The 59,543-nt window shown below is 53.5% G+C and overlaps 3 protein-coding genes across 7 annotated transcripts; 2 read left to right on the top strand and 1 right to left on the bottom strand.

The window, feature by feature from the left end:
• Nucleotides 1-708: 708 nt before the first annotated feature.
• Kif19 (kinesin family member 19) lies at nt 709-26,186 on the top strand. 2 transcript variants are annotated; one of them, XM_074045211.1, is made up of 20 exons: nt 709-888; nt 2,538-2,618; nt 13,852-13,962; nt 14,650-14,737; nt 15,067-15,203; nt 16,060-16,185; nt 16,524-16,718; nt 18,150-18,296; nt 19,333-19,455; nt 20,557-20,722; nt 21,348-21,522; nt 21,654-21,852; nt 22,352-22,622; nt 22,703-22,824; nt 23,308-23,441; nt 23,667-23,760; nt 23,929-24,001; nt 24,609-25,006; nt 25,230-25,389; nt 25,623-26,186. In XM_074045211.1, the coding sequence occupies exons 1-20, from the start codon at nt 850-852 to the stop codon at nt 25,709-25,711; spliced, it is 2,928 nt and encodes a 975-aa protein (XP_073901312.1). In that variant the 5' UTR covers nt 709-849; the 3' UTR covers nt 25,712-26,186. The 2 variants fall into 2 exon arrangements, with proteins under 2 accessions (XP_073901312.1, XP_073901311.1); XM_074045210.1 differs by having other exon boundaries at nt 25,581-26,186.
• A 236-nt stretch (nt 26,187-26,422) lies between these two features.
• On the bottom strand, nt 26,423-39,102 carry Btbd17 (BTB domain containing 17). Of its 4 annotated transcripts, none has more exons than XM_074045213.1 (4): nt 38,969-39,102; nt 37,329-37,388; nt 29,365-29,641; nt 26,423-28,147 (listed from the first exon to the last, which is right to left on the bottom strand). In XM_074045213.1, the coding sequence occupies exons 2-4, from the start codon at nt 37,348-37,350 to the stop codon at nt 27,073-27,075; spliced, it is 1,374 nt and encodes a 457-aa protein (XP_073901314.1). In that variant the 5' UTR covers nt 37,351-37,388; nt 38,969-39,102; the 3' UTR covers nt 26,423-27,072. The 4 variants fall into 4 exon arrangements, with proteins under 4 accessions (XP_073901314.1, XP_073901316.1, XP_073901313.1 ...); XM_074045215.1 differs by lacking the exons at nt 37,329-37,388; nt 38,969-39,102 and adding an exon at nt 31,206-31,657 and having other exon boundaries at nt 26,423-27,834; nt 27,982-28,147; XM_074045212.1 differs by lacking the exons at nt 37,329-37,388; nt 38,969-39,102 and adding an exon at nt 31,206-31,657.
• On the top strand, nt 36,990-39,772 carry Gpr142 (G protein-coupled receptor 142). The gene is given in 4 exon segments (XM_020185533.2): nt 36,990-37,008; nt 37,011-37,082; nt 37,743-37,880; nt 38,901-39,772. Coding segments are annotated over 4 exon segments (1,101 nt in total).
• Nucleotides 39,773-59,543: the final 19,771 nt, after the last annotated feature.

Raw genomic sequence — 59,543 nt, 5'->3', positions numbered from 1 at the left:
CAGTGAGGGGGGGCGGCAATGACACAAAAGATATGTCACCAGAATCAGGGAGCGCTCTAACATCACGCAGAAAGCTGGGCTCTCTGGAGGGGGCGGAAAAGCAAGTTGGAGGCAATCCTGTTTTCCTGGGCCCTCCTGAGGCCAGGAATTGTTCCACTGTGCTCCCTGGGTGTGTAATCGTTGCTGTTGTCTGTTGTCACCAAGAATGGAGACTGCTGCATTTGACCTAGAATTTCTCACGCAAAATCGAATCTTCCAGCAGGCAGGGAACCAGAAGAAAAGCACCAGGGCGGGGGTCGGGCCTATCCACCTTGACCTAGATACTGGGTATATGCATAGGGCCTTGTTTGTTAGTGGCGGACTCTTCTGTAACACACCCTTCAGCTAAGCCAGGCGCTCCCCCTGTGACACCGGGCAGTCAGGGCACAGAGGCAACTCTTCTTCCACCCGTCTGCCTCTGGACAGTGGGTGCAAACTGCCCACACCAGAGGCACCGGTCACTGTAGCGATGCCCGCAGAAACACGAGGCTGCCAGCCGCGTCCTGGAGACCCAGGTAGACAGTCGTGGCCGGAGGGGCGGGGGCGGGGGCGGGGGCGGGGGCGGGAGCAGGGGCGGGGCGGACACAGAGGGCGGGGCGCAGGGGGCGGGGCGGGCGCAGGGGGCGGGGCGTCGCCGGCCGTGCCCTCAGGCCCCGCCTCCTGGTCAGTGCCCCTGCCACGGGCGCGTTGTTGGTTTCGGGTTGTCAGGCAGCCGCCGCGGCGGAGAGCGACCCGGCGACACCGCGGTGGGGCTGCTGCCTCTCGGCCATGCCTACTGTCGCGGCCTAAGCCCGTCCGCTCGCCGCAAGCATGAAGGAAAGCGGGGACTCAAAGGACCAGCAACTCATGGTGAGAGCCTCCTTCTCCCCTTTCCCCACGACACCCCCCCGCCGGAATCGGACTACCTCAAGCAGTCCCCAACACTGTCCACTAAAGGGACACCAAGTGTCCACTAAGAGGACATTCAAGGGACAGGGTCTGGGACTGTGCATAACAACTTTGCCCAAGTCCTAGAGAACAGGTGTCCAGAAGGTATTGTGGCCTCCTTCTGAGGCTGGAAATTTAGCCCAGCCTCAACCCTATTCCCCCAGGATCCTACTCCCCGGGGACCCCACCCCGAAGCCTGAGTAGCCTCTGGGGCACAACTCTTGGATCCAGGAAAGATCTGACCTATTGCCTGAGAAAGAAGGTGGGGGTCTCCTGGTGAACCAGAGGGACCCCAGCCTGGCAGTGGGTCTGAAAGAAAGGGACCTGGAGACCACCAATAGGAACAAGCCCAGGCAAGGGTGCGACAATGACTGGAAACTGGGCTCCAACACACAGTCCAAGTGAGATCTCTAAATACCTCAGAGAAGTGCTGGAAGAGACCTCAAAGATGCAGGGTGCCTGGGACAAATGTGGGGTTGGAGGGAGGTAGGGCAGGTAGAGACTGGAGATAGAAAGTCTTGTTTATCAGTGGTGCCAGACTGGAACAAAGAGCTGGGGAGAGTCAGTGACACCAAGGCTTCGTGAGGTTTAGGAGGGTGTATGGGGGTCTTCCTCTCCCCAGCCTCTACTTCTGAGACATGGGAATGGGCCTTTACAAACAACAGATGTCGGTGAGAAGACTGGAGGCTAGTGTTACCTGTTACCCCTGACACCCTATCTTCTGTAGGGTGCCTTACTTCTGCAACGGGAAGCCTCACCCTGAGCCCCCAGGCAAGCCCTGACTTTGGGAATGGGCTTTGAAAAGGTTTGCCTCATCAAAGCTCCAAGTGCTGCCGGGGAGGGCCCTCCCCTCCCCTCCCCAGATGGGGTCCCCTGAAGAGGCCCATAAAGATGATCTAACAGCCGTGCAGTGCCTCTGAAAGTGAAGTTAGGGTGCCTTAGTTCCACCCACATACCCACAGATGTGTCCCTTCGGATAGGCAGAAAAAACATTTTCCTCACCCACTCCACTCGTAGGGAGGCCCATGCACATAATGAAGATCCAGCATCTCTCACTGGCTAGTGAGTAGACAGAGGAGGGGCCCTTGGTGACTCTTTCCTGGGGTTGTTAAGATGTGGTCACAGGTCCTTAGGATGACGAGGTCCTAACTGCCCGGTCATACTGCAACCAGCCCACCATTTTCAGCTGCAGCATTCACAGTCATGGATAACCTGCTCCAGTGCCAAGTGCTCCAAGTTCAAACCCAAGGGAGCCATGGATGTTTAATTTGAGTGTGTTACTGATGCGACCTGAGTAGACAGTTCTCTCCCCGGGGGGATCTCCCCGAGGCACGGGCTCCTGGGGAGATTCATAGACTCAGACACAGCCCAGCACATTGTGAACCTACTGCCCTCTGAGCAGTGACCTGTTGGAGTTTTTCTTGGGACAAAGGAGCCTGGGATGGCTGGACACTGGAGAACCCAGGACCTTGCTTGGGGGAGGAATCCTGAGACCCTCTCATCCTTCCCTGCATGGCCTAGCCTGGCCCCTCCTTCTAACCACAGGGGTCTGGTCTCTCCCCCTACTCCAGGTGGCGCTCAGAGTCCGGCCCATCAGCGTGGCAGAGCTGGAGGAAGGAGCCACCCTCATTGCCCACAAAGTGGATGAGCAGGTATGAAGGGCCACCACAGTCAGGAGCTGCAGGGCAGAGGCCTGTTCAGATCTGTCTTGCAACTGCTGAGGGCAGAAAGGGATCTGTGGCTCATGGCACCATCCTCCTCTATTACCAACCCTGGGCTGTGCCATTGATGACATCACTGAGGAAACCAAGGGCTCTTCTCCTGAGAAGCCTTGCTAGATGGTCCAAGGAAAGCTGAGAGCTTCTGTAGCCTGGATGGGCCCTGGTCACTTATTTCCCAGGCATGGTTTGACTTTTCCATCCTAGTATGTCTGCTATCCATAGAGCACGTTCTTATATGGTCAGAGCTAAAGCTCACCTCCAGAATGATCAGATTTGGCAAAGTCTTTGTCTGCCTGCTCTCTTGGCCCTCATGTCACCATGATGGGGAAGGGCAGGGCACACGAGGTAATATTTACCAAGAACCTACAGCATGCTGGGGACTGTGCTAGGAGCCAGGGAACTATTGTGAACAGAAAAGAGCCTGTCCTCCCTCTGTTTCCTACAGTCCAGTGTGAGGAGACCCGGGCATTCATGAAAGAATTGAAACAAACAGCTGAGGGCTGCAAAAAAAAAGAAGGAAGGAAGGGAGGCAGGGAGAGAGGGAGGAAAGAAGGAAGGAAGGGAGGAAGGAAGGAAGGAAGGAAGGAAACTGCCAGGAGAGTAAATAAGGGGGTTGACCTAGTCCTGGAGGTGGGGGAGCATTCCCTTAAGAGATAGTGCTTGAGCTGGGCATGGTGGTGCACACCCGTAATCCTAGCACTAGGGAGGCTGAGGCAGGAGATTGCAGGTTTGAAGCCAACCTGTCCTCTTGGGGAAGGAGGGGAGTGGCAGAAGATATTGCTTGAGCTGAAATGAGGGTTAAAGAAAAGGTAATAATTAGGAGTGTGCTCAAGGGGAGAAATTGCCACCAGAGAGACTCGAATGTGCCTGCCCTGTGGTGAGAGGGATTGTAGTACAACTGCATAACTGAGAAAGAGCAGAGTGACTCAAGCAGGAGAGGGAGGGGGGCCAAGAGGTGTGAGAGGAGACCGGAGATGTGGGCAGGGCCAAACCACACTCTGCAGACATGGCAAGGATGTTTGTTTGTGTGGGGAATTGAAGACTCAGGTGCTGTGGTTGTCACAGTCACAGTGGTAAGGGCAGCAGGGACAGGTTTGGTGGCCAAGTGATATGAGAGGCTGTCAGTGACCCCTTCCCTCTGCTCTGTGGTTGCTGCTGCTGCTGCTGGCTTCTCCCGAGTACCAGGAGTCATTGGAGTGGTGGAGTGGGCTGGTAAGTTGGAGAGGTCAGAGTGCCGCCCTGTGCTGCAGAGAAAAGTTCATGGATACCTGCTGCACCGGGGCCAGGTCCCTCAGACTGGACTTGGGAAGCCCAAGAGTCACACCTCAAAGCAAAGCCTCCAAACCCCAGGAGGGCATGACCCCCACACCTCTTCCTCCAACCATGGCAGTACAGCTGCAGGCACAGTGGAGCCCTGGTACCTGTCCCTGATTCACTTCCCTCTCCATTTTTCCTCAAAGTCCTTGGGGCAAGCGGGGATGGCTGGGGAGACCAAGGCCAAGGCCAGCTGGAACAGAGTGAATGCCTGTAAATAGAACAGTAGCACAGTGTGGGTCTGACATTTGCCAGCTGTGTGGCCTTGGTGTGTGTGTGGGAGGGGGTGGGTGTCTGCTTGCTCCAAGGAGCCTCAGTTCTGCACTCTGAGTGGGGACAGCAGTAATAGTGCCATTTCTAGAGGGTATTTGCTGGATAAAGGATTTACATGACTCCCCAGTGCCTGGCACACTGGGACAACATCCTTGATGTGAGTCACTGTCTGTTAGAGACAGAGTCCCTAGGGCTGCTGGACTGGCCGTCCAGCCCTTAAGAACCAAGAACTCAGGAGGAGAAGGAGAAGGTTCCTTCCAGCCAAGCTCCCTGTTTGTCTGACTTGTCCTCAAGGATATCGGGTCCTTGGAGCTGGGACAATGATGTCTCTTGGAGGCTCCTGGCTCCCAGCCAGCATGGTGGCCGGTAAATGTTAACTGATAGGAGTACTCCCTGTCCAGGGAATAGCCCCCTTGTGTGCCAGCTCGGCAAACACTGGCTCCTTTCTGTCTCTGCAGGGCAGGGGAGGCCTCCCTCCAGGTCCAGCCTAGTCCAGCCCAGCTAAACCTCCACCAGACCCCAGCTGGGCAATTCCAGCAGGCCTGCCCCTTCAACAGCAGAGAGACACAGAGCCTGCTGTCTGAGCAGTGTGGGCACAGGGTTCTCTATGCTGACGCTTCAGGCTTCTGTCTCCAGCTCCTTCTGTTCCCATCTGGTTCAAAGATGGGTTTGTCTTGGGGGCCTGGCCTCACCATTCTTACTACAGTTTGAGAAGCTGAGAACCTCCTAAAGCCAGTTGTCCCCCTGACAAACCCACACAACTAGGAGGTTAAGACGCATGAATCTATCCCATCACTGGAGGCCATAGGTAGGAGGATTGCAGTCAGAGACTGGCCCTGGGCCAAAATGCCAGACCCTACCTGAAAAATAACCTAAAAAAAGCAAAAATGGCTGGGAGCTTGGGTCAAGTGGCAGTGTGTTTGCCTGAGTAATCATGAGGCCCTGAATTTAAACCCCACTACCACCATAAAAAAAAAGACACAATCCAAGGATGATCAATTTCCCTTGCCTCCCACTCTGATCAGCCAGTAATGGCAGAGTTCATCCTCAGCCCTGGACCAGAGGGAGGCTTGGGGCTCCAGTCTTGGGTCAGCTGTACTGATGAGGCCACAGCCAGCTGGCTCTCTCCTTCCTCCCAAGGCCTGAGGCCCAGTGGTGAGACAGTGGGGTGAATTTGTTACCCAGGACAACATGGCTGAGTGTTTCTTTCCAGCCCTGCCTCCTCTAAAGAGGTCCACTTGGGCTGTCCACCTGCTTTGTGAGAGGGCCCACCTCTACCAAGCCTGTGGCATTTGCTTCCTTGCTATGGCTGTCATGGCCGGTGGGGACTGGCCTGTCTGGGGGCTCCCCAAACCAGCTTCCTCTGGTCTTGGATCTGGACCGTGTCTCTTGCCTACCGCCTTCCCTTGGGGATGGGTGGGTTACTTTCCTCTGCTGGAGCCATCTGAGGGCAGGGGAGGGGGTGAAGTGGAAGGGGTACCTGTGGCACAGCCCAGAGCTCCCTCCTGAAGGCTCAGCCCCCTTGGTGGCCAGCAGGAAGTGGGCACTGCCGTGGCCTACCTGCCAGTGGGTCCTGAGTGGAGAGAGGTGGAAGAAGACTGAGTCACCACTGGCTGGGGCTGCTGTGAGGCCCCTATCAGCCTTACTTAGAGCTAGGCACCATTTTCCTGGGGCTATCAGGAGCCCCATTTTCCATGGGCTTGGCAGAGGCAGGCCCTCCCACAGGCAAAGTGTCCTGAAGGGCAAGAGGCCAGGGTGCCAGAATTCTGGGAAGTTGGATCTAGGGTTTGGATTTGTTCAGGTGTCTGGTAGGCCTGGGGTTCCCAGCCCTGGTTCTGTGTAGCAGTAATCATCATGCCTGAGTTAGAGGGTCCTTCTTGGAGGACTCTGTATGCACAGTGGGTGACACCCTCCTGCCACCTGCTAGGGGTTATCTAGCAGTTTATCTCAAGGGCTGGACATGAGATGCTTCGGGTCCCAAGGTTAAGTAAAACCCTGAGGCCTCCTCCCTCCCACATCCTGTGTCTGAGTTCTCAGTTTTTCCCTTCAGGGCCACCAAACCACGATGTGTTCCTGGAAGAGTGTACTGGGAGCTCATGCTTCTGTTTGGGGTGGGACTGAACCCTGAATCTGTACCTGGCCAGGAGGCCAAGGGGTGGAAGGGAGCTCTGGAGGGTGTTCCAGGCTGGGGATAAGAGGCTCCTGCCATCTTTCTCCATCCACTTCCTCACCAGTGCCCACACATCTGACCCTTCCAGGCTGTGTTTATCTGTAGGATTTAAGTCAACAGACAATGTACATAATCCCATAATTAGCATTTATCTTCTTGCAGCCCAACTGCCACACTCTGCTCCTGGGGGCCTGCAGAGCCAGGCAGAGGCCCTCCTGGGGGTCCAGCCTCTTGGCTGGAGGGATAAAGGAGAAAGAAAGCAAAGCAGGAGGGTCTGCAGCTTGTGATGTGGGGACAGAGCTGGGCTTCAAATAGAACAAAGACTCTATAACTGTGGTTCAGAGATCCAGAGGGCCCAGCTCCACTGGCTAGGTGCCCTCACATGAGGCTCTTATGGAAGTTAAGAAACGTATAAAGTGACAGATGCCAAGGGCCGCTGGGGGCAGCTGCATTTAACCCACTTGTTCGTGTGGGGTACAGTGGGTTGAGGATCTCCCCTGCTTACTAACCATCTGGAGGCTTCTTGGCTCTGTTGTCCCCAAGAGCTGAGCATAGTAGAAAATGACCAAGAGAGGATGCAAGGATTCTTTACCTCACCCCTTAAGCAATCCCCCAGCCCTTTCCCTTCCCAGCCCAGGCAGGCATTCAATTACTTTCATCTCTATACCATCCACTCTTGCCATTTAATGTAATTGCATCATAACAACATGTGGTTCTTTCTGTCCTGGCTTCTTTTCCTTACTGTAATGTTTTTGAGGTTCATCTGTATTATAACTTACATCAGAACTCCATTCCTTTTCATGGCTAAATATGACATGGAATATTTTGTTTATCTGCTGATGGGCATTTGGGTTGTTTCTACTTTTGGGCTATTATGCATAATGCAAGGATACAAGAATTCTTACACTTAGCAATTAAAGGAACAAAGAGAGGGTGCTTGTTAAAAATGCAGCTTGGTGGGTGATTCCAAATGTATGAATCTGGGTGGTACCCGGCAATCTAGGATTCACAAGCACCACTGCCTGGGGGACTGTGATAAAGGCATCTGCAGACCCTTGGAAAGACACCACCTGAGACCATCTTCTATGTCATGCCTCCCTTCATCCAGAGCCTTGGGGTCCTCAGAGTTTTGTGGCTCTGTCCCAAGTAACCAGCTGGGCCTGATGACTTTATAAGCTCAGCAGGCTCTATTCTGGCCTTCTGTGTCCAACCTAAAGGCTGACAGAACCCAGGGATACCTTTCCTGAATGAAAGTCTCCTTTATCAAGGATTCACAGGTTGGTACCTGTATAAGTAGAAAGATGACCAGCAATAAATTCTCCTTCTTAAACAAACAAACCCCAAAAGCAGCCTTACAAAGGTGATAGCCACCTGGAGTCAAGGTTTGGTTTGGTTTTGCCATGTTTTGTTTTCACCTGTGAGAAAAAAAGGGCTGTGAGCCTCACCCCCTGGACTGGAGGTGAAGCCAGAGGCAGCCTGAGGCCTCCTGGGTTAGCTGGGGATGCTGGTGTGGCTTCCTTTCTCTTGGCTACAGCCCTGTTGGTCCTCCCTGATCTCAAACTGGGCCAAACTCAAGACCAGGGAAGTAATGCTTTTGATTCAAGGTCACATAGCAGTGTTGCCTGAGTCCCATTTGTGGTACACTCCCCTCCCTCAGAAGGTGGAGAAGGTTCTATGTCAATGATTTTCATCCAGGGGCCATTTTGCCCTTGAGGAGACATTTACCAGTGGTCACAGCTGGGGGAAAAGTGTCCCTGCCATCTAGTAGCTAGAACATTCTGCAATACACAGGATGACACCACAATAAAGAAATAATAGTTCCAAGATTGAAAAACCCTGGTCCAAGTTCAGCCATTGGAAGGCCAGAAAGAATCCTGATAAAACTGCATAGCTGATCAAAGAACCTACCACTTATTCCTGCCCAGGGGGATGAGCACCCAGCATGCTTTGTGTGAAGTATTTCTGATCCAGAAAAGGCTAGGAGAGAGCTTGGTCCCTGATGGGGACACAGCTCAGGCCCAAGGGCTGCCCAAGGCCCTGCTTCTCTGTAGGATCTTGGGCTTCCAGGCCCAAAGCCTTCCAGTGGGTCTAGAGATCCAGCTCACACATTCATTGAACAAAAGCAGGGCTGAGACACAGGGCATGGAGAGGGAAGCCATGCACAGCAGGCCCTTTATTGAGTTAGAGGCCTGGGGCCACCATGCAGGTGTATGGGTGTATGCCAGGCAGGCACATGCAGACTTTCACAAATGAGGAAACCTCCAGCAAGCAGATCCGTGAGCTGCCCACTGTCTCTCTCCTGGCCCTGTCTCCCATTCTCTGGCAAACACTGAAAACCCCTGGCCACCAGCATAGGAATGAACTATAGGAGTGCCCATGCTGCACCTGCCTCCCCATGGCATGGAAGCCCACCTTGGTGGCACATTAATTTACAAGGCAACTGTAACAATGTGCCATACACTGGGTGGCTTGAGCAACCAAAGTTTATTATCTCACAGTCTTAGCAGCCTGAAGTCTGAAATCAGGGTGGTGGCAGAGCAATCTGGGCCAGGCCTTTTTTCTGGGATGTAACTGCTTTCTCATCTCTCCATGTCAATTTCTGCCTATGTGTGTCTGTGCCCAGATTTCTTTTCCTTCCTTCCTTCCTTCCTTCCTTCCTTCCTTCCTTCCTTCCTTCCTTCCTTCCTTCCTTCCTTCCTTCCTTCCTTCCTTCCTTCCTTCCTTCCTTTCCTTTCTTTATTTTTGGTGGGACTGGAGTTTGAAGTCAGGGCTTTGCACTTACAAAGCAGATCCTCTACCACTTCAGCTACACCTCCAGTCATTTTGTTCTGGTTGTTTTTGGAGAAGGGGATCTCGTGTATTATTTGCCCGGGCTGATCTCAAACCTTGATTCTTCCCATCGCAGGCTCTCAAGTAGCTAGGATTACAGGCATGAGCCACTGTACCCAACAGATTTCCCCTTTCTTTAAAGATGCTAGTCATACTGGCTTAAGAGCCCACCCTATCCCATTATGGACCTCACCCTAACTTAGCCAATTACATCCACAGCTACTGTATTTACCAATACACAGTCTAAGATCATAGTCTAAGGTCCTGGGGTTAGGACTTCAATATTAGAATGTGAAATGGATGGGGGAGCACACCTATTAATAACCCTTAATAAGACAGTGAGGCAGCTGTCTGCCCATGCTCTCGCTTGGAGAGGCAGAGGTGGGTGAGCTGTGGTGAGCAGCTAAGTCTGGAACCTAATTGCTTTGAATCTAATGGGCTGTGTAGTTTGCAGTGCAGTGTTTGGGTAAATTACTTATCCAATGTGAGTTTTCATCCACAATTCAGCCAGAAGAATCAGAGAGCCTACCTACAAGTTGTCAGAAGAAATGAGAAAGTGCATGCCAAGCCCTTAGTGCAGTGCCGGGTGCACCCACAGCTCCCCATCAAAGGCAGCTTTACTCAGCAAGTGTACACTGGGCTTAGGCCATGGACCAGCCAGGGATGGGGACCTCGGATGATATGCAGGAGGTTCCCAGAGTAGGGCTGGTATGTGTTCATAGGGGGACCCAGGCAGGGGGCACAGTGTGCTCACCTTGGTGGATACACATGAGCTTTGGGGTCTGCACTGCAGAGATGCCGGCAGAGGGGATGGAAGGTAAAACTCCAAGCTGCCTTTCCAACTCTGTGTTCCTCCCATGAGACTTCAGCAATCCCAGCTGAGAAACACCAACCATCTGCCTCTCACCTCTTACACTTTTCTCTAGAATATTCTCCCCCTTCACCTCTCTCCGCTACCTCCTGCTCATCCTTTAAGACACAATGCCACTGCCACCTCTTCAAGGAAGCCTTCCAATCGGTCCTATTCTTTCTTCTATGTGCCAGCACTCACCCTGTTATTAAAATGAGCTGGTAATGTCAGGTGGCAGGACACCTGGTCTCACTTTTCTGTCATCCTGGGACCTTGCTTAATGCTTGGCATGTAGAAGGTGCTCCATAAATGAGTTGGACTGGTGTTGACTGCCCCAGGCTGGTCTGCTTGGCAGCACTTAGAGACCCCCACCCTGGCTAGCTCAGCTCTGGTACACCTGGTCAAGGGGCACAAGGACTCCATTGTGCACTTGAGTGAACAAGAATGAGGGTGAAGCTTTGGACAGCAGAGCCCAGACAAAGCCTTCTTTAAGCTGGGTCATGGCGGTGGTACTGACAGTGCACTGATGCCAGAGCATTCATATACCAAAGGAACCAGATGCCTAGGTGAACTTGGCAGTGGCTGGAGGTCATGTGAAGGTCATCAGTGGGGTATGGAAGACAGTGCATGCTGCTCACTCTCCCCAGCACTGAAGGTCACTTTGGGGGCCCTGTCCATGTCTATAGGAGCACTGGACCTGAGGCAAGAGCTGGTACAGCTGGTGGGGCTCCTGTTGCCTCCCAGGTGACCCATGCCAGGGGACCCAGAGCCAGGGTTTATCTTCAGCTAGGTCTGAAACTTGAGAAGGGCTCAAGCAGCTGGCATCCTGCGTGAGAGACCAGCTCCTAGAAGAGACTTAGGAGGGCATTGGGACTGAGGCCCTGAGGATGTGGCCAGTGTCTGGGGACAGGTGGTCCCTCGGGTAACAGTGCAGGCCCAGATGCTTTGCACTTACTTAGCTCCTCAGGTCACCAGTCTTTGACCAGCTGGGAGGGGCCTTCTTTCCCTGCACAAAGCTGCTGCCCAGCCTGCCTGGAGCCCCCCCCTTCTAGATGGCTTCCCTAGAATCCCTAATAAGACTTTTGCCTCGGCAGGCACCGGTGGCTCAAGCCTGTAACCCTAGCTACTTGGGAGGCTGAGATTGGGAGGGTTGAGCTGTTCAAGGCCAGTCAGGGCAAATGGTTTGTGAGAGCCCCAACTCCAAAATAACCAGAGAGAAACTGACCAAAGGTGTGGCTCAAGCAGAAGAGAGCATGCTTTGTAAGCAGGAAACCCAGAGTTCAAACCCCAATCCCACCCCCCATGCACACATCAAAAAGGTGTTTGCTTCCTGGGATGTCAGTTCCCCTCCCTTCACCCTGGAGCAGCACAGAAGGGGCTGTGCCAGCTACCTGAGGGCTGAGCCAGTTTGGGTGCAATAAGCATATATGTGTACCTGCTCCAGGTGCCAGGGAGAGAAGGGGAGGGGTGGATCCCAGGACAGACATAGAATGTGGAGGGCACTCTGCTGGGAGTACCAAGGTCATTTCCTTCTGGGTCTCCTAAATCCTTAGGCTTGACATGGGGTCCCAGACGGACCCACTTCAGATCTCCTAGATCCTCCCTAAGTTCAGTTGTGCTTCCAGACTGGCTGCCTGCCACCATCAGCCTCCTCTGCCCCCTCCATATGCCTTGTCTGTTCACAGACTGGCTCTTTGAGACTATCACCAGCCCTGGTCTCCTGCTGATCCAGGAAGAGAGCACAGCCGCCATCTCTGCCCCCTTGGGGCAGCCCTATAAATAGCCCATCTCCCTCAATGCCTTACGCTCTGTTAGGACTCAGTTTACCTACTTGTACAGTATTTTATTGCTCAAGGCCAAATGAGCACCCAGGGATAATGTGAACAGTGCATCTGTCAGATCAAGCTCTTCTGTTTCTTATCAATATGACACTGGCTGGCAGTAATCACGAATTAAAGGACTCAGTAAGATTGGCTGTTGTTAGTATGCACGGGGAGTGAAGCCCTCCTACCTACCCACCCCCCCCAACAGCCCCATTCCTCTTTGCCCCCTCCCCTTCTATAGTAGAGGAGGGGACTGGGAGGTGCCCATGCTGGCTGAGGTCACCATCTGGTCCTCCGCCCAGCTCTGCTGGCCCTGGGGAACAGGCCTTGCTTCATTAGGAGGGGAGCACTGGGCGCTGATTTCCCCTGGCTGTCTGGCTGAGCGAAGGCCCCAGGGAGCCCAGGCACTCCTGGTACAGAGCAGCACTTAGAGGGGGCAGCAGGGCAGGGCTTGAAAGGAGCAGATGACCTTCTCCATGACAAGGTTGGAATCACCACTCTTAATTTTTAGATAGCCTTTTCCCATTTTTACCATTCTAGATTTGGTGGCAGACTCATGGGTGCAGGGACCAGGTGACCTCCTTCCCACTTCACAGATCCTTAAAGGAAGACCCATGAGCATTTATTCTGTCACATGCATTGTCTCCAGGCCAGGCTGGGAGATCACACAGCAGTCCCTCCCCTCACACAGGGGAGGAGACTCTCCCGTCATGGAGGGGTGAGTCAGGGCAGGGTTTCAGGGCTACACAACCTCCACAGAGCTTCCCTAATGAGAGGCAGGACTGGGGTGCAGTGTCTGCCTGATCCTCCTCTCTTGTCCTCTGCTGTGCCTGCTCTGCTTGTCCCACATGCCCCCGACCTCCAGCCCATCCACGAGTCTGGGAGTGTCATCGGTTGTATCCAGCAGCCTGGCACTGACTCTCCCACCCTTCCCTAAGACGGGACTCCCGGTAAGAATCCAGCCTCTCCCTCTGCATTTCTGCACAGAGCCTAAGACAAGGCTCAGCACACTGGGGGCCTGGGCAGAGTGGAGTAGGCTCAGAGATTGTTCTGGAAAGTAGGTCTCTTAGACTTGCAACCTTCTGTTCTTTAACACGTGTGCACGTGCACACTGACTGAGAGAGAGAGCAACTGCCCCTACCTGAGCCCCAGCAGGCATTGGGCAACTGTGCCCTGCTCCTAGCTCCAGCTCAGTGCTCTGCAGCCTCTCCTTCCACCCCTAGCTCAGGCTCAGAACTGCAGATCATCCCTAGTCCCCTCTCAGATGCAGGTGGGCAGTCCCCAAGCCCAGCCACTTTCTTCCTGCCTGCCACCCAGTTTCCAATGGTTCTGTGCCCTGTCCTGGGAGGGCCAGAAGCTCCCAGGTGGGTTGGGAGCCCATCTCGGAGGGGTGAGTCAGAGCAGGGCTTCAGGCTACATGACAGCACAGATGCAGTTAAGTCTGTAAGCTTTAAGCCCTGACTCCTCACTGGCTAGTGTGACATGGGGCGAATACCCCTCTGGACCCTAAGCTCTTCATCTGTCAGGTGGGAGTAGCCATTGCTTTACTGCCTAGTGCTACTGTGCGATGAAGAGGCAGTATGGGTCGAGTGGGCAAACCAGGTCCTGTTTTGAAAGCCAGCCATGTTGCTGCTTCTCCTTCCATAGTGGCTGCATGAGGATGGCACTGCAGTTAGGGAAAGAATCCCTAGGGGATCTGGGACTTGCTGTACTTTGGGGTGCTCTCTGCTCCCTTGGGATGGTGCCAGCCTCTTGGGCAGTCACTGGTCACCAAGGAGGCTTCCTTTCTGGGCATCCTAGGCCAAGCATCCAGATAGTACACTCGGAGAGTGGACAGGGGCAGAAATGCAGCCACGGCTCTGGGGACCTTGGGTGAATGTAGCCTCCCCTTGGGGGCCTTTGCAGATGGTGGTTCTCATGGACCCGATGGAGGACCCTGATGACATCCTGCGGGCAAACCGCTCCCGGGAGAAGTCCTACCTGTTCGACGTGGCTTTTGACTTCACTGCCACCCAGGTGAGGAAGGGCCTAGGCCTGGAGCCACGCAGGAGCCTCTTTCCAGCTTTGCCCCACTTGGGAGGGGCCTTCAGGGGACCCTGCCCTGCACCATCACCTTTCCTCTACCACTTGCTCAAGGATCCACTTTCTGGAGCTTTCCCTAATCATGAAAGTATACATGTCTCTGCATGACTGCACACCTATACACCTGCATGGCATATACCTACCTATGTACCTGCATGGCTGCACACCTGTACAGTTACATCGTGTATACTTACCTGTGTCCTCTGCAGGGACATGCTTGAGTTAGCATTTACATACCACCCTGCACAGGGTGGCACATGGAACGTTCAATGGTTGACCCACATGGGAGCTAGGGGAGGAGAGAGCCAAAGCCCATCTGTTGTGGGGAGGGTGAGGGGAGGGGGTGGGCAGGTGGAGAACAGTCACTGGGAAGCCGACACCCTCCTAGGGACTCTATGTCACCATCTTTAAGATGTTCCCAGGAACAGATGCTCCTCCAGGAGCCAGCTGTGGAGGGAGGTATCTCAGGTGTCCTGAGCTCTTGTGCAAGCTGGTGTCCCCCTGAGGGGTGTAAGCAGAGACATCTCCTCCTCCACTTCCTACCCCCTCTTCTATCTGACATTCCCAGGGAGACAGACAGGGTCTGCCTCCTGCCCCTGACAGGTCTCCTCTTCCCTGCAGGAGATGGTATATCAGGCCACCACCAAGAGCCTCATTGAAGGTGTCATATCAGGCTACAATGCCACTGTCTTTGCCTATGGTCCTACAGGTGAGGGGAAAACCCAGACTGTGTGTGAGGACTGGTATGTCCCTGTTGTCCTACCTTCTTGAGAACCAAGCCCCCCTTCATCCTCCACGGACCAGTTAATCTGGCCCCCGCTGGGGCAGGGGTCAAGGATAGGGCTGATTCAAACCTCACCTAAGGGCCTTCCAGCCCAAGACCCCCATCCCCAGGCAGGGTCATCATCTTCCTGCCCCCTCCACTTCCCTGGCCATCTGGGAGGGCCCAGCCTTTCAGACAGGGTCACCAGACGCCTCTGCCCAGCAAGGCATCATCCCAGGTCCCCACTTTGATCACTACCATCCTGCTCTGCTCAGGCTGTGGGAAAACCTACACCATGCTGGGCACTGACCATGAACCTGGCATCTATGTTCGCACCCTCGACGACCTCTTCCGTGCCATTGAAGAGACCAGCAATGACATGGAATATGAGGTGTCCATGTCCTACCTGGAGGTGAGGCCCCACCACCAGTCTTGGCTAAGAGGTGCATGGGATGGGGCTGGTCCACCTTCCTAGAGCTGATCACAGCAGTTTCCTTGGGTACTCGTCACAGCTGCTCTTTCACACGACAGCCCCACCTTACAAAATCTGAGGCTCAAAGAGGTTAGATGACTTAGAGCAATAACATACAGTAAGCAGGGAGCAGGGATTTGAACTCAGGACCCCATGGCTCGAAAGACAAGACTTATCTCTTATACCACAATCCACAGCAGCCTTGTCAGCAAGCACAGAGCTCCACTGCCCTCCCAGACACTCTGGTGTATCCATTCCTTAAGCAGTTCAATCTACCCTGAAGGCACAGAGGCCCGTGGGCTGACTTCCATCTGGCTTCCTCTGGGAGCTGATAATCTCCTGGGTGACAGCTTAGAAAAGGTAGCGAGGGGAGCTGCCAGCAGCTGCCTGCCAGCAGGTGTTAAATCAGCCAGCAAGCCTTGCCTTGTAGGTGTTGGAAAGGACCCAGGACAAGTAGCCTGATGGTTGCCTAGAAATGAGCAGGGCTCCCTCATCTGACCGGGTGTCCCTGCCCTTGGTCCATGCCCCATGTCTGCAGATCAAGTCCTGCTTGGTTCTGAAGCCTCCTACAGCATTGGCTGTGGGGTCCCATGCTTCCCTGTGGGTGCTGAAGCCCCCAACCTCACCATGGAAAGGCAGAGTGCTTTCCCCAGCAGGCTTCTCTCAGAGGGGACTGGGCACATAAAGCTGGAGCTTCTGGCCCTCTTCTCGTTCAGAAGAATGAGGGACTGGTACTTACCTAAGCCCCCTGCCCTTAGACTCGCTTTCCCCTTCCCTTCCCCACCCATCCTATCAGATCTACAATGAGATGATCCGAGACCTGCTGAACCCCGCCCTGGGGTACCTGGAGCTGAGGGAGGACTCCAAAGGGGTGATTCAGGTGGCCGGAATCACCGAGGTCTCCACCATCAATGCCAAGGAGGCAAGTCTTATGTGACCAGGCCTAGGTTGTAGGGATGACACAGGAGGGAGGGCAAGATGGGGCAGCTGTGTGCCCAGCTGGGTCTGGGGCTGGGATGGACACAGACAGTCCCAAGTGGAAGCAAGAAGGGAATTCACATCTGCCATCATGCCCCAACTTCTCTGCCCTGCACAGTGACCAGGCCACGTAGCCTCTCCGTGTACACAGAGTCCCGAGACTCAGCACACTGAGGCCAGCCCACCCCTGACTCTCAGAGGCAGGACCTCTTCCTCCAGGCCCGGGGCTCTTTCTGCAAGACACCTCTATGGGTCCTCAAAAACCGCCTCCTTCCCTCCCAGATCATGCAGCTGCTAATGAAGGGGAACCGGCAGAGGACCCAGGAGCCCACGGCCGCCAACCAGACATCGTCCCGCTCCCACGCTGTGCTCCAGGTGGCCGTGCGCCAGCGCAGCCGGGTCAAAAATATCCTACAGGACGTGCGGCAGGGCCGACTCTTCCTGATTGACCTGGCTGGCTCTGAGCGCGCCTCCCAGGTGAGGCTGGCTCTGGAGGAAGGGATGTAGGGCTGTCCCCAAGGGAAACAGCAGAGACAATGTCCCCCAGGTGAGGCTGGCTGTGGAGGACAGGATGGAGGGCTGTCCCCATGGGAAACAGAGCAGAGAACCAGGTGAGGCTGGCTCTCAGGGACTGGGAGAGAAGCTATCTGGGTGGGGGCTGCTCCCCAGGGGCTGGGGGGAAGATATTCCAGGGAGGTGGGAGGAGGAGTGGGGCCCTCAGGTGAGGGACTGAGGAATATTCCAGAGGAGGAGATTCTTCAGGCCCAGGCATCCTGAAGAACCAAAGGGGAGGGAAGGGCAAAGAAGACAATGAATGGGCCCAGATGAGAAGTCTCACAGCAGGGAGACAAGCCCGGAGAAGGCCCAGCCAGTCACATCAAGGACAGAGGAAGTTCCCTGTTACCTGTTTCTTGAAGCATCTTTGTCCTCAGCACTTAGCCTGCTAGCCTGGCTCTGTGGCCCTGGGTAGCACCACCCTGCAGATGCAGGCCCGGCCCACCTCAACAGGCAAGCTCAGAGTGCACTGTCACCTGAGTGAGGGCGCTGGGTAACGGCACTGTGTTAGCGCTGGAGCAAATGAAAGGGGGAAGGATTTTGACCAAAGAATGAGCAGGGTTTGTGTTTGAGCATGTGAGATCGGGTTCAAATAGGGAGGAGTTCCAGAAAAGCCCCCAGGCCACCCTGAAGGGGCCATGGTACATAGCCTGGGAGAAAAGAGTGCGCCCTCCAGTGACTGGAGCCAGCTGGTGTCACCAGGAGGGGCAGAGATGGTTCTCCTTGTCCTTGATACCATCCTGCAGGCCAAAAGGAGAGGAACCTGCTTTCCGCACCATGTGTGCACACAAGCTCTTACACGCATACGCACTCAGATATGTGCTCTGGTCCGCCCTACTCACGTACACTCACATGTTCACACGCTGTCCCACACTCCTGTGCACACACGCACACACATGTACCCATTCCCTTACACACTCGCGTCCCTCCTTGCCCTGTGATGCTTTTGGTGCCCTCTGGGACCTGTGGTCACACTGATGGCCTGGGATGCTGACTTGTGGACCACTTGCCCCCTCCCCTGTCCCTCAGGATGCTGGGTGACAAGCCCAGCCACTGCTATGATGCCTCCCTAGGGAACAAAGAGCCAGCCTCGCCCAGTCTTCCTCCCGAGCCCTCAGCCCGTCCCTCTTGTTCACAGGCCTTCCTGTACTCTTACCTTCTCAAAGGCCCACAGGTACCCTTGGGAGGAAGGTGGGATCAGACTGTCTGACATCCTGCTCTCCCTACTTGTTGAGGGCCCTGGGAAGAGGCTGGAGTCTATAACCAGGATCACCAGGTTGTTGGTGGGTGGCTGAAGTGGAGCCCCACCCCTACCCCAGAATGCCACAGTTCTGCCCTCTGCTCAACCCCCAGACACAGAACCGTGGGCAGCGTATGAAGGAAGGAGCCCACATCAACCGCTCCCTGCTGGCCCTGGGCAACTGTATCAACGCTCTGAGCGACAAGGGCAGCAACAAGTATATCAACTATCGTGATAGCAAGCTCACCCGGCTCCTCAAGGTACCAGTGCAGCCAGGCCCCAAGATCAAATAAAGACAAATACAAGGCACCCAGCTCCATTTGAATTTCAGATGGACAAAAAAGTTTGTTTTGTATGAGTCTGTCCCATACAACACTTGGGACATACTTAAACTAAAACCATTCTTTGTTTATGTGAAATCCAGAGGTAACTGAGTGTCCTGTATTTCATCTGGCAGCCCTAACCAGGGAGGGGATGGAGCTGTGCTGAAGCCTCTTGTAGGGCGGTGGGTCTGAGGGAACCAAGAGCCATCTGGATTTGGGGGCTTCAGTGGACAGTCAGTCCCAGGCTGCTGGAGGCCCTCACCCCTGTGCAGGGCTACCCTGGGCCTCAACATGCAGCCACATCACTTTGTGCCCACTCCTGGCTGGGCTCTGGGTCCAGGGCTTTGCCCCATGAGTCTAATCTTGCCTGTGGCTTGGTGAGTTAGGGTGAGCTATGCAGATGAGGAAACTGAGGCACAGAGAAGTTAAGGGATTTTCCAGAGGGTGCATGCTAGTCAGGGCTAAATAGGATTCCAGCAGAGGTCTGTGGTTTTACATAGTATTTCTGTCAGCCTGTCCATCATGACTGACCTACAAGGTGGGAGGGGGGAGAAGGGAGCAGGTGCAAAGTGACTGTCACCTTCCAAGGTGGGGAATCTGAGGATTAGAGGTGAAGCTTTTGGTCTCACAGCTGGTAATGACTGGCCTGGGGTTCCTTCCTCCCCTGCTGTTTATACCCTGTAGTGCTCAGCATGCAAGTCGTGTGTGTGAGTTTGTGAGTGTGTGGATGTGTGTGAGTGAATGTGTGGGTGTGAGAGTGTGAGTGTGAGGGAGTGTGTATGTGTGTGAGTGAATGTGTGAGAGTGTGTGTGTGAGAGTGTGTGTGTGTGTGTGTGTGTGTGTGTGTGTGTGTGTGTAGAAGGGGGCGTGCAGGGACAGAAGGTGCACAGGGTGGGTGTTGTGAACAGCCCAGCAGAAGGGGCTCTGGGGCAGGCAGTCCCTGGCTGGCCACATCCCTGTCCCCTCTCTCCAGGACTCTCTGGGGGGGAACAGCCGAACTGTGATGATTGCCCACATCAGTCCAGCAAGCACCGCCTTTGAGGAGTCCCGGAACACCCTGACCTATGCTGGCCGGGCCAAGAATATTAAGACGAGGGTGAGGCCCCCTGGACTGCCCCCCACCACAGGCACATCCCTCCAGACCAAGATTCTAGCCTCTGGGTTGATCCGTGCCACCCACTGCACCCTCTCCAAAGCCAGCCACCACTGCACTGGCCTTGTTCCTCAGTCCAATGTCACCCCAGCTCTTTCTCTGCACCTCCAGCTCCGCTTATCTACCCAGAAACCCTAGGCTTCCAAGGGCCCACTTCCTCTTCTCACTTCATCTACCTTCCCTTCCTCTTCAGAGGTGCATTCAGACCTCTGCATGTTCACAGCACCTCAGCATATTAGGACCAGGGGTGGCCCTTACTGAGGCCCCACGCTGAGCTCTCTCACGCATTCTCTCATTCCATCTCAAAATCAGGCAGGTGTTAAAACTGCCCCATGATACAGTTTAGGACAGTGAGGCTTAAGGACGCTGAGTGACTGGTCATTGATGGGACAGAGCCTGGAGCCGGCTTCCAAGTCTTGTTCTCAGCTCTCTGGTGAACACTGGGACCCTGCCATCTGTGGGTGTGGCAGGGCCATGGCTAAAGCAAGGTGCCATGCAGCAGTGAACGTCCTTTCCACACCTGCCATGCCCTGGGTGCTTGAAGTTGTAGCTGTCAGAACTCTTAAATAGTTCGTTGATAGTTCAGAATGTTGGTAATAGCTGGTCAATGATACCAGCAGCAGTTGCTGAGTCTGGGAAGGAAGGGGCAAGTAGGAGTGGGCTGTCTGTGTGGACAGAGAGAGAGCTGGATAGTTCCTCGATTGGAGCAGGACATTCATGTGGGGGCAGGGAGTAAAAACAAAATCAGAGATCGTGGTGGGCCTTCAACACCAGGTAAAGAACTAGGGTATTCCCCTCAGGCAGTAGGGAGCCACTGAAGGTTAATGAGCAGAAGTAGCACTTTAGGATTATAATCTAGACGCGTGTAGACATGTCAGGAGGGAGGCTTGGATACCAGGAGGCTATTGCTGTCATCCAGAATGACTGGAAGAGGCAGAGGGGAGAAAGAAAAGAAGCCCCTGCAGGGAGGCCTCAGTAAGTGTATGAGGCAGGCCCAGCTCCTGAGGTGACTGGACCCTTTGCTCTCATCTGTGGTCTCTGCAGGTGAAGCAGAACCTGCTCAACGTCTCCTACCACATCGCCCAGTACACAAGCATCATCGCTGACTTGCGGGGAGAGATCCAGCGACTCAAGTGCAAGATTGACCAACAGGCCGGGCGGGGCCAGGCCCATGGTCGGCTGGAGCCGGGTGACATACGCCACATCCAAGGTGTGTGCGTGGGCCCGTGGGTCTGGTCATGGGAGTCCATCTCTGACAGCCTCTCCCAGCTATCTCAAATTGCACTGGGGACAAGTAGTGCTGACCCTGGGTGGCTCTTCCTGGGCGGGGGGCCTTGGGCTTAGTCACTCAACTTCTCTGAGTCTTCCAGCCTTCCCCTGTGAGGTGGGACCGGGCTCTCTGGGTCAGAGAGTTGGAGATTAGGGGGACCACATGAGTGGGAGTCATCCAACCTTTGGCTGTGTAGGACCTCACACCGGGGGCTGCACATAGGACTGGGACGGGGCGGGGCGGGAGGGAGTGGAGGGACATGGCTGGCACCACCAGAAGGGGTGCCATTCCCTCTGGGACTTGGGTGTTTACCATGATGGGTTTCCAACAAATGCTGATGAAACAGGGATACTTTTGGCTGAAGTCCTGTTCATACTGAGGAGCTGAATCACCTTTGAGCTGCAACGCAAAGCAGCACTGTGGGAGTGGGGTGTGGGAGAAGGAGGTCTTTCTACAGGAAGTGGTTGACCAGGAAGTGGGAGCCATGGTTTGGGAAAAGAAAACAGAGAGAGGGCCCCAGGTGGGCCTGAGCCCACCCCCTCTGACCACCCTCCCACCTCTGTAGCTGAAGTGCAGCTGCACAGCGGGCAGGGCGAGCAGGCTGAGATGGGGCAGCTACGGGAGCAGCTCATCAGTGCCTTCCAAGAGCAGATGGACGTGCGCAGGCGTCTGCTGGAGCTGGAGAACCATGCTATGGAGGTCCAGATCGATACTTCCCGCCACCTGCTCACCATCGCTGGGTATGCACTTCTGCCCCATGACCCTCTGGGTGGGACCCCCAGGCTGGGACAGTGGAGCTGAGAGCCAAGGGCCACACACTGCCCTGCCCTGTGGCCTGAATCCCCTGGCTTTCGTGGGGGGGCTGCGACAGCTGGGAGCACGAGAAGTCCAGGCGGACCCTCAAATGGCGGGAGGAACAAAGGAAGGAATCCTACACCAAGGATGACAGTGAGAAGGATTCAGACACAGGTGATGACCAGCCAGACATCCTGGAGCCACCAGAGGTAGCCACAGCCCGGGAGAGTATTGCTGCCCTAGTGGGTGAACAGAAGAAGCTGCGAAAGGAGAAGGTATCCAGGGTTTGGGGAGGGGCAGGCAGGTGGGTCTGACAGGAGGCAGAGGGTCTGGGAGCTCAGACCACAAATCCTGGATGACTTTGCTAAATTCTTTCACCTCTGTGTTCTTTCCTCATCTATAAAATGGGAGCAGGAGCCAATATAATAATTAGGGGGTCTCGGATTATAGATCTTTACCTATTGTGCTGGGGCTTACCCCAGCACGAGTAGGGGTGCCTCACGGCATCATGAGCCCTGAGGACATCACAGGGCTAGGGTTGAGCAGATATCCACTGGAGCTGGCTCCAGAGGTGGGTGGTGTTCAAGGCAACAAGAAAGTGAACACAGAGGGGCCGCTTCGGAGCAGCCCCTGGTTGCAAGGCCCAAGATACAGCTTTGAAGATTGGCCTTGCCTTGGAGCGCCAGCTGGATGCCCAGAGGCCAGGGGCTGGAGAGGTGAGGCCAGGCTGGGCAGGTGGGCGCTGCCTGGCGCTGATGCCGTGCTCATCGGCAGCTGGCGCTGGAGCAGCGCTGCCGGGAGCTGCGCTCGCGGGGCCGGCGCCTGGAGGAGACGCTGCCGCGGCGCATCGGCTCCGAGGAGCAGCGCGAGGTGCTCAGCCTGCTGTGCCGCGTGCACGAGCTGGAGGTGGAGAACACCGAGATGCAGTCACACGCGCTACTCCGCGACGGCGCGTTGCGCCACCGCCGAGAGGCCGTGCGCCGCCTGGAGCAGCACCGCAGCCTCTGTGATGAGATCATCCAGGGCCAGCGGCAGATCATTGACGGTAGAATCCTCGCCCCGGGTGTCTGAGCCATTCGCGGAGGGTCCGCGGGCCAGCGCTGAGTCCTACCCCTCCTCCAGCAGATTACAACCTGGCTGTCCCCCAGCACCTGGAGGAGCTCTATGAAGTGTATCTGCGGGAGCTGGAGGAGGGCAGCTTGGAACGGGCCGCCATCATGGACCGCGTGGCCTCCAGGGCCCTGCAGGTGGGCGTGTGCGCATGTGCTGAGAGGGACGCCGTCAAGGCAATGCCTGCGCGCGTAGCTGTCATGGGGATCTGACCAAACTGCCTGCCATCATTCCAGGCTTACATTCTTTGTTACCCAGCCCTAAACCTTACCAAGCCTAAGTAAGGTCCCCCATCCTTGGGCATTCCTTTCTGGCACTTGTCCCCACTCAAGGTCCAAGGGTCAGGGTTGGTCATCTAAAATGGCCCCTAGCCAGTTCATTGGTGCACATCTGTAGTCCCAGCACTTGGGAGGCTGAGGCAGAAGGATTACAAGTTTAAGGCCAACTGGACAACTTATTGAGATCTTGTTTTAAATAAATGGATAAATAAATAAATAAATGCCAAGAGAAAATAGCCCCAGTCCATGTCACCCTGTGTACCTTACCTTTGTCATCTTGTGCTATTAACATGGTCCAGGACCAAGTCTTCTGATTGCCCGCCCCTGCTCTCCCCTCCCCAGGACAGTTCTTTGCCCAAAATTACCCCAACAGGAACCACACTGACCCCAGAGTCAGACCTGGAGAGCATAAAAATGCTGAGCTCTGAAGCCCAGCGCCCACAGAACAGCATCTTCCCACCCCTCGGCATGGTGAGGTAAGGCACTTCCTCCAAGCCACTTGTTGTGCCCTGTTCCTGGAATGCCAACCCAGATAAGGGCTCAGTGGGGAGGATGTGGCACAGGTGTGGACCCAGGACTCCTAGGTTCTCACTGTGCTCCCCACGAACCAGCAGCTTCTTCTTGTGGGGGTGGGAGTGGGGCAGGACCTCAGTTCTACCAACCTGGTCAACAACTGCTCCATCCTCCTCTGCCAACCTCAGTGTGTTCAAGGCCAGTTCCCGGGCCTGGCAGACGAAGGGCTCCTCCATGCCCACCCCACCTCTGATCCAGGTCAGCAGCCTAGTGGCCCAGGAGGTGAGCTCTGGGTACCTGCTGGCTCTGCTGCTGGGAGTGAGGGGAGGGGGGACAGGGGCTGGGGGACATCCAGCAGTCGGAGTGGAGTCATTCCAAAATGGTCACCTGAGGCCCCCCTGCCTCTGCTGAGTGGGGCATGTGAGCCCTTCCCAACCCCTTCACCTTTAGGGCCTGGGCAGCCAGATCAACTCTTCTCCGGACAGCAGTGAGAATCTATCAGAGATTCCTTTGTCTTGCAAAGGTGCGTGTGCCCCCATCTGCCTTGCAAGCCCTGGCCTGCTCAGATCACCCCACCCAAAGTCCTTTCCTGCTCTGCTCTATGAAATGTACCCATGCATTGATTGGGTGGGTGACTTCTGTTCTATAGCGACACCAGTACCCCAAGAGAGCTAGCCACCTGCTCAAGGACCCAGAGAGAAATGGGGATGCAATCAGAAATTAGAATGGGGTCACCTGCTAGCAATCATGAGGCCCCGAGTTCAAACCCCAGCACCCCCCCACACACACACACACAAAGAATGGGGTCACCTGGCACTGAAGGTCATGCCCCCTTTCCCACTGAGTAATAACTGTAATAGTGAGTACTAATTGAATCCCTCCCTGGCCCCTGGATAAGGCGGCTAGACCCATTGTCTCAATTAATCCTCACAATAACCCTAAGGGGTTAGTTTTACCAGTTTACAGATGAAAGTAAGACTCAGAGTGTGCCCTACATTTCTTAAAAAGCAAGTGAGGGTGCTAGGAATAAAGGCCAGGCATCCTGGCTCCAGCTCACTTCTGCCATGGCAGAGGAGGCATGTTGGGAAGTGGCCTTGACTCCAGGATGGGCGCTCCTGTGTCCACTATAGAGAGGAAGGAGATCCTGACTGGTACCAAGTGCATCTTGGTGAAGGCTGCCCGTCGGCGCTCCCGGGCCATGGGCACGGAGAGGCGCCACCTGCTGGCACCTGCTACAGAGCGCAGCAGCCTATCCCTGCACTCACTGAGTGAAGCAGATGATACAACGCCACCAGGCCCGTTGGCCTGCAAGAGGCCACCCAGCCCAACACTGCAACATGCTGCCAGTGAGGACAACCTGTCCAGCAGCACGGGCGAGGCCCCATCCCAGAGGATTAGGCATCGAGGTGATGGCCCTGGGCTCTGGCTGTATGGCCAGAAGAAAAACCCAGGCAAAAAGAGGGAGGAGTCACTAGAGGCGAAGAGGAAGAAGCGGAGGTCCCGGTCCTTCGAGGTCACAGGGCAAGGGGTGAGGCACTGGGCAGGGAAAGGTGCTGGACACCTTTTGGGTGGAGGCTTGAGATCCAAGTTGTTCCAGAAGCCCCAGGACACCCCCAGCCCTGCACTACACCCAGAGGCTCCACCCTCCGCAATGCCTGTGTCCCCAGGCTGACAACTCGAGCTTCAGCAGAGCCCTGTAGCCGAGTCCTGCACAGCTCTCAGCCCCAACTCACTGTTCTCCAACCACACAGCTCTCTCACCTCAAGACACACCTCCTGGGACCCCGTCCCTCAGAGGGCATCTCGAACCACAAAAAGCCAGCATGTGGGCACCCAGCTCTTGGGAGCAGGCATCCAGGAAAGGTCACTGTGCCTTTGACCAAAGTCAAACTCTCTCCAAGTCAGAACACAGGTCAGTACCAGCAAGGGGGAGGGGAGGCCTTGGCCAACCCAGGGAGGAGACCAGCCAAGCTGCTCACCCCTCACTGCAAGCATAATTTTCCAGGACTATTCATGGGATTGGGTACTCGAGTGAGTTCAAGGTCTGAGTGATAGGAGAGGGGATGGGAGGCAATACTGATCCTGGCTGTTCCCCTGTTGCAGGCCCCAGGGACCACTCACCCCTTGCTGTTGCCCCCAACCCAGCTGGTGTTTCCCGAAGAGCTGCTCGTGGGACCAACCTGCCCTATGGCTCAAGCACCTGTGGCAAGGATGGACGCTTCCAGCATAACTGAGGGGCCCTGCTGAAACCAGCTATTCTACCCAAAGACTGAATGGGGTGTAGCAGGGAATGGGGGATGGAGGCTGGACAGATGGGGGTCCTGTGAGAGCAGAAGTTTAAAAAGCCATGACTCCTGAGACCCAGAAGCTGTGGGGGTGCCTGCCCAACCCTTCCACACATTCAGTGCCACAGGGAAGACAGATGAATCCAAGACTCATGGCAGAGGTGCTGGGCTTCCTGTTTTCCCAGTCCCAGACAGAACACTTTTGCCAAAACTCTGCACAGACCTGTGTCCCATCTCAGCTTGGCTTTGGGGAAGAGTTGCTGTTACTGGGATGGGGCTCCTGGGCCCACACCTGGGGCAAGTATACCTGGGTAGGTGGAGAAGGGGCTAACAGGTTGGGAGTTGGGGAGGGAATCTAGTTTTGTTACTTAGCAGTGGCCTTTTCACCTTTGTTTTTAACAATAAAGTCCCATTTGGGTTTTGATGGTTGTGTTGGAAACTAGACCTTGTCTAGGGTATCTATGACTAAGATTCACCCAGCTCCCTTCCCTGTCTTCCACCACCCTATCTTCCCTGGCTCATTGGATAGCATAAGCCTACAAACATCCTGGGGGCTGTTTGAGGCATGGCTCAAGTGGTAGAATGCCTGCCTAATAAACAGAGGCCCTGAGTTCACGTTTCCGTACTACCCAAAACAAAACAAAACAAAACAAGAAAACATTGAGGGAAATGGTTTTTTTTCTCCAGACCCCAAGACCCTTCCTCAGCTAAGAGCAAGGTCCGGTTTATGCCTCCATCCAGCCTTCACACTTGCCCTAGGCCCCCTCCTAGGAGAGGGAGGTCAAGGACTTCCGGTCAAGGACTACTGCAGAAAGCCTCTGCAACCCAGAAGGGTTGGCTGCCTGCTGGAGGCCAGGGCTCAGAAACTGCCCAGCTCAGCTTCTTAGCTTAAGGTGAGAAACCTGCCAGGAATAAGTTACTAGGTGTCCCAGGATGGCAGGTCCGTCTGGGCTATTTTATGTTATTGCATACACTAATCCATTTGTGGATGGAGGGCAGGCTCTCAGGGAAAAGCTCGGTGAAGAGCAGGGGAACCCTAATCTTGTGGAACTACCTAGGTGGTTTAGGGACTGGTCCAATCATCCCCTCGCTTCTCTGAGCACATATTTGTTCAGGGCCAAGAGTAACTGCCCTCGAACCTCCTGAAACCAGGCATCTGGTCTACCGCGGCTCACAGGGCTTTCACCCCAGACCCAATGCGCCAGCACCTGGTCATCCATGGGCCAGTTTGGTAGTCACTTCTATGCTGCCCTCCTCCTCCCCAGACCTTGGTGCCATCTTGGCCAGGCCTTTATTTCCTAGTTCGGAGGCTACTTGGGGGTCCGGATGAGGGTGTGGTAGACAGGCTTGACAATGAGGTGCAGATGCAGCGCGTTCTCCACTAGGTACTCAGAGTTACGCCGCTGCAGATCGGCGTGCGCCAGGAAGTCACCGGCCTCCTCGCTACTCTGATGGAAGCTGTAGGTGTGGCGGACCAGCAGGCGACCCTGCTGGCGCGCTCCGACCAGCACGGTCTTCTGGAAGCTCACTCCTGCCGCGTCGCCACCGCTGCTGGCCGGCGTGACCACGAGTCGCGGCCGTCCGTCCTCGGGGCGCGCAGCCGGCAGCGCGGTGCCCGCAGCGTCTGCGTAGACCGGCCGCAGGCTGACCGGCAACCAGCGTGGTGAGAAGAGCACGTTCCACGTGATGCGGCGGCCCGCGTCGTGGCCGCTCGGGCCCAGCTGCGTCTGGAAGCTGGTGCTGCGATCGTCGCGGGCTGGGTTGTTGATGACCCACGGGGCGCCCCAGGCGGGCGAGAGGTAGTTGCGGGGCAAGAAGGCGCTGCCGTTGACGTCGAAGAACTTGGCGTAGTGCAGCGGCGAGGCGGCGTGGAACTGGTAGGCCTGCAGCAGGAGGTCTGCCACGGCGGGGCCATGGCGCGCCAGGGCGGCCGAGCGCGCCTGCAGCTGGAACAGCTGCGCCGGAGGGATCATGGGGTAGCGGATGGAACGCAGAGCGCGCTCGGCCATGGCGCGGGGCGGCCGCGCGCGGCCCAGCCACGCCTCCAGCGCGTGGAACAGCTCCAGCTCATCCTGCAACACCAGGTCGGAGCGCTGCAGGAGCTGCAGTAGCAGATCAGAGCTCACGGCGCCCCACTCGGTGCTCCCCGCCACCGCCGACAGGTTCCAGGCCAGGAACTGCAGGCAGTTCTCCCGCAGAGCCTCGTCTCCCGTGCTTACCGCGTAGTGGTACCAGCCCACCGCCGGGCCCGCGCCTCCCGCCAGGTGCGCGCGCATGTAGTCGGCCACGCCCCGCTGTAGGGAGGTCACACCATACTTGGTGGCCAGCCTGTGCAGCGGGATGGCCTGGGCCAGCAGCACAGTCAGCTCGCCGCAATACAAGTACCTGCCGAGGAGGGACAGAATTAGGACAATCCCACTCCACCTCCAAGGCTGCTTTCTCTGAACCCAGGAGGCGCCAGCCTTGCAAGGAGAGCTTTGGGGTCTGGGACACAAAAAAGCAGAATGGGCCCTGAGACTTCCCATCTTTTCCCCTTAAGGGCCCTTCCGGGCTGTTCCTATTTTACGACCTCTTCTTTTGGTTAGTGATGGTGATGTGGAAATCGCACACATTTATTAAGCATCTCCTAGGTGCCTAGCTGCAGGCTGGAACAAATGAGACATGGCCCTTGCCACTGTGAAGTTTACAGTCTGGCTTTAGATCCATGTCCTACCAGCTACTTGCCATGAGATAGGGAAAGCTGTTCAACTTCCATGAACCCAAATCTCATCTAGGAAAGGGGAACGGCCCGCCTCGAGGCTATTGTAACAATTCGAGCAGAGTGAAGAATCTTGCTTACCAAGTAGGTGGTCAACACAGGTCACTTCCTGTTCTCCCCACCCTCTTTTCTTCTGTGCAGTCTCACCTTTCTCACTCTTTTTCCTTTCATTGTTAGCCATATTTTACTGTCTCTTGTTTTCTGTCTCACTGCATACAGTGCCCCCCTTGGCTTTATGAGAGCCTGTCTGTTTTGTTCCCCTTCCTGTTGTCTTGAACTTGGAAGTGATGTCTGGAATTCTGCAGCCATCTTGTCTCCCATCCAAGTACTAACCAGCTAAGCCAACCCTGCTTAGCTTCCAAGATCAGGTGTGTTCAGGGACAGCCATCTTGTCTAAGCCATTAGAACAGTGTTACCTTATATTCTCCTCTGATTACTTCCTCCTACACAGCACACTAGCAGGAGACAGAGAGGTGAGGTGGTCCCAAACCTGGGCAGATACCCAAGTCACAAGGAGGCTTTAAAATAAAAATGATTGATGGTCCCAACCCCTACATCTGAAACCAAGCCCCCAGGGTGTGACCCAGGAATCTGTAGTTTCTACAGGAGTTCCTGGCCAGGTTTGGAAACAGCTTGGAGGGGATTGCCAGGGGCTGGCAGTAACATCATCAAATCACGAAGAGTACACAGGTCAATGCCCCCAAGAGGGCACTGGGAGCCGGGATGAAGGAGGTGATATCCTAATGCCATCAGGAGTGAATGTAAGGACTGCTAGGACTTCTGTGGCCCTTCCAGAGCCAGGACCAGGGAAGGGAAGAAATAGCCCAATTGTCTCCCTGCCCACCTGATGAACTTATCGAAGACAGCAGCGCAGTCACGGGGCTCCTCCAGCACCACCTCACTTTGGTTGCTCAGTAGCTCCCGGAAGAGCTCACTGTGCAGGCCCAGCAGCAGGCGGTGGGTGTGGAAGACATGGACCTCATCGGTGCCTGCAGCCTGCACACGCAGCACCACGTCACTGGCATTGCCCTGCCGCAGCAGGTCCTGCAGGCGCTGGAGCAGCATCTGGGAATGGTTGATGGAGGTGCCTGCCACCTCCCCGCCCACATCGGCTCTCTGGGCTGCAACAGGAAGGGACATAGCACAGCCTGAGAAGGCACCCAGGCCCTGGAAGCCTCAATCTTGGGGTACAGGGGAACTGGCTGGAGACACACGTGCATGGGTGTTGGAGAAGGGCAAACAGGCCAGGGAGAAAACTGTGTGTGCACGCCTGTTTGTGCCCATGAGGTGCGTGGGTGTGTGTGTGCCCACAGCACAGCCTGGGTGGGCAGGTTGTGCCCATGTGGACCCTAAAGGATGCCCTTGAAAAGGGGGAGCTTAAATTTCAGGCAGGGGAAAGTTATGGGATGGCTGTGGTCCTCCATGAATTTCCATGATGCCAGATCCCTCCCCCCTCCCAAAAGAGGGCCAAGGAAATGCTGGATCTCCACCCCTCTCACCTCTGAACAACGGTACACCCAACCCCTCAGAGGAGTGGTTAGAAATGGCACCTTCCAAACAAACATATACTGAGCACTTACTATGTGCCAGACATTCATCCTGAGAGCTTGGAATATGGTAGCGAACAAAATAAGCCAAGTCCTTACTCTCATGAAAACACAGATGAGCAAAGTAAGCAGGTGGCACATGCACAAACGAACACTCCAGCTCTAAAGGAGCCAGCCAGGGAACCGGGGCATGTGGAAGCAGAGGAACCAGCTCCTCAAAGGCCCTCAGTGGGGAAGGGCTGTGGTGCTGGGAGTGGAGTCAGGGTTAAAGAGGAAGCTGAAGTGGGAAGAGAGGGTTGAGCAGGAGTGAGCAAGGCAGCAGGCATGAAAGGGAAGCGGTTTCCCTGCCCTCTTGGGTTCCCCATCTGTGAGACAGATAGGCAGAGAACGTCCCAAGGACCAGCTGGTGCTGGAGTGAGGCCTTCTGGGTAACCAAGTGTTGAGATTCATTCCCCTCCCCCAACCCTGTCCCCCACCAGGCTGGCCAGGCGGGCCATGGTGGACAGATGAGGATGTGCACTCAGTTGCAGAAAACCCAGTTACAGAAAATGCACTGGCAGTGTCCTCCCACCTAGAGCGGTGAGAGTAGCCTGGCACAGGGAGCAAGGACGGTGTGTCTGACAGCTGCAGAAGGGCACGGGCCGCGCGCTCGTATAGGTATGTGCGGACGCATGCGTGCACAGGCAGGGGGCATGGGGACTGGTGGAGGGAAGGTACACAGGAGGAGCATCTGTGTGTGAGACAGGGAGACCCAGGGAGAAGGGGAAGGACAGAGGCCTGGTGTGAATTTCCCAGCCCCGCCTCCCCAGCTGTCACTTTGAAAGACCTGAATGCAGATGGCGTCCCCGTTCGGCTTCTGCCCGGGCCCAGCTGCCTCAGACAATGGACAATGGAGGTTCTTCTCGCCGTTGAGACCAATGCCTGCTAGCCAGCCCCTTCTCCTCTCAGAGGCAACCTGTCCTCCTCCCTTCTGGGAGATGAAGTCCATAGAGCAGTGGGAGCAACGCGGCCCTTTCCAGGGTACTCTCCCAGGTCGGCTGCAGAGCGCCCTCTCCTGGCTAGTCACATGCAGCTCAGGATGGAAGGTCCTGCCCCCTGTCCCCTGCCCCGCACCTCTGCCCTGTCATTGCCCACTCACCTGCACGAGTCGCCAGGCCCACCAAGGTCAGGATGGACCAGAAGATGCCCCAGAACCCAGGCTTGCAGTAGCCGATCCTAAGCATTCTTGTGTTCTGTCCCCAAGTCCACTAGAGGGACTGTGAAGCCCAAAACACTCCGATACCATCCCTCCTCCTTATATAGGATCCTGCACAGGGGACAGCACCCCCCTTTCTGCCTAGCCTCCCTCCCCCACCCAGCCTCCGCCATGGATTGGTTGAAACTGGCCCCTGCTGTTGCCTAGGCAACCACTTAAGCCAGAGAGTGGCAGCCCCAGGGGCTATTGTGCTGCCCTGGGCCCCCAAGGGGAACAGATCCGGCACCCTCCTCCCCCACCTCTCCTTAAGATCCAGCAAGGCTAGCTCTTCCTCTCTTGGGAAGCTTTAGGCTTTCTTAAGGGCAAGCAAAGTTCTCCATGACCACTGGCAGCCACCAGCCCCAGGGTCCCCAACCCCTCCCCCAGCCCCCAGGCCCAGCCTCCGCCCTGGCACCGAGCACACTTGGCAGTGCCATGGTGAGCCAGCGCAAAGGAAGGGCCTGGAAGAAGCAAGGAAGAGTCGGCTCAGGCTCCCACCCCTCCCCCCACTCCCATTTTGGGGTGGGCCAGCTATCCTTTGGGCAAGGATCTCAAATAGGGATTCCTGGGGTAACTGGGATTTTTTTTTCATGTTCTTTGTTGAAGAAATTTCCTGGTGTGCTCAGGAGAGGCCTTCAGGAAAGATCCACAGGGACTATGACTATCCCCCCCACCAGGGTCAAGGTGATCCCAGAACAGGACTGGACAGCTGGCCCTTACCCTTAGTAGGCAGCCTGTCCCCCTGCCCTGCCAGCCTGGGCACAAGGACTTGAGCCTCTGAGGCTAGGTTCCTGTCTGCAGCCTCTATGCTTCTTTAATTTGGCTCCCAACTTAGCCCCAGGTCTTGAACGTCCTCCCCTTGGAAGGTTTCTTTCACCATTTCTCTTCCCAAAATCCGAGGAGACTTGCTCCAAACTTGGCACCCCAGTCCATACATAGGGAGACTGAGGCAGAGAGCTAGGTTACCACCTCGGTTGGGCGGTGCAGAGGAGGACTCTGAAATGTGTCCCAGCAACAGAGAGAAATGGGTGAGGACTAGAGCACTGTAAATGCTCTGTGAGTTGGCATAGGTGTGGTGCTGTCCAGGCCTCACCTTTATACAGAGTGAGCAGGTTTTGCCCCAACTCCTTGTGGGAGAGTCCCTTGGGGCTGATGAAGTGGGTTGACCCCCCCCCAGGAGATCTGAGTTTTTCTAAGGCCAGGTCCTGGATTGAGGATGGGTTGGCTCTTCCCCACCCTTGACCTCTGGATCCCAAGCCCAGTTGATACATTGATTTTTGCCCCTCCCTGGAGTACAGAGACCCAACAGCTCTGCCCCCTCACTGGAGCCACAGAGAGAGAGAGCAAGAATTGGGTCTGGCACCAGCCTCATCCGGGCTGGCAGAGACGGAGATGTCAAGCTTAGCGGAAACGCCTCCCTGCTGACCCAACTCTCATGCCTGGTCCCCCTCATCTGGATCCACCAATCTCTTGCACACTGGCTGCCCGCCTGCCCTCCTGTGGGCTGCACCATGTCCTGGCTCAACCCAGCAAATCAGAGCCTTCATGCAACAGAGCCTAGGGGCATGTGACAGGGCCCCTGGGGGCATCCTAGCATTCACTGATAGGAACATTATTCATCAGAGAACCCAAACTCAGAAGACTGTCATTTGATAGACACACTTCTGCACTCCATTCTCCTCCAGGACTGCACCAGTCTCTCTTGAAGCCTGACCCACCTGCACTTCAATCTTCCATGCTTCACCTAGGACCAGAATTCCCAAGGGTGGGTCTCAGCACTCCCAGATGATTGTTGTGGACACCCCAAGCTAAGATCTACCTATGAGAGTTAGATGGATGGTGCTTCAAGTGTGAAAGGGGTTTGGAGGTCTCTGGATTGCCTCTGACTCCCCAGCTCTGACAGGCCCCCCCTCCCACTATTTCTAACCCTCATTTCTCCCTGACCCTCCTATACTGATGTAGAACCCAGCTTTCCAGAGAGAGTGTCTCTATTGTCCTTTTCTTAGTCTGAGGGTTGCTGCAATATTTTTATGTCTACGAGCATGGCTATGTGTGGTGTGTGTGCATTTATGTGTTATGTGGTCAGGGGTGTCTTGAGGCAGGAGAGAGGTCGCAGAACGTTCACCCTGCACGGTCTGAAGTGACATCTCCACAGCCTAATGTGGTCTGGATCATCCATTATTCCATGAGAGCAAGTCTGGAGAACTCACAAGCAAGAACGGTTCCCTGGCCTGGTGCTTTTGGCTCACACCTGTAATCCTAGCTACTCAGGAGGCAGAGATCAGGAGGATCACAGTTTGTAAGCCAGCCTGGGCAAATAGTTTTCAAGACTCTATCTCAACAATGCCCAACACACAGAAAAAAGGGTGGCAGAATGACTCAAGTGGTAGAGTGCCTGGCAAATGTGAGGCCCTGAGTTCAAGCCCCAGTACCATCAAAAAAAAAAGAATGATTCCCCCCAACCAGGTCATGCCACCTAAGAGGAGCATGACTTCTTGCCCAAAGAAGTGTGTCTAACCTAAGTGACTTGTCTGAATCGGCAGGAGGTTTTAGAGTCAGGATTCAAGTCTCAAAGAGGTCTGCTTGGCTGAGTGTGGTGGTGCACACCTGTGATCCCAGCACTCAGAAGATACAGGCAGAATTCTGAGTTCCAGCCAGGCTCACACTGGTAATCCTAGCTACTCAGGAGGCAGAGATCAGGAGGATCTCGGCTGGAAGTCAACCCTGGGGCAAATAGTTCGTGAGACCCCATCTCAAAAAACCCTTAATGGAAAAAAAAAAAAATAGGGCTGGTGGAGTGACTCAAGGTGACTGCCCTGAGTTCCAGGCCAGCCTGGGCTATACAGTGAGACTCTGTCTCAAAAAAACAAAAATGAGTTCTGCTTAACTTTGCTTCCCACAACCCTGTGCTGACTTTTCTGGGAACCTATTTCAGTCCCAATAAACTACTTCTACTGGGCAAGGTATCTCATGGACAGTAGATGCAACTGGAAACTCCCACAAGTTTGGAGCAGAAGGAGGGCACAAGACAGGATGGGCCCCAGATCCAGTCCTGCCACACACAATCCAGCAGCTTCATTATGTCTGTAATGTCTCCTGCTCTGAGTTACTTTCCATGACTGATTCAGACCCTATGTTAGGGAGGAAGGACTCATGAATTTAGGTTCCAGCCCAATGTATCCGTGGAGGGGTGGGCACGCCAAAGATAAATAAGGAAGACACGTTTCCTGAAATTACCATATGCTTTCAGAAGCTCACAGCAACTTTCCTGTTCAGCACACTTGATCATGCTGTTCCCTTACTGGAGTGCCCTTCCCTGACTGAGTGCACACCCCATCTTCTCCGTGGAACCTGAAGCCTGAGCATACAGCAGCCTCTCCCTTCCCAAGAACACTATGTGAAGGACTGGAAATTGGACAGCTGTGGTAGGGAAGGGGGAAAAACAAACCCAAGTTCAAATTCCAGCTACCACAAACTAGTTCTGTGACTCTACCCATTTGCTTAACTTCTCTGAGTCTTGGTCTCCTCTTATGTAAATCAAGGTAACAAGCTGGCTTGTGAGGCTGCCAGGAGGATGAAGAGCTTCTGCCCAGGTAGACAGACCAGGCTAGACTGGCCAGGCTAAAACACTGGAAACCACCAAGGTCAAGGTGTGCAGCTGTTTGTTGATAACATCTTTTGCTTCACCCATCTTCAAAAGGCTCACAGGTCTGCCTGTTGGTCAGAGTCCCTTCCTCCATGGGCTACCAGTCCACCCTAGCCACCAACACAGGTACCACACAGGAAAGAATCCCCCACCAAGAAGGGGTCCCTCTCCACTGAGCAGGCTACCTATGTGCCTAACAATGACTTGATAGCCCCATCCCTGCCACCATCTGGCTCGTTCAGAGGCTGCCACTACCCTGTCCACTGTGTGGCAGTGCTGGGTGTCCACTCATCTGTGGGTCCTGCAGACTCCAGTCTTTGCATAGAAGTGCATTGTGTTGCTCATGGAATGCAAAGGATCCTAGTTTCCACAGATCCATGCAGGATAGCCATGCCGAACTGGCTTCAAGGCACTTTCCAAGGAAGACAAACTGATCATGTCTCTCCACAGAAAGCACAGAAGTTCTTGTCTGTCCACGCCAGGCTGCTGGGAAGCAGCACCTCTGAAGGAGACCCTCGGAGAATCCTGGCAGGTTTTGGCATGTGAACTTGGCCATCTCCCAGAACAGGTCTTCCTTAGAACCCACTGAAGAAGGTGAGGCCTGAGCTATGGGGCTGGCTGAAGGCACACACGAGGAGGGGACCTTTTGGCAAATGTAGTACCCCCTCCTCCATCCTGCCCTCCCCTATCCCTGATCCCAAAGACTCCAGATGTCTGTGTAAGTCAGAGTCTTTATTGCAGATGTTGCATTCTGTCTGAGAAGTATTTAAGCTTGCTAATAAAATTCACATTACACATAAAAAAATGTGTAAGGAATGGTAAGCCCTTCTTGCCTCTCCGACAACGTGAAAGAGCCAAGCCTCTAACTCACTTCTCATGGTGCAGAGAGGAGGCAGCCTGGGGAATTGTCTGTGCTGCTCACTTTCTAGGGCTGGAGTCCCAACCCTGGGTACCTATCCTGAGCCAGGTTGTACCTGCTCTGGTCCCACTGTGCTGCCCAAGCATGTTGGACTCTCAGAGGCCACCAGGGGGCAGAACAGCATTGGATGTAAGCATCAGGGTGGGAGTTGGGGTCAGGGTAAATGGGTTCCAGCTCCAGACACATGGGACTTAACTTGGGAAGCCAGGAAATGCCCCACACTCCCTACTACACTTTCTGATACTTTTCCAGAGGCTGAGACTCAACTGCCTCCCAGGTAGTACCTGGGGTGTCTGGTCCCTCTTCCCCAGGGGTGAAGGCAGCTGCTAGGCACAGAGTCCAGCTTCTGCAGGGTACTGGCAGCACCGGCTGGTGTTTATTTGCCAGGAACAGATATTCTTGAGGCTGCTCCATTTCACCAGGACCGGGAAAACAACAGCCCTCCCATGGGGAGGCCATGGGGTCCTGGTTTCCCAGCGCTGCTGTCAGCTTGGCCTCCCAGGGGCTGCACCCACCACTACACATGGCCTTCTGCTCTCCTCAGCCAGTGGCCTTCTGGGGTGGCCTCAAGCTGGTCCCACCTCCTTCGGTTTGTGCAGCTCTGCCCCTCTCTCTCCCACGCTCCCCCAGCTCCCTAGTAGAAGTGTCTTCCCTTCCCACCATCGAGGGCCTTTCAGAGTGTGAAACTCACAGAATCGATCCCTGAATCCTTCTGTCTTCCCCAAAGTCTTCACCCCCATGCGAGGCCAATCCTGGGTGAGATGCCAGTCTACAATGTGTCTTGGAGCTGGAGGAAGCCTGTCCAGAGCCAGACCCTGCTTTCCTGCCACTTCACTCACTTTCCCTTCTCTATGTCATGAACAGACCTCTTACCCTGGCCTGGCCCTAGTCTTTCTGTCCTGAGCCCTGTCCTCTCCCAGCCAACCCCCTCCCCTGTCTGTGCACTGTGTGAGACCCTGCTTTGCTCTCAGTGGGATGGGCTACAGCTTGATTTGCCCCTCCCTCTTCTTCCTCCTCCTTCCCCCCCCCCCCACTCCCACTCTCCACACAACAGGCTCAGTGCTGCTGGAATAATTGTGGGGCAAACATTGACTCCAAGCCGGGGTGAGGGGCACAGCTGGTGATGCTGGGAGGGAGCTGTGGACACCCCAAGAAAAGTCACTTGTGACCTGGGGCACAGAACCCAGGAACATGGGGCTTGAGGGACCAGAGACAGGTAAATATCTTGAAATGGGGAGGAGGGCAGGAAGGAACAAGAGACAGGTGAGGGACCCAGAGATGGGTGGGGGAGGTTGAAGCTAAGAATGAGGGCAGTGAGATGGGGGAATTAGGTTTAGGCAAGGCTAGGGGTCCCCCATCTTCAGCAGGAAAACAGAAGCTGGAAGTTAAAACTATAGTATAGTTTGAGGGGTCTAGGGACCAGAGCAGGTGGAGGGTCCTCGTCCCAGATCAGTTACCTTACCTTTGGGACTTAGTTTTCCCATCAGAAAACCAGGGCCATTCCAACTTCAGTAGTGCTCACCTGTGGAGAGGGAAGTTCTGGTTTAGGAAGGAGGAGAGCCTGCTCACAGAGTAGCCTCAGAGAGCCACTCTCAGAGAGCCTGAGAGTGGGTGGCTGCTGAGGGGAGCTGAGCAGCTGCTGGGAGCTGTCACCGGTCAGTCACCCAGCACGCTTGTTAAAGGCACAACCACTCAAGCCCCTGTGTGTCCACAAGGATGAAGATCTGTGGAAGGCCGAGGACTTCATCCCAGGGATGGGAAGGTGGGATGGGCTAGGGATCGGATTTCCATGGCAATAGAAATTGCACTTGGCTGGATGTGTCCTGGGGTTTGCACAGAGCAGCTGCTTCTAACCCCGTCCTTTCAAACTTCCTAGCTGGACAGCCACAAGTGACCCTGCTGCCCACACCCAATGGAAGTGAGCCAGGCCAGATGATCCCAGAGAGGTCACCCTGTGTGGCTGGTATCATTCCTGTCATCTACTACAGTGTCCTGCTGAGCCTGGGGCTACCTGGTGAGTAGGAAGCTGGGGTCTGGGATCTTAGACTTGGCCAAAAAACAGGGTCCTCTTTCAATGGGTCCCTGTCCTTCTGTGCTGTCCCCAGAGGTGGAGAACTGTAGACCTCAGGACTCTCCTTGCCTTTATGGGGGTATGATGGGTCACTAGGGAGCAAAGTGGAGAGGGGAGTAAATGTAAGGGGTTAGGGTTTGGGGTGCTCAAAACTAAGCCCAAGGTTTCATCAGAGCAGATAGCCCCCTTCCTCTGCAGTGAACTCTCAGAATGACTGAGCTCACTCTATCCAGAACTCCCTGAGCAGCCCACTGCCTTCCAAGAGCAGAGTTTGGCGGTCAGGGGTAATGCATGGATATAAGAAAAGCCTGTGCTCCAGAGAATACAGAATACCCAAAAAGGACCTAGATGGGAATGCTGCAGTAGGTGGATACCCTGCTATGTGAGCCCACCTATGGGTTGCCAAGGTGGTCCAGGGCCTGGGGCATGGATGGACAGGGCAGGGCTGACCTGGTTAGCCTGTGAAGCAAAGTGAGGTTTTTTTTGTTTTGGTTTTGTAATGCTGGGAATGGAACCCAGCACCTCAGACATGCTGGGCAAGTGTTCTACCACTGAACTACAGCTCCAAACCTGTAGTGGGTTTTTTTGTTTGTTTGTTTTCTTGTAGTACTGGAGCTTAAACTCAGGGCCTCACATTTGCTTGCCACTACCTAGTGGTAGAGTGGCTCTACCACTTGAGCCACTCTGCCAGTGTTGGGTCTTTGAGAAAGAATCTCTCGAACTATTTGCCTAGGGGTGGCTTTGAACTGTTAATCTCCTGATCTGTGCCTCCTGAGTAGCTAGAATCTCAGGTGTAAGCCACTGGCAGCCAGCTCATAGTAGGTTTTAAGAAGGATCTAGAAAGAGAAGCCAGCATTGCCCTCAGCAGTGGGGAGGGATGATGAAAACACCTTGGGGAGTAGGATCTGAGGATTACTTTTAATGCCTCTGACCTCTCCCCCCTGTGACCTGGGTTGCCATCAGTCAACCTCCTGACTACAGTGGCCCTGGCCCGCCTTGCCTCCAGAACCAGAAAGCCCTCCTACTACTACCTTCTGGCACTCACAGCCTCGGACATCGTCACACAGGTGGTCATCGTCTTCGTGGGCTTCCTCCTGCAGGGAGCCGTGATGGCCCGCCAGGTCCCCCGGGCTGTGGTGCGTACAGCCAACATTCTGGAGTTTGCCTCCAACCATGCTTCAGTCTGGATTGCTGTCCTGCTCACAGTTGACCGCTACAATGCCTTGTGCAAGCCCCTACGCCACAGGGCCACTGCATCCCCAGGGCGGACCTACCGGTCCCTTGCTGCTGTCCTCAGTGCTGCCCTGCTGACTAGCATTCCCTTCTACTGGTGGCTGGATGTGTGGAGGGATGAAGACTCCCCCAGCCTGGTGGACAAATTCCTCAAGTGGGCCCACTGCCTTCTTGTCTACTTCATCCCTTGTGGTGTTTTCCTGGTCACCAACTCAGCCATTATTCTCCGACTACGAAAGAGAGGTCAGAGTCAGGTACGGCCCTGGGCAAGCAAGAGCACAGCCATTCTCCTGGGGGTCACATCGCTCTTCACCCTCCTTTGGGCCCCCCGGATCTTTGTTATGCTGTACCACTTGTATGTGGCCCCAGTCCACCGGGACTGGAGGGTCCACCTGGCCTTGGATGTGGCCAACATGGTGGCCATGCTGAACACAGCAGTCAACTTTGGCCTTTACTGCTTTGTCAGCAAGACTTTCCGGGCCACTGTCCGGCAGGTCATCCACGATGCCCACCTGCCCTGCACTCTGGGGTCACGGCCAGAGGGCATGGTGATGGAGCCTGTGCTAAAGCCTGCAGGATTCCCCAAAGGAGCAGGATTATAGAGGAGGGGGCCCAGACAGGGAGCCTGGGGGGCTCAGGGCCACTTGTACAGGACCTTTATGGTTGTACCCAACAAAATTTCAACATGCAAGTTCATAACTAGGGGGAGGGAGAGGCTCCCCTTTTGGGGGTGGCTCCCAGGTAGAGAACAACTTAGCCAGCTCTTGGGTTAGCTTCACCCCAATTTCCATTCCTTGGAGAAATTATACAGCTTTGCAAACACAGGCTGACCACATAGCTATGGGGACACTCATACAAAGGACATTTCATGGAGCACGTGATGAATGTTAATGCTGAATGAGTGGATGATGGATGGATGAGCAGATGGACGGGTGGATGTGAACCACCTCCAGCCTAGCCCCTTTGGTAGACCTGCCTCTCATACCTGATTTCATGGCCTCTCTGGCTTCCCGTGGCAATGCCAGGGCTGAAAAGGAAAATGTTCCCAGGATTTGAGGCCTTTCCTGGGCTTGGGGAGCCACTGTGTTTCACTGAGCAGTGGGAGGTGACTACTTGGGGGACAGAAATCCCTAGAGCATGTGGCAAAGGGGTGTCTTAAAGCAGATTGGATGCCTCCAGCCTGTCTCAGCCATCCCAGGGTACACACAAACCCCTTGGTCTCAAACATCCCGGTCTGATTCTGCATTACCCTCTGCTCTGCAGCCAGAACAGGTCCAGGGACCCAGAATGGTCTTGGGGCTGCAGTTTTTGTTGTGTTGAGGAGAAAGGGGTGGAGTCCAGGAGCACTAAGAGGGTGGAGTTGTCTGAGGGCCACCCCTGAGCTCTGCTGTGCCCTCCAAGCCCACTCCCCTTGGAAGAAGGTATTCTCTAGCGCCATGAGAGGAAAGGAGGCTGATGAGGCTGGAGGGGCTCTGCATGGCTCCTCCCTGCTCTCTCAGGATGGGGTGGAGGGGATACTCTGCAAAGGTGGCTGGGAGAGCTTAGCAAATGGAACTCCCACCTGGTCCAGGCCTTGGGTAAACACATTAACTTTCCAGCTGGGGCCCCTTTCTGCTTCCCAGTCAAGCCGGGCTGACCTTTCCCCTGAAGGAGAGGTTCAGCCCAGCCCCCACAACCACCCAAGTGGTTGACATAGGCAAAAGAGCGAATGCACACCAGGCACACATTGGTGCAGGATAAATGCTTGGCTTTCCCTCTTTCCTCTCTACTTCTCTCAGGAGCAGGAATGTCTAGAACAAGGGTTTCAACCACGCCCAGAAAGATAACCACAGGTCCCCAGTTTCCTAGTCCTTATTCTCCACTCCGAAAAGCTATGAAAACCAAAACTCTAGTCCCAAGTATGTCACAAATAGAGGTAGTGGCACCCTGACCTGAGCTGGTAAGAGGTGACTCTAGTCTTGATGGTGTCCCAATGAGTGAATATCCGTGAACATCCGAGGACTGCTCTAGACTGGTGAGCAGGGCTGGGGTGGGGAGAGGGGGAGGATGGGTAAAGGGTGATGGTGTGTTGTAACTACCCTTTCCAGAGTAGGTCGGGTGCATAGTGCAGGCCACATGATACCTTCCTCTGCCCTGAAATACGTGAGTCCCGAGACACACAAGGTACCAAGTGCCAGGGGACAGATGGGGACCTGCTGCCAGGGATCTGGGCTGCCCTGTGGGCGCTGAGTATGGGAATTCTCCATGAGCATGTGCAGATGTGTGCAGGGGCGAGGCAGGGTGGGTGAGCTGGAGCTCTAGTACCTGCTTAGGGTGGAAGGGATGCAAGTGTAGGCAGTCAGGGAGAAGGAGCCCCGGAGGAGGAGCCCCAGAGGAGTGGGTGGTGCCTGCCCCCAGCACAGCACAGTCTGCTGGGCTTGCAGGGGGCCAAGTCTGCCCACAGGCCGAGGCCCTGGGAAGGAAGCAAAAGGTGCCTTTGATGCAGATCCAAATGGAACACCAGGGAAGAGGTCTTCATCCTTCTCTATGAGCAACCTGAGGGACCCTGCAGTACACCTGCACGACAATGCCCAGATCAGGGAGAAGTGTCTGCATGGACAGCCACCGGCAGCTGAGGCAAGACCACCGGGCCAGGCCTCCATAGGCGGTCTTTGCCCAGTGGCTGGTGGGCCGTCCTGGGGAAAGCACAGCTCACCTGTCCCTGAGCACTGGGGAAACCAGGAACTTCCAGAAACAGTTGGGAAAGCACTTTTGAGGAGGCCTGTAAGACTTTTATGCAGGTGGAAACTTTGAGCCACCAGAGCTCTGGTATTAATACTAAGGTGACCTCACTTGTAACCACAGGCTTGGATGACATCAATGTTCTCAATCAGCCTGTGTGCCAAGCATAGGGAGGTTAAACGACAGCCATAGCCTCAAAGCTAGTCAAAAGCAATACTGAGTCAGGACCCCATGGCTCATTACTGTTACTTGGAGGCTGAGATCAGGAGGCTCGTGATTTGAGGCCAGCCCAGGCAAATAGTTCACAAGACCCCATCTCCAAAGAAAAAACAGCAAAAAAGAGCTGGAGGTGTAGCTCAACCTGCCTAGCATGTGTGAAGCCCTGAGTTCAAACCCCAGTGCTACAAAATAATAAAATTTTACTTGGCTTATGGTCTGGAGTCTGGGAAGTTCCAAAACATGGTACCAGCAGCCCATGCAGAGACAGAGCAAGCATGCCACATCAGGGCTCTCTTTCTCTTCTATAAAAGCCACCAATGACACCATGGGAGCCCCATCCTGATGACCTCTCCTAACCCTGATCACCTCCCAAAGGCCCCGCCTCCCAATGTTAATACCATTAACATGGGACTTTGGGGACGGTTTTCAACACATGAACTTTTGGGGGATACATTCAATCCATCAAACGACCCCCCCAAAATGGTACAGGCTGGTTAGCTAAAAGGAACCCACAGCTGTCTCATAGGCGCTCAACTCTGCAGACAGGTTGTCTCCTGTTCCTGAAGAGGTGACAAGGATCCCTCTTTTCTCAGACCAAAGGAATGGCCCCACTGATGGCAGGCTGGGGTGGGGGTGGGAGTGTGAAGAGGACAGGGGAATGGGCTTCTAAAGAGATCTTTCAGAGTTTGTTCTGTACCCCAGCCCAGGGGAGGGGTCCCCCATTGGGCAAGGCTACACTTTCTGAATTAAACATTGAGGCCCAGCATGTCTAGGGTACAGACAAGCTGTCAGGAACCACTGGACAGTCTGACATGGGAATGTCTTGGAAATCCTGCCACCTTGTCCACGATGAAGCCTGAGCTCCTTAGCAGGTCTTGTTGCCTAACTCCGCAGTGGGCTCAGACAGCAGGGGGAGCTGCAGGACTGGCTGACTGGGCGATCAGGACTGGGATGGAAGATTTGAAGGAAGACCAAAGTTACTGCAAAGAAACCCCGCCTGCTCAGGGCCCACAGTCCGTGGAGAATCATGGGATGGGAGGGCTCCACTATGCCCCTTGTCAGCACCTCCACCGTGAAGCCTTGTCTGCCAACTCTGTCCTGCAGTTTTCTCACAGCACTCTGGTGGTTTCCTGTGGGTGACACTGTGTACTGGGCCCCTTCATCACCCACTTCCCTCTTCCATGGTCAGAGGCCAGCCAGTCCCCCAAGCCCCACCCTGGCCTCAGCTCCAGCTGGCTGTCCTCCCCACGATGGGGAACTTGACCTTCCTGGGTCAGTAAGTGTCTCTGGGGTCCTATTTGCCCCACCCCAATTCAGTTCTACCAGAAGTGCTGCCCTCCCCACCCCCTAGCCAGTGGCTCCTGTCCCTGGTAACCACTTGGGCATCCAAGGCAGTTTGAGCCTTGGCTGTGGCTCCATCAACAGGATGGAGGGAAAGAAGCCAAGCAGGTGAGGGGGGATGGAGCTACCAAACCTCAGTGAGTCATGAGCAGAAGTGGACAGGAGACCCAGGCGGCTCCATCCCACACCCACCGTCATGACTCTGGAGATGCCCCCGAGCCACTGACCAGAACTTCCCCCTCCCTTAGAGCAGGATGGAAAGTCCTTTGCTTTCAGCCATACTCTACTCAGTCCTCCACAATCTGCACTTTCATCCCTAGCTAGTGGGGCTGCTGAGCCCCCTTGCAGCCCCTTGGGTGGACAAGTATGCAAGGCAGTCCCAAGCGGAGTGGGCTGTGCAGGGAAGAAGGGAAGGGGATCCAGTGCCCTGGCTGTGGCTCACCCACCCCTCCAGCGGAGGCTTTCAGCCGCCATTGGAGGAGCCTGGAAAGGGGACCCTCCCCAGGGAGAAGGTGAGTCGCCTGTCTGCCTCCCTCACTTCTCTTGGAAGGAGAACTGAGGAGTTCTTCAGCTCTTTCTGGAGAAAGTGGGTTAGGGCCTGACTGCCAGAGGAGTGCAATGAGCTTTGAGCCACTGAGCCCCACCTGCCCTCCTTTGACTCAGTTTCCTCCCTCTGGTCTATTGGGGTGGGATGGAATAGGAGCAGTGAGGCAGTGTGTCTCCTTCCTGCATCCCTCCCTCAACCCTAAGACCCAATCCTCCTGGCCTGGTGTGAGGGGAGCCAGGTCCACTATCCCACCATCTGGGACTGGGGAGGGGCTCCTTGAGTGTGGCTTTGGGGCCCTTCCAGCCAGTCCTGTCTCTTCCCAGGCTACTGGGGGTGGAGGAGTTAATTCTGTCTGTGGCTCCTTCCTGGACTCCTCCTGAGGTATATTTAGCAGGCAGGGCAGGGCGTGTAGTGGAGCAGTGCCAGGATGCCCAAGTTATCACGCCCCTCCTAGGATGGTGGGAGCTTGGGTGCTCCAAGAACTGGGTGGGGTGATGGAGGGAGGCATGGAGATGGAGCAAGGGGCAGGAGGTACAGAAGTTGGCTTTAAGTGAAGGCTGTATTCATTTGGGGGCCTAGGGGCTCTGCCGTCTTTATCCATAGAAGGACTGAGGACTCAGTCTTACAGGGACATGGAAGGACTGTACAAAAGTGGGTGGGGAACAGAGAGTGCCATGGTGCCTGTGACTGGCTGCAGGGGCCCCTGCCATCCACCTAGGAGGTTGGGACCTTGGGCCAGGCAATGGTGCAGTTTAGAAACTGTGGGCTGGAAGAGTCCATGCTGCTCAGATGCCCTCCCTCTCAGAGCTGCACTTCCACCTTGGGACACAGGCTGGTTCTAGGATGGCCAGTGAGGTCAGGGCAGAATGTTTTCTACATCCCTGTTCAGAGTACTCCAAGAACCCTGCCCTGGGTGATGTAACTGCCAGGTAGGCCTGATCCTGGAGACCTGTGAACCACCCTTATGGAGTTCCTCCAGGTCTCACGGACCTCTGGGTGTTAGTTTATAAGGAGAGAGCTTTGTTTATCAGAGATGTCGGCACCCTTCCCCAGGACCCAAGGATAATTCTGCACATCTTGGCCTCTCAGTCCCTCAGATTGTTCCCAGTGACAAAGGGCATGGCCCTTTGGCTGTCCTCCCCACGGAGGACAGCCAGAAGGATGGAGAAGAGCAGTCAGATCCAAGGCAGCCTCCTGCTTGACCCAGAACTCCTTTACCTGACCAAATGACTGAGGTCATGAGGTAGCTGCACCTCTGGGTGGAGACTCCTCCAACCAACAGAGATAGACACAATTTGCCAGAGTGAGCAGCAGCCCTTCTGGAAATGATCCAGGGATTGCCTGCCACCAAGCCATGCCAGTCATCCTGGGTTTAGTCTATTTTGACTCCCTAACCACGGAGAGAGTCCAAAAAAAGACATTTTACTAAACCTTTCAGTGTCATGAACCCTTGGGGAGGCTACAAACCCCAACCTCTACTCCAGAATGTTGTCTGCCAGTAGCTACAAACCATGGGGACACTTAAGCAGGCCAGCATTATTTCTGGGGGAAAGAACCTTATAAGTACGGCAAAGAATGCACATAAGTTGTTCTGTGATTGAGTGAAAAGTACACATGGTGTGTGGAATGCCACAGGGTTCCAGTGCACCAAGTAACCGTAAAGGTTTCCCTCCCCTCCCCTGCATCCCTCCCCCCACAACTTGCATGACAGGGTCTTGCTATATTGACCAAGCTGGCCTCGAACTCTTGGGTTCAAGCCACCCTTCTGCCATAGCCTCCCAAGTAGCTGGGACCATAGACAAGAAAGTCATTTCTAATCTCTGGGTCTCCTTACCTTGTTTGTAAAATGTGGAGCTGGATGAGGTAAGACTTAAAGCCATTTCCATACTACACTTCTCTGTCGGGGAACAGGTACCTGAGCCTCATTCCAAGCTCACAGATGAGAGGAACCTTGCAGAATAGTCACAGCAGCATGGCTAAGAATTTCCAAGTGCCAGGCACCAGCTCATAATATTCTCACAATAACCCCGTAAGGCAGGGATTCTTGTTGAGTCCATTTTATGGATAGATATACTGAGAGTCACAGTTTGCCCAAAGAACACAACTAGTTAGTGGGGCAGGCAGGACTTGAACCCAGGTCTGTTTATCTCTGGATTCTAACTAACCATTGTATGCCACGTGTAGGTGATACTACAGTCAGCAGAGCCAGAATCTAGGAGGGAAGCAAAAAGGGAAGTAAGAGGCAAAGTCAACTCACAGACTTATTAATTCCAATCCTTGAGGTTAGATTAAAAATGGTGTGTCTGGAGCCTAGTGGGTGGGACAGGGGGTTGTTAATGGTGGAAAATAAAATTGGAGCTGGGCCCGGCGGCTCACGCCTATAATCCTAGCTTCTCAGGAGGCAGAGATTAGAAGGATTATGGTTCAAAGCCAGCCCTTGGCAAATAGTTTGCAAGACCCTATGTTGACCCTCACTAAAAAAGGGCTGGTGGAGCAACTCAAATGGGAGAGCACCAGCCTAGCAAGTATGAGGCCCTGAGTTCAAACCCCAGTGCTTCCAAATATATATATATATATATATATATATATATATATATGGAAGGGGGGGTGCCAACACTGAAGACCTTTGTAATCAGGCTGAACTTCTGGAGTTTATAGGATTGTGTACTAGAAGGATCAAGCTGGCCGTGTTATAGAGGATGGCGGATGTGTCAGGAGACAAGAAACCCCTTAGGAGGCCAGAGGGAGAGCCCAGGAGAGGGGAGTCACCAGGAAAGAGGGCACCCATGCCTTTACAGGGTACCCTGAGTCTGGAGAAGACCCAGTGACAGAAAGCCCATACCCTCTGGGACCCTTCAGGAGAGAAGGAAGCTTGTGGGAGACACGAAGGAAGAGAAGGAGGCTTTCCACCCTACACTGGGGCCTAATCTCCAATCAGACCTTTGATATGCCTCCCCCTGGTTACAACACTAGACTGGAGGACCGCTGATCACCCTGTGCCTGTGGGCGCTTAGTCCTGGACCCAGGGACTTCACAGCCATAGGCTTCTACCAAGAGGTGGTCTGAAGGAAAGAGATGGTTGAGGATGGCGCCATCCTGGTGAGGCTGGGTGCCTGGCCTCACCCTCTCATTCTCCTCTTGCTCACCCCACTTTGAGTGCCAAGGGGTGCTGGAGCCTGTCCTTACAAGGCTCATGTAGCTGACTCTGAGGAGGCCCCAAACCACCATCCACATCACAGCTCAGACCAGAATTCTGGAGCAAGTTCAAGGGTGACGTCAGAGGCCTGAATTGCTTCCCTCCTCGGAGTGCCTCCTCTGGTACTGACATTGGACCTATCCGCCTTTCATCTCTAGGGTTCTGGACGTGTGGTGGTCCTGGGATCCAACTTGGGGCCTTAAGCATCAGAGCTGTAGTTTTCTATCAGGTCAGACCACAGTCAAGCTTACTGCAACCTGTGAGTGTCATCCCAGGCTTTCAGGCAAGCAAAATAGGAATCACAAAGGTTAAGTGGGCCAGGCACTGTGGCTCACACCCATCATCCTAGCTATTTGGGAAGCTGAGAGGGGGAGGATCGAAGTTCAAAGCCAGCCCAGGCAAATGTTCACGAGACTACCATCTCCAAAATAACCAGAGCAAAATGGACTAGAGTTGTGGCTCAAGAAAGTGTGAAACCCTGATTTCAAACCCAAGTCCCACCAAAAAAAAAAGGTTAGCTGGTTTGGTAAGATCACAGAACTGGCAAGTTCTAGAACATGGACGGAACCCTCTGGCTCCTTGCACATCTCTTTTCCTTTGAACCAGATCCTCAGGCTTAATTTCTATCCCAGGACTTTGAGCATGTTCTCCATAGATGTTTATTAAATGAATGAATACTGACTTTTATGATGTCTGAAAGGGAACCAGGTAGGAAAGTAGAGAGAGTGGGGAACCTTGACTGATGACATACCTGTGATTAGGAAGCCATGCTCTTGGCCACCTTCTCTCTGACTTCCACCACAAATCTCAGGCCTGTGATGGGAGCCTGAGTCACAGTCTTGAGACCTGAGGATCTGGGTCCTTTGTCCCAGAAGGACCTGACTTCCAGAAGGGGTACAGTGAATAGGCTACAGTGGGCCTGTCTACCCTACAGGCTCACACAGTTATTGATGTACTAGGGGAGGGACAGTTGGTAGTGGAGGAGGTCACTTCCCCCAGGAACTGGCCTGGGGATGCAGCCAGGTGGGGAGGAACACAAGCCTCAGATACCATGGCAGAAAGAATTCAACGAGAGCCCCATGGTCTCCATCCCCTGTCCCTAGGTGACTCCTAGTATCTATGACATTTGTGGTTACACAGTGAAAGGAATTTATGGTGTAGGGCGACCTGCACTACAGAGAACCAGTGGTGGCTGGGTATCAGGTGACCTGGGGGGCTAAGCACCAATCCTGCCCTGTAACTTCACCGGCCTCATGGCCATAGGCCACCACCCATCCTCAAGTCCCAGTATCTCCATCTGTGAAGCAAGGCACTGACCCAAGTAATGTAACCCTACCTATTGTAGCCAGATTCTTTGGAGCCCAAGAGAAGCCAGGATTAAGGCCAGCTCCCCTGGGATTTGCAGGTCAGGTGGGTGCAGGTACTGTCTTGCTTCTGTGGAATAAAGAAGCAGAAAAAAATTACTTCTGACATGGCCACAGTGTGGTGACTGTAGGGTTCTGGATGCGTCATTCCCCTCCATTCCCCCAAGTCTGCCCTCAGGGTATTAGGGCCACCACACCTACAAAGAAAAGAAAAGGTATCTGGTGAGCACCAGGCGTGGCTATTGATTTTTCCAAGTGTGGCTCCACTTCCTGCTGGCTGAGCACTTCCCCAGGCTATGGAGAAGGAGTGTGGTGACAGCCTGATGAAGCTTTCTCCAGAGCCTGGGTTCCATCCAGCTAACCTTCCTGTTACATGGGATGCTGATGCGGAGCCTCAGGAAGGCAAAGGCAGGAAATGTCTTGTACTCAGCCTCAAGCATCCTTCCATCACCAGCCTCTCTTCCTTCTTTTCTCCAGAAAAAAGTTCACCAGTAGCTTGTGCCCTGAACAGTTAAGGAAAAAAAAAGTCATATGGCCTGGCAGAAGGAGGAGAGGAACCACATTGAGGTCTGAAGACACAGGCGTGTCCAGAAGCCAGAGGGCTTAAAGGGGATGGGATGAGAAAATGCAAAAACAGCAGACTTACAAGACAAACCTCTCCTCTGACAGTTGATTGGTGCCAAGTCAGGTCAGCAAAGGCCATGCGTAGTTTCCATTATAGAATCAATAGTGAATTATTGGTATTTATGGGGGACAGGAAGCCTTACCCAAAGGTCTCTTGTCACCTCTCCAGGATTCTAGCAGTGGCTCTCCCTCCTCTGGCCAGTCCTCTTTCCCAATGCAGTCCCCACCCTGTCACTGCATAAAACCTTCCAGTGGCTTTCCAGTGGGCCCCAGGATAAATCCTGACTGCTCAGCATGGCCAGCCCTGGTGTCTCACAGTCCCAGGCTCTCTGGAGAGCTCCTCTCTGAAATATGCTCCAGCCAAGCTGTGGGGGGGGTGGTGAAGGGATAGAGGGGAGAGGGCGGGGAGAGGGGGCCATTGGATTCTCAGCACCTAACCCAGAGCCTGACAAATGTACTTTGTGATACCTGTTCCTAAGTATGGGATGCATGAATGATAATAAGCCATCTGGCTTATTGGATATTTTCCTTTTGGAAGGCAGAACACACCTAGGTACACTGACCTTACTGCTCACTCAGTGTCTAGGCCTGGCAGAAGCTTGAGGGCTCCCTGGATCCTTCAGCCACCTCTAGTCAGTCCTTGTCTACACAGTGTCCCACCCTACCTGGGAACTCTCTGTTAGGTTTTTGGATGCAAAGTGAGCTCCTCACCCCCACCAGGATCTGGAACAACCGCACCCCCCCCACCCCAACAAAGAGAGAAGACAAACCTGAGTCTGAGCCCACAATTCAGGGTGAGAAAGAGGAGGGCACTGCTGGGAGGGTCGTTTTGCTCTGCAACACCCCAGGGGAGAGGCCCTGCAGCCAAGAAAACATTTTCCTGCGTGTTGCTGCAGGTGCCTGCAATCTTGTGTGACTGCGGGAGAGAAGGCCCTGCAGGTGGGGGAGTAGAGATTGGCCACTTGGCCTTGCTTCAAGGAGCAGGCGTCAGAAGGATCTAGAAGCATGTTCAGGAGAGCCCAGGAAACATGTTAAAAGCAGGCCCTCAAGGAATCTGGGGGCCCACGGACAGGCAAGAGGCCAGGGTCAGATAGTTGCGGGAGGCCCCACAAGCAGTAGGTAATTCCCTCTCTACCCTGTCCTCCCCAACGTTGGGCCATCTGTGGGGAAGATCAGAAGCTGCTACTCTGCACTGGGGACCATCTGGGTGGCAGGAGGCGGGCCAGGGAATGGCCAGGAAACTGTCATATCTTGAAGTTACTGTGCCCAGGCTGCTCTTCCCTAAGTGGAAGGGGTGTCAGGCAAGCTCCTTGATGGTAGGGGCAACTATATTTCTCTGGGGTGGCGGTCAGCATGCTCGGTCCTGAGTCTCTTCTAGAGAGGGGTCCAGTTCACGAAGCTTTGGGAGCTTGGAGGAGGGGAATAAGGACTTCCTCTCTGTCCCTAGATTTCCCTGTACATGGCAAGTCACCTCACCATGTCGGTCACCTCACCATGGTAGTCTTTGATCAGAAGGCAGCAGTCACTTTAACTGTAAAGGATGCCACCCTGGCTTCCAGTGCCAAGCTTCGGTCACAGTGGAAAGCAGAATTCTTAGAAGGCACCTGTGATCTCTGTCCCCAAGTGTTGCTCCCACAACCCTATTTCATTATATGGCAAAAGGGACTTTCAATGTAATTAAGGCCACTAACCAGTTGACCTTTAAATAGGGTAATTATGTGGGCAGGCCTCACCTAGTCATATGAGCTCATTAAAAGTAGAGTTTCTTTGGCATTTGGAAGGAAGGAAACCAGAGGGATCCTAAGCACAAAGGAGTTGATGCAACGTAGTAGGGGACTACACGGAAAGAACTTGACCTCTAGGAGTGCTGAACAACTCTCATCTCTGTCCCACCACTGAAAGGAACTGGGATGTCACACACAGGTGAACGTGGAAGTGAGTCCTTCTCCAGAGCCTTCAGGTGAGTGCTCAGCCAGGCTAATGCCTTAATTTTGGCCTTGGTACACCCTAAGCAGAGACCCAGTTGAGCCTTCCCTAGACTTCTAACCCTTACAACTGGGGTTTCATAAATGGGTGTTGTTTTAAGGTGCTAAATCAATAACATCTAACTGAAATGCCTGCACAATGATGGTTCCAGGGTCTGTTGAGCACAGGGAGGAGGAAATACAGCACCAGGATTTCACCTCTTTGCACTTGAGCATGACCCTGTTTGACACAGAGACATCCAAATCTTGTCCTCTTGGCCTCTGGGGGAGGACCAAGCTCCTATCCTTAGGCTAGGAAGTTTGACCACAAACTTATAGATAGTTATAGATATAACTATAGATAGACCAATTGTAGGTCAACAGCACGCTTCTTTTCTTCTTCTTCTTTTTTTTCTTTCTTTAGTACTGAGGACCAAATCCAGGGCCTCATGCTGGCTAGATAAATGTTTTACTACTTGAGCCATGTCCCCAGCCCCCAGCACAGCTTCTTAGGCCTAACTAGGCAAGTTTCTTATAAGTTCCTTCTTTGCTCACTTTCCCCTAAGGTTGTTTTATCTGCCAATTCTGGGCAAAAGCAAAATCCTTTCTAACAAGTTATTCAGACAAGAATCCCTAATTTAAGACTCAGACTGTTTATCTGGACAGTCCCTTAAAACTCAGAATGAGAGCTGGGGATGTAGCTCAGTAGCAGAGCACTTATGTTCAGTGTGTGCAAAGCCCTGGGCTCCATCACCAGCACCGAGTAGGGTGAGGGAGGGAGATTAAAAAATCTCCGACTGAGTTGCTCTCTCTTGGTCCTCTCACCTAAATGCTTTGTTTTAATCCTGTACTGGCAGAAATAGTTAACTCTTTACCAAAATCCCCACTGCCACTGGGTGCTGGTGGCTCATGCCTGTAATCCTAGCTACTCAGGAGGCAGAGATCAGGAGGATCACAGTTCAAAGCCAGCCAGGCAAATAGTTTGTGAGATCCTATCTCAAAAAACCCATGCCAAAAAAGGGCTGGTGAAGGTCCTGAAGTCAAGCCCCAGTACCACACACACAAAGAACAAAAACTACATGTCTCAGTTATACTTGCAACTTGATGTGGTCACGTGACAAGTGCCCACCAATAGAATGTGGGCAGAGGAGAGCACCCACCCCCCCCACCACCACCATCCAAGGCTGATATTTTCCTTTTTCCTCTGTTAGTTGACAGTGAGACCTTAGGGAATGACAGAGTCCTGAAAGGAAAAGAACTTGGGTTCCTGACTCACCATGTGAATGAAAGCCCCCAGCCAATCAGGAACACCCACCTTGTTCTGTTACGTAAGAAATAAATTCCTAAGGTATTTGAACTGTTATGTATTTGGGGGTGTCTTTATGATGGCCATTTAGCCTTCCCTTCATGAAACACATCCCTCTCCTTGGCCTTTAACCTAAATCAAGTTGCACAAGATGCTGACAACACTCTTGGGAAGAAAATCACCTATCTCTGTATTTCACTTCCCTTGGCTAACTCCCATTCCCGTCTTGGTTCATACTGTCTGCTTGCTCTCAAGTCTGGCCGACTCAGCTCGCCTGGGCCACCATCCATCTGCTGTCGATGAGTGCCTGGCTCCCAGCAAAATGCACATTTATTCCCCAAAACATAGGGTTCTTTTTTCAGCAAAGGTGGTGCAGCAGTATATTTGGAGAAGCAAGCTGCTATTCAGCACATGGTTCCTGGTTACTTTGGGATGCAGCCAAGGAGCTCACGTCTTCAGCCCCAGCTCCCCAAGCAAGAGCCTCCAGAGGTGGAGGGAGAGGTGGGGAGGGGCAATGGAGAAGGGGCTGATACCAGAAGGAGGTCACAATTCTCTTAGAAAGCAATTAAGCATTTCTTGGTGGCCTCAGGGACACCTCAACTTTTTCTACTTTTCCCTCTGGAGGCTGAGGGGCAGGGGAGAAAAGCATCCACTCCTGGCTGTGGTTCTTGAGGACGCTGTCTCATACTGTGCCTTTGGAACGTCTTTGAGAAGTTCACTGCAGAAAGAACCCCACCCTGCCAACTCCCAGACCAGAGGCTCCCTCCACGGGGAGCTCTGGTGTGGATCTCAGTGGGGCACGAGATACAAAGAAGTCTCTTGCCCTTCATCCATTTCTGAAGTATGGCTGTGGGTCACAGGGAGGAGGGACTGGACTGTGGATGGTGGTTGAGCCCAGAACAGCACTGGGGTCTCCACTGTAGCTCATAGATGTGAAGGCCAAGTAACTCTATGGGGTCACAGGCCCTGGAGGTTATAAAATGACAAGGCCCATCTGTCAAGGGGCTCCAGGAGGGCTCTGCCTCAGCAATTTCCAGCACAAATTTGCCATTTGTTTGAGTCAGGAAATAACAGGCTGCAGACTCCCCAGGGGCCTACGAGTCCAGCCACTGGCTCCACCTGGCTCCTCTGTCCATCCGTGAACAAGACTCAACCAGATGCACAGGGCAGCACTGAGCTTAAGTTGCATCAACCTGACCTGGGCTGCCCCACAGATGGCCAGATCCACTCAGAAAGGGTCAGTGGGTATCTGGACCTCTCCAGGCCTCTTACAAATCTGGTCCCATGAGTGGCCTGCATCCCCCATGCACAGCAAACAGTTATCTGTACTTCCAACTACAGGCAGCATTTAGCATTAACCTTGCCGTGGTGACGAGCTGTGGGAGCCTGGTGTGGGTGCTACAAGGTACATCTCCTGTAATTTCCAGACAGGATGTTTACTACGTACTCTAATCCTTCACGGTGACTCTCTGGTCCCTGCCCAAAGTCCCTCCACCAACTCAAATCCCTTCTCCTCTGCACAGCCTGGTGCCTCTCATTCTGTCACTTACAGCTGAGAACTTTGCTCATTAGTTCCTTCTCAAAGTTCCCCCTCCCTGTCTACTTGGGTCCTTTCCATGATTGGTTTATAAATATATCTGACCCGATCCCTACCTGCAAGTCTCTGTCTCTCCCAGGAAGCCTGGGTTTGACAGGTGCAACACCCAGGCTGCTGGGTGACCACAGGAAATGCCAGAGTCCAAGGTCTTCCAGGACTGGCAGCTCGGATGGCTCTTGAGCCCGCTGCCCTTTCCCTTCTGGGAATAACTCAGCGAGAAGCTGGGAGACAGGAACACACATCTAACCTTGCACCTTGCCAGGGAGTAAGACACAAGGCCATGGCCTTACGTTGTGTATGAAGAGGTATTGACAGTCATGGGGGTGAGCACTGAAAAAATGCTTACTCTCACTCAGGATAAAAGAAGTGCAGGAAGACTAAACACCCAGGGCTGTGGCGTGGCTCAAGTGGTACAGCACCTGTCTAACAAGTGGGAGGCCTTAAGTTCAAACCCCAGTATGGGATCTGACACTCAGATCCCATTTTCCACTGAGCAGATCTTCAAAGATGAACAGTCTGGTGATGCTCAGTGGGCAGTGGTGGGAAAAGGCACTCAGGCTTTGCTAGCCAAATTGTAAACTGATATAACTCCTGTGGAGGGCAATTTGGCAATATCTACCAAGTGTACACATTTTTTGACTCAGCAATTCTGCTTCTAGAAATGGAACATCCTGCTATGCACACACATTTGGAAAGTAGCTGAGGGTAGTGTTGAAAACCAGAATGAGGAACCAGAGGTGCCCTCCACAGGGCACCTGCACACCTGGGCTGGTTCCACACCTGTGATAGCATACGGTAGGCAAAGCGAAGAATTACAATCACTGAGATCTAGCATGGAGTCAGGTCCTACATTCATGGTGAAGTAGAAGAATAAAGGCCGTCAAGGAGCAGAAGAGGCTCCTTTCTGGTCTCATGAATGAATGACATGGCATGCCACCCTTAGGTAAAGAGGAAAAGTACATTCACTTATCTGCTTGTGTGTTGTGAAGAACATCACCAGATGAATAACCGAGACCAACTGCACTGATTTTATAGGAGCAAGCATTTTCATTGCATACATTGTTGTAACTTTATTTTTATTTGTTTAGATTTTGGGTGGGACTGGGGTTTGAACTCAGGGCCTCACACTTGAGCCACACCTCCACTCCCCATTTTGCTCTGGTTATTTTGGAGATGGAGGTCTCACAAACTATTTGCCCGGGCTGGCCTTGAACTGAAATCCTCCTGACCTCAGCCTCCCAAGTAGCTAGGATTACAGGCGTGAGGCACTGGTGCTAAAGGAAGACATAAATTTCCTTCTTAATAATTCAGTCTTCCCTCCCTTGTTTTTATTTATTTTTAAAATTAGTAAGTAGTTGCTATAGTTGGGATCAGATTGTTTTTGATGTGAGTCTTCTTTTTTCTTCTTTTTTTTTGGAGACAGCGTCTTATTACATAGTCCAGGCTACTCTGGAGCTCTTGATCTTTCTGCCTCCACCTTCTGAGTACTGGGATTATAGGCATGAGTCACCACTCCTGGCTATAGCTGTCTCCCCCAAAGGTCCATGTGTTGAAGGCTTGGCTGCCAGTCTGTGGTGCTATTGGCAGGTGGTGGAACCTTCAGGAGGTGGGGCCTGGTGGAAGGAAGTTAGGTCCTTGGAGGCAGCCCTTGAAGTGGATCTTGGGACCCTGGCCCCTCTTTCCTTTCTGTTTGCTTCCTGGTTTCCACAAGGTGAGCAGTTCCTCTGCCAAGTGCTCCCTACCAGAATGTACAGCCTCACTCCAGGACCAAAGGCAATAGTGCCAACTGACCTTAGACTGAAACCTCTAAAATTATGAGCCAAAATAAACTTTTCCTCCCTTTTTTGGGAGGTAGGGGCAATTTTGGAGTAAGGGTCTCACTATGTAGCCCAGGCTGACCTGGAACTCATTACGTAAGCTGTCCTTGAACTCATAGCAAGTGCTGGGATTGTAGGTGTCTACCACCATGCCCAGCTTAACTTTCCTCTTTTTAAGATGATTATCTCAGGTAGTTTGTTACAGTAACAGAAAGCTCACTAACACAATAGTTAAAATGAGGATTATTTTCAGTGTTTAGATTCACAGAGCCACCACCAGAATCAGAATGCAGAATGACAGTTCTATCACCCCAAAATACTGTCTCAAGCTGCCCCTTTTGGGAGCCACATAACTTTCCCTACCCTGGTCTCTGCCTGGCAACCACTGAAGTGCTCTGTCACTGTAGTTTCATCTTTTTTTTTTTTTTTTTTTTTTTTGTGGCACTGGAGTTTGAACTCAGGGCCTCACACTTGACAGGCAGGTGCTCTTACTGCTTGAGCCACTCTGCTACCCTGTTTTTTTGAGATAGGTTCTCTCAAACTCTTTTCCTGGGGCTGGCTTCAAACTGTGATCTTTCTAATCTCTGCTTCCTGAGTAGCTAGGATTATAGGCTGAGTCACCGATGCCCGGCTGTAGTTTCATCTTTTGGGGAATGTCACAGAAATGGAATTTCGTAGTATAAAATCTTTTGACTGGCTTTTTTCTCTTAGAATAATTCCTTTGAGGAGCTGTTGGTATGGCTCAAGTGGTAGAGTGCTTGCCTATCAAGTTTGAGGCCCTGATTCAAACCCCAGTACCACCAAAAAAAAAAAAAAGTTCATAGAATGTCTTTGAGATTCACCCGGTTCATGTGTATCAGCAGCTCATTTCTGTGTGTTAATGAGTAGCACCCCATCATATGGGAACCATAATTCATTTATCTACTCACTGAAGGACAGTGAGTTGTCCCTAGTTTCGGGGGATTACGAATTCAGCTGCTATAGGTGTTTGTGCAAAGGTTTTTTGTGTGAATCGAAGTTCTCATTTCTCTAGGGCAGTGTTCTCAACTGGAGACGATTTTGCCCCCCAGGGGACAGTTGGCAACGACTCCAGACAGTTCTGATGGTCACATGTTGGGAGCACTGCTTGCATCGAGTGGGTAGAAGTCAGGAGTATCCTAAATGCACAGGAGAGCCTAAAATATCAATAGTGCTGAGGGTGAGAAACGCAGGCCTAGGGAGTACACAGGGCCCAGACTGCAGGGCCACAGAACATGCGTTCGTTTAACTCAATAGCAAATTGTTGGACTGGAGGAGTGGCTCAAGTGGTAGAGCATCTGCTTAGAAAGTGTCAGACTGTTTTCCAGAATGACTTTAGCATTATTTTATTTTTATTTTATGAGCTGCTGGGGCTCGAACCCAGCATGCTAGGCCAGTGCTTTACCACTGAGCTACAACCCTGGCCTCAGTTTATTACTTTGTGTTCTCACCAAAGGGCATGGGTTCAAGGAGTTCGCGTCTTTGTGGGTGCTCAGTGTTACCCATCATTTTATTTGAGTCATTAATTTGCATCTTCTTCACAGCTAGTGATGTCAAACTTCTTTTCATGCACTTCTCTGCCATCTGGGCATGTCTTTGGTGTCGTGTCTGTTCAAGTCTTTTGCCCATTTTTCAGTTGGGTGTTTTGTTTTCTTACTGTTAAGTTTTGAGAGTTCTTGCTATTTAATGGATACATATTTTTTGCAGCATATGCAATTTATACTTTCTGCCTCAGGGTTTTGACTTGCAAAGCAGGCTCTCTACCACTTGAGCCACACCTGCAGTCCATTTTGCTATGGTTATTTTGGAGATAGGGTCTCAGGAACTATTTGCAAGGATGGTCTTGAACTGTGATCCTCCAGATCTCAGGCTCCCAAGTAGCTAGGATTATAGGCATGAGTCACCAGTGCCTGGCTTAACAATGTCTTTTGCAGAAGAAAAGTTGGGTTTTTTTGTTTGTTTGTTTATTTTATTTTTGGGGCTGTACTGGGGTTTGAACTCAGGGCCTCATGCTTGCTGCATAGGCACTCTTACTGCTTGAGTCACTCCGCCAGTCTGCAGAGGAAGTTTTTAATTTTGGCTCGGATGAACCTCAGTGTAGGGTGCTTGCCTAACATTTGTGAGGTCCTGGGTTCAATCCCAGGACTGTGGTTTTATAATAAGTCACACAACAGGATAGTGAGTGGGTGTGATTAAAATCCTGACACTTTATTATTCATTTTCAGAATGCTTCTGGCTATTCAACTCCTTTGCCATTTACTGAAATTTTAGAATCATCTGTTCTGTATCTACAACTTTGTTTTAACTTGTTTTTACAAGGTATGGATTTATGATGTTCCCACATTCCTTGTTCTAGGTAGGACGTCAGCACTCAGTGATCTAGTTAGAACCTTTGGGTAAATTCGAAGGGGAGGAGGCTAAACACTGATTTTATAGAAAACCCAGGAACAGCCATTCAACTGTTTTCAGGAGAACAGGTTCTATTTTGCCTGAGGAACACAAAGAACGCAAATTTGCTTTTTTTTTTTTTACTCACTGTGAAGTTGGCAAGATGTTTATTAAAACTTATTTTCAAAATTGCAAATTTGCTTTCTTTCAGTCATCCTGGAGTTGATATTTATAAAGAAGTGTTGTCTACAGCCATATACCCTGAATATGCCCAATCTCGTCTGGTCTTGGAAGCTAAGCAGGATCAGGTCTGGTTAGTGCTTGGATGGGAGGTATTTGAGTAGGAGACTGCCCAGGAATACTGGGTGCTGTAGGATTTATAAAAGAAAAAACAGTGTTAGTCAGTGAGTGGTTTTTGTTTTTGTTTTTGTTTTGAGATAGTCTCTTCCTATGTAGCCCAGGCTAGCCTCAAATTTGCAGTCCTCCCGCCTCAGCCTCCCAAGTGCTGGGATTACAGAAGTGTACCACCATGCCTTTTTTTTTTTTAAGTGATGGTGGGGATGGAACCCAGGGCCTGACAGTGCTCTACCACTAAGCTATGTCTCTAGCCTGCTTTTTGACAACAAAATTGTAATAGCCCTTCAAACTTCTCCTGCAAGATATTTCTTACCCATTGGAAACACACTTTTCACCAGGTCAAACAACTTGTTAGAAACTGCACAGACGTCCCCCACAGATGGAGTGGAAGGTCACCCTGTTCTGGGAGTGTCATGTCTTACCACATTGCCCTCCAATTCTCTGTTGAGGCCGTCACTTAACACCAAAGTGAATAGCAGAGTCAACTGAAAGGGCACCATCGGTTCTGCTGGTCTTGCCAGCATTGAGGTCCCATCAGTTGGGACCTGGGACTGGACACTGTCCTTCAGCCCTTCTGCTCCCCAGTTCCCCATTCTTTGTTGGGAAGACTCCCAGACTCTAGCCACCCTTGCACCCAGGGGAGGGAAAGAGACCAAGTTCTTCCACAGCCGGTCACTCTGTGACAATATTACATTGTTTACTACTTGAAAGGTGGCCTCTGAGTTTACTCGTACAACAAGGTGATATGCTTGGGGAAAAGCTGCTCATTAGGGCAGCCAATCCTGAAGCGAGGGGAATGAGTGGGACTGCGATGATACAGTTGCTCCTTCCAGCTCTGCACTGGCCTGATGCTAGACCTGGGCAAAGAATTCGGCTTCCTGGGGCCCCTTTCACACCATCTACAAATTGGCGAC

Source organism: Castor canadensis, chromosome 11 (genome assembly GCF_047511655.1).
Source record: "Castor canadensis chromosome 11, mCasCan1.hap1v2, whole genome shotgun sequence".
Classification (NCBI taxonomy): domain Eukaryota; kingdom Metazoa; phylum Chordata; class Mammalia; order Rodentia; family Castoridae; genus Castor; species Castor canadensis.
This window is presented reverse-complemented; position numbering and strand designations above follow the sequence as displayed.

Bases quoted from the DNA above. Each gene is read 5' to 3' on its own strand.
- Kif19 (XM_074045210.1), top strand. From the start codon at position 850: ATGAAGGAAAGCGGGGACTCAAAGGACCAGCAACTCATG. The intron at 16,719-18,149 runs GTGAGGCTGGCT...CTCAACCCCCAG, and splicing joins GCTCTGAGCGCGCCTCCCAG to ACACAGAACCGTGGGCAGCG. The intron at 20,723-21,347 runs GTGTGTGCGTGG...CCACCTCTGTAG, and splicing joins TGACATACGCCACATCCAAG to CTGAAGTGCAGCTGCACAGC.
- Btbd17 (XM_074045212.1), bottom strand. From the start codon at position 31,290: ATGCTTAGGATCGGCTACTGCAAGCCTGGGTTCTGGGGCATCTTCTGG. The intron at 29,642-31,205 runs GTGAGTGGGCAA...TTCCTGTTGCAG, and splicing joins GGGCCTGGCGACTCGTGCAG to CCCAGAGAGCCGATGTGGGC. The intron at 28,148-29,364 runs GTGGGCAGGGAG...CCTCCTCGGCAG, and splicing joins GTCTTCGATAAGTTCATCAG to GTACTTGTATTGCGGCGAGC.